Raw genomic sequence first — 60,948 nt, 5'->3', positions numbered from 1 at the left:
AGATATTAATAGAATTCTTTTTTTTTTTTTTTTTTCACTCAGATCAGTTGAATATAAGTTTTTTCATTTTTTTCCTTATATATTTCTGCATTAAAAAGATTGTACTGTATTTATTTTCTACTACTTATTAATGAACTGAGTAATAAACCATAAAAACTGAGGTTTATTGAGGTAGGGAGGAATTTAAGTGCGAAAAATAATAAAAATACAAAATGTTAAGGTTGAAATTCTAAAGGTACAGTAGGAAAATTTACTATTGCCCCAATGTGAAAATAACAGCCATTCCAACCTTTTCTATGATGGCTTGGTTATTGAAGATTAGGTGCAACCGAACTAAGATGAACTGAACTTACCAAAACTCAAGCTCATTTGTTAGAAAAATTTGGGTTAAATTCGAACCCGATTTGTTAATTATTAATTGAAATCAAGCTCATCCCTTGTGAAAAACTTGTTTTTTCATGATGACGAGCCTAATTTGAACTCGTTAATAGATTTTTGAATTTGAACTTGGCTTAATAATAATATGAGCTCATTTAAATGAGCTCGAACTCGGCTCAATAGTAATATGAGCTCATTTAAATGAGCTCCGTTGGAAGCTCAATAACAGAGCTCGAGATCAAGCTCAAAACTAAGCAAGGTCCAACCATTTGTCTAAATCTAGGTCCCAAGTGCAACCTATTGCAGACAATAGAGCAAAAGATAAGCAGCACCAGAAGTATGGATAGCCTTCAGCTAAAAATATCCTGAATTTTTCAGGAAAAAATAGAATATTTCAGCCCCCTGTTAGAGAATGCCTGCCAGATTCTGATATTACAAGACTTGAGAATCTTCACTTGCTTTATTTCCTAGCAATACACTTCACCAATTGAATGTCCCATATACCTGGTTATATACAGACCTGTATTAGGAAGCAAAACTTGAAATTCTTGGTATTCCTAGTAGTAATCCATTCTATATCAAGTTGAATGAATGGCAAATAATATTGAATTTAAATGCAGCAACTATGAGGCTTCTATTGCATTGAGACTAGTCATGCTCAGGATGGTTTTGCTGGCGGATGCAAGTCTGTAAAAATGTTCATCTTGTCTTTTTTGCAAGCTTTGGATTTTTGCACATTCGGATACTTGAGGGAGTGACCTCCACCATCTCGTCTTCTTGAATATACTCGATGCAGTCATCGAGACTGTAATCCAAGGGGGTGTCAAGAACCACTACATAGAGAAAAAAAAATGTGTATGTGGGCTGTTAGAAGCAAGGAAAAAAAAACCCCAACCTCAACAGAGGATTTGCAAAAAAGAGAAAAAAAGAAAGGCAAAGCCAGAAGCCCAGAACCCCCAATAGTTGGGTCAAACTTAGCAGCTTCTAGGAAAATATGCAGGAAATCAAATTCTCTTCCTTTTCTTTGGGTAGAAAAAGGAAGACAATGACAAGAGTAGCTTTTCACCTGTTTGTTCTTTATTTGAACGGACATTTGTTGCTGCTTTTTTCTTACATACATTAAGAGAAAGGTCCCCTGGTCGCTGATGGATGCCAACTATTTGACCTTTATAAACTTCCACTCCAGGACCAATGAACATCTGCCCTCTCTCCTGTGAACTAGAAAGGGCATAAGAGGTAGATGTTCCCTCCTCAAAGGCAACCTGAAAATCAATCTCTTTATCATTCAATTTTCTACTACTGGAAAAAGTAAGTAATTTTTCTCCAAGAATATGGGAACCTCATCAAGATGTAATTACTGTTCAATGACATTTATTACTTTGTTTTGCAGAATTTACAGCAATCTTTGCATAAGCCTTGGTTGAAATTCAGTTGGTCTCTTTCTAATTAAGTATTAAAGCAATAATATCTTACAAAACTAAAATTGGCCCCATTGCTCTCTAATCAAATCAAAATACATTTTCCATTATCAAATCCAAAGAAAATAACTCGTCATATATGTATTTACAGAATTGAAGACTAATCCTACTGTTAGGATACGTAGACCCAAACCAGCAAAAATTCTAAATCAGTACTAGAGAAAGCAAACAGTTCTCTAAATTAAGCAAGTTTCCAAACAGAGATAGCCCTATATTTCCTGGATGGCAAAATCCCAAATAGGAAATTACATAATATTCCTAAATAAAAATATTTTACAAAAAGAATATTTACGAATTAAACAAAACAATCTCGACATCTGTTTTGATTTGATTGTCATAAAATTCAGTGACATAAAAATTAATAATTATGGTCTTTTTTTATTTTTATTTTAGATTTAAGATTTAGAGTCTTTCCTTGTTATCTGACATGTTGAACTTAGTTGATTATGTGGTAAGCTCTTAAACCTACCTTCCCCTTCTCTATATCTTCCTACTCTTCATCTAGATTATTTTTATTTCTCAATGCTTTGTTTTGAAAACATATGGTAAATTAATTTCATCAAACATAATATAACTCATGTCTAAAGTCTAAACCCTATAACATTATAAAAAAAAAATACCACGTTGACACCTTCACGTATGGTAGTTTCAATCTAGAAAATGATCCAGAAGTCAGTGATTACCAAAGAACCCTGATCTCGTGTAGATATATCTCCAGCCCAAGGTCCATAGCCATCAAATATTGTGTTAAGAATTGCTGTACCACGAGAAGCTGTTAAAATTGCATTCCGCAATCCAAGAAGGCCACGTGTAGGAATCTTATATTTGAGTAGTGTTGTTCCCTCCGCCCTAGAGCACAAAGAATTCCACAACAGAACATCAACATCCACAAAAAACATGGTTGCCAATTAACATAAACTAAGGTTATTGAAATTGTGGTGAATAAATGAGCAAATGGCAACACAGTAATGGAACAATGAGGTACCGTCCTTTTGCAGGAGGAAAAACTTGAGAGTTACCAAAGTATACCAACATTACTGAATTCTGTTGCATAATGGTTACAGTGGTGTTATAAGTGACATACAAGAGAGTGCTTTGTTTTCCTTTTGGTGGCAGATTATTAGTGATATTATGCCACTGATGGCATCCAATAGATAAATCCTGGTGACTAGTAGAGTTTGGGGTTGGAAGAATCATAAACACATATCTAGAAAGAAAATAGGATGGTAGGTCCCCCCTTTGGGAAGTCCTTAGCATGTGCTGGTTTTCCTTCTAACGAATATGCATGAATGCATGAAACTGTGTTTTCTATATGTCCATGGCTTTTTCACCTCGAACTGTCCACTGTTGTGTCATGTTTCATGTTATATATATATACCATGCATTTATTCACTTCTTTGCTGTTGTACGACATTAAAAATTCCATGAATTTCAATATATTTCACTTAAAGTTGAATACTAAAGATGAAATTACACCAAAGAGAGAATTCTACATACCCAACACCTTGCATATCAAACATCTGCCCACGCCTTCTACCAAGGAGCTCAACCACAGACCCCATGTGTTCTTCTGGTACCTCCACGGTGGCAATCTGCAAGTGTGCCCAATATTAGGGATAATTGATCTCAAGCAGTTGAAAAATATGGCATTCTCGATTAGATATATTCTGCTTAGAATTGTAGGATATAATTACCAGCTACATGGCATCAAAATTTCTAACGGTTAACAAAACTCAATTAAGTGGTTGTTCTGCCAACATTTAGATCACCTTGCCAATTGTTGTTGCATGTAAATTTATTTATGCTATACATATATTTTATTTTTGCCCTTATACTTTACCAAAGAATCCTAATGGTACATTTACCCTTTTTTCATCCAATCAAACATTGAACTTTTATTTTGGACACTATTAAACAAACGTTTGAGAGAGTTGACATAATGTGATAGGGCTGAGTATAAAGGATAGGGCTGATGTGTAAAGAATATGTTGAGGTATAACAATTTAATTTAAAGGAAAAAAAAAATTCCCCCCAATACAACATTGTCTTCCATCCCTTTCTTTTGTCTTCCTCAACGATGCTAGGCAAGCAAGTTCATCGGCCTTCTTCTTCATCATCTCTCTCTTTGCCCAAATTCGACAATTTTTGTGATTTTAGAGTTTAAATTCAATTTTTTCTCTTTAGGATTTCTAAATTCTAAATCTACCTTTTTGGTACTATCCTATCTAGGGGCTTTTTTTTTTATCTCACTGCCGTCGTCGGCCAGCCGTCCAACTTCGATGCTAGAAATCTATGCGCATGAGGTTCTGTTCGACACTGCTTTCATGCCCAATCCACTCCAACGCCATTTTCGACCTCTTCCGGCCATCCCGTATCGCTACCTGGTTTCTTGGTGATTTGGCTGGAATCTCTATTGTGTACAACTTTGAGTACCTCCTATTCTTTCATGATTCATTTTTTTATTATGGCAGAAGGTAAAAACAAGTCTCAATTTCTAATTCTAATAACTCTTCCTTGCAAATTAGTCCCGTAAAACTTAATAGAATCAATTATCTTGCTTGGTCAAGGTCTTATTTGTTATTTATCAGGGTTAGAAGACTGCAGGACTATATCACTGATAATAAAAAGCAAGAGAGTGATCCATATTTTCCTCAATACGACTTGGATAATTATTTGTTATGACATGGTTACTTAATTCTATGCAACCTCATATCTCTAAGTCTTATTTGTTACTTGATACTGCTGCAAAAATATGCAAGGTTTTGTCTTATTCCAAGATTGGGACTTGTTGAATCCCACATCGGTTGTGGAAAGGGATAATGTGCTTCTTATATGGGCCATAGACACTCCTCCCCCTTGAGCTAGCTTTTGAGTGAGTTAGGCCTGACCCAAATTTAACATGGTATCAAAGCATCCCCATTCGATGTTGAGCCTCCTATAAATATGTCACGCACCAACAAAATTCTGGGTGTGAGGGGTGTGTTGAATCCCACATCAGTTGTGAAAAGAGGTAATGCGCCCCTTATATGGGCCATAGGTACTCCTCCCCCTTGAGCTAGCTTTTGGGTGAGTTGGGTCTGGCCCGAATTTAACAGGAATGATGTCCATATTTATAATATTCGAAATCCATGGTACTAAGCAAGAAGAAATGACTATCTCCCAATTTTATTTTGAGCTATATGGTTTATGGCAAGAGCTCAGCTTCCAGGCAGACTATACTGGAGATGCAGTCAAATTTCAGAAAATGATTGAAAATGAGCGGGTCTATGATTTTCTTGCCTGGTTGAATAATGAATATGATTCCAAGTGTTGGAAAAAAAATCCTTTTCCTTCACTAGAAGAGGCTCATGTCCATGTTCAATAAGAGGAAAGTCGCCGACATGCTATGCTCTATATTGCACCATTTGAAAAGGTTGGGTTGGCTACTAATTTGAGCATACCGCAGCCTCCTAATTTTGAGAAAGATCACCTCTATTATGACTATTGTAGGCAGACTTGCTAGAAGTTACATGGTCATCCTACTAGAGGTCGTGGGGACCTCTAAAGTTTAAGCTAATTTATCAGAAATTGTGGAGGAATCCATTAAGGAGACAACCGCTGCTGAGTTCCTTTTCCTCTAATTGAATTCAGAGTCTCAGGCGCCTTTTGTCTCATATTGACACCTCTTCCTCCTTTGGTGCCACATCTTACTTTGTGAAATCACGTAATGCTTCCTCTCTTGATACTGTCCCATGGATTATTGATTCTGGTACGAATAGACACATGACAGGCTCCTTTAAAGGCTCTCTCAATTATTTTTTTTCTCTAACCAAAGACTGTCAGAATTGCTAATGGCTCTTTTACTTCTATATCCGGAACAGATTTTGTTTTTTGTGCGCCCAATATTAAATTGTCATATGGCCTTCATGTTCCTTGTTTCCCGTCAACCTTTTATCTGTTAGTGTCATCACCAATACTCTTAATTGTAAAATTAAATTCTTTCTTGATCATTGTGTTATTCAGAATCTTCTCACAGGGAAGAGGATTAGCAATAGTAAACTGCAAGATGGCTTATACATATTGAAAGGTGATCCAGATTCTACAGTATCTCAAGCCTGTTTTGGAAAAAATAAGAACGTCAATCAGAAAATAATATAATGGCACAGACAGTTAAGGTATCCATCATTTTTTGTCTTAAAAAATTTTTATCTTAGTTTGTTTGTTAGAACTCAGTTTGACTCTTTATTTTGTGATGCTTGTGAGTATGCTAAGCACACTAGAACCTCCTATTCTTTGAGTCATAATTGTTGAATCTCACATCGATTGTGGAAAGGGGTAATATGCCCCTTATATGGGTCATAGGCAGTCCTCCTCGAGCTAGCTTTTGGGGTGAGTTAGGCTTGGCCCAAATTTAACATGGTATCAGAGCCTCCCCATCCGATGTTGGGCCTTCCATAAATGTATCACGCACCAGTAAAATTCTGGGCGTAAGGGGGTGTGTTGAATCCCACATCGGTTGTGTAAAGGGGTAATGTGCCCCTTATATGGGTCATAGGCCGTCCTCCTTCTCGAGCTAGCTTTTGGGGTGAGTTAGGCCTAGCCCAAATTTAATAATAATAAAAGTCAAATTCCTTTTGTGACTATTCATTCTGATGTCTGGGGGCCTACTTAAATTGTTTCCTTATTTGATAATCGATGATTTGTCACTTTTATTAATTGTTGCACTCGAATGATTGTATATTTAATTAAAGCTAAAAGTGATGTCTTTTTTTTGTTTTCAATCCTTTCACAAGATGATTTGTACTCAATTTAATACTAAAGTGAATTTTGAGAACTGACAATAGAAGTACATATATCGATATTAGGTTTTTTGCTTATTTGGAGTCCAATGGAATAGTATACCAGACAAGTTGTTCTTATACTAATGTACAAAATGGAATTGCTGAAAGGAAAAATAAGCATCTATTGGAGGTAGGTCGATCTCTTTTATTCACCGTGAACCTACCCAAAGCATATTGGGGAGATGCAGTCAGTCCTTGTATCTGCTTATGCACCTCAAGGCCCTCGAATTTATGAGTGTTCTAGAAAAAAGGAATTCATACATTGTTTCATCAAAATTTTTTGGGTATGTTTGCTTTGCCCATACTAGGACAGCAGGAAAGTTGAATCCCAAAACTCTTAAATGTGTGTTTGTTGGGTATTTTCCGACTCAGAAGGAATACAGATATTATCACCCTCCATCTAAGAAATACTTTATGAGTATGGATGTTCTACCACCCACTTACTTCTTCAGGGGGAGAATAATAAGCAAGAAGCGATAATCCGAATTCCATGATTTTGAATGATCAGGTTCAGAGGGAGAGTTCTAGTAGACAGGGGGAGAGAATTGTACGTTTGGATAATTCGTATTTGAGGAGATATTCGAGGGGAGACAATGTAGAAGAAGTAATTATGCAGACTACTTACAATCAAGAATCTTCCTCTTCTTCTAGTGAGTCACCCTTAACTCTTGAATGCTTCAATGATTTAGATAAATTTATTGCACAAAGAAAAGATGTCAGATCTTATACCAAATATTCTATTTCTAACTTTGTTTCTTATAAATCCTTGTCTCCCTCCTATAGAGCCTTTGCCTTTTCTATTTCCTATATGTCTATTATACGGGATTGGAAGTTCATGGAGATCCTAAATGGAAGGGAGCAATGATTGAAAAGTTAAAACCACTAGCAAAAAAAAAAGAGATATGAGAGCTTGTTTCTCTCTCACTTAGGAAGAAATTAGTTGACTGTAAGTGGGTATTCACAGTGAAATACAAAGCTGATGGCACAATTGAATGGTTTAAGGCTAGATTGGTTGAAGGCTAGATTGGTTGCTAAAGGTTTCATCCAAACCTATGAAGTGGATTATCAAGAGATATTTGCCCCTATTGCAAAAATAAACTCAATCAAAGTCTTGTTATCTTGTGCAGCCAACTTGAATTGAGACTTATTGTAGTTTGATGTGAAGAATGCATTCCTCTATGGAGATTTAGAAGAAGAAGTGTTTATGGAGATCCCTTCTAAGTTTGCTAATGAAAAGCCACAAGGAAAAGTGTACAAATTGAAAAAAGCTTTACATGGGCTAAAACAATCTCCCAAAGCTTGGTTTTTGATTTGACAGGTTTAGTAGAGCCATGATGTCCTTTGATTACCAACAGAGTAATGCTGATCACACTCTGTTTATTAAACATCACAAGGGTATGATCATCCTTCTTATTACGTATGTTAATGATATAGTGGTGACGGTGATAACAAAGAGGAGATAACTCAACTAAAAAGGTTGCTGGCTCAAGAATTTAAAATTAAAGATCTAAGAAAGTTTCAATATTTCCTGGGTATTGAGGTGGCCAGATCAGAAAAAGAATCTTTATCTCTTAAAGAAAGTACATTCTAGAACTTTTGGAAAAAAACTAGTATGTTAGGGTGTAAACCAACTGAATTTTCCATTAAAAGTAATCATAAGATGCAAGCAGGAACTAGCGAGTCTGTGGATATTGGAAGATACAAGAGATTGGTAAAGAAATTGATTTATCTCTCATACACTCGACCGGATATAGCTTATACTGTTAGCTAATTCATACATGACTCTCGCGAGACTTATATGCAGACCGTCTATCGCATCTCGAAATACCTAAAGTCTGCACCAGAAAAATGGTTTCTTTACTCTAAACATGATTACCTCTAAGTTAAAACTTTTATAGATGAGAATTGAGCAGGATCTCTCAATGACAAGAGATCCACCTCTGGTTACTGTACAGTTATGGGAGGAAATCTTGTCACTTGCATGAGCAAAAAACAAAGTGTTATTACTCGGTCAAGTGCTGAAGCAAAATACAGAGCAATGGCCCAAAGCTTGTGTGAACGTTTATAGTTGCAGAAGTTATTGGAGGAGCCGAAGTTATGCGAGAGAGACAAGATAACTTTGTATCGTGATAACAAAGCTGCCATCAGTATAGCATACAATCCAGTTTAACATAACCGAACGAAACACATTGAGATTGATCAGCACTTCATTAAAAAAAAATTAACAGACGGTGTCTTGAATTTAGTTCATGTGACTTCTACCGGGCAGCTTGCAGATGTGTTTACTAAAGGGCTCAATAATAGAACTTACTATAATCTGATTTGCAAATTGGACATGTGCGACATATATGCACCAATTTGAGAGAAAGTATTGACTTATTTATTGATTTCTAATGATATGATTTGATTTGATTACGGATTCTAAGCATAAATTAGAATCCTTAATTATCTCTGTAATTATTTAATTATTTATTTCATTTTTAGTCATAATTTTTTGTGTATAAATAGTCATGTAAATCACTTGCAAAAATTAAGAGTGAAATAAAAGAATACTCTAAAATTTTTCAATTTCAACTATCACAATAAATTGAAGGGGTTACAAGACATGGTCATAAATTGCAATTGTGGCTGCATTCACAGTCATAGCAGCAGATAACAGAAATATGTTTGACTGCTTGTAGCCGTCATAACATAATCGTAAGGGAAAGTTACTATATGGTCCCTGTGTTATGGGGAAACTAATTAGATTGGTCTCTTGATTTTAAAAAATATATTAAAACACCCCTTACATTTTCAAAAATTCTACTAATTAGTCCCTCTGTTAATTATAGTCTTTAAGTGTTCTACTATTTAGCTCCTGTGGTTTGAACAAACTTATTGGTTGATCACTCAATTTTCTAAAAAGTCCACTAATTAATTCCTCCTCCGTATCAAGGGCATTAGACTTTTTTACAATATTTATCGGCTGAAATTAACGAAGGGACTAATTAGTAAAATTTTTCAAACGTCAGGACGGTTTAATATATTTTTCAAAACCAAAGAACCAATTTATGAGTTTTCCTATAATGTATGGACTGAATAGTACATTTCCCTAATAGTAATTGCCTATCATTATGCAAAATTTTAGAAAAACTTGCAGACTTCATGAAATGAATAGATATTAAAAAATGTAATTAACACGAAGTTATACAACAAAAAGTAGATTTCAAATTGACTTACTATTTAATTCATGAAAATAAATTTCAATGGTTACTTTTATATTTTTTTTGCCTTAGATTTGATCTTGCAAAAGCCTACATTTGTACTTAGCAAATATTATAATAAGGTTAAGGCTTATAAATCCCTTGAATTTCCTCTTCCCCGCCGACGTGGGATTCCATATTCTCCTCCACTCAAATTTATTCAATTTTACGACGTCTCCATCATAACTGTGCTATGCTGAGTGCTATGCTAAATGATATACAATTGCTAAACTTGAATCGAACTTTTGGGTATTGTTTGTTCACTGGTGCCTTAGACGGCTCAAGTAACCTCCCTCATAAGCCTACCAGCTCCATACAACTTTTATGATCCAAGGTGATTTCGTACTAATTGTAGCAATCAAATTAAAACTAGTCTAAATAACTTTTGGACTCATTTTTCACTTGATTCAAAATGGTTAACTCAAAATTATTTAATAATTTTGGTCTAGTTATTATAAATCCCTTAAAATTTTTTTTATTAAATTTGAATCAAACCTAACTCACCTCAAAAGTTAGGTCAATAGGAGGTCAATAGAAGGAGTGTCCAAGAACTTTATAAGGATACCTTTCACCTATCCAAACTAAAGTGGGATTCAACATTTTATTATTATTTTTCTAATTATTTATGTATTTAGCTAAAAATTATTCAAAAAAAAATCTAAAAGCTAAAAGAATAAACAATAACTCAGCTCTTTGCTCTCCTTCGCTTCAAATTCAAAACCACTATGTCCATTTACTTATCTATGCTCTTAAGCTAATAAATTTGTAGCTAATAAATTTGTAGGAAATGAAAGATTTCACTCGATTTTGGAGAAAATTGAGAAAAGCTAAGAGAAAATGGTAAAATTCCTAGAGAGAAAATGAAGATAAGCTAAATGAATAAGCCAAGATACCCTTTTGCCCTAAAAAGTTCTTGCTACTGCACTTAGCTTCACGTGAATGCAGCAAAAAAAGCCAAAGATTCTTACAAAAAAAGCTAGTTACGACCTTTACCCGAGAATCAATAACGGTCATGAGTCGTGACCCTTAAGTAAAGGCCATAATAGTCTTTACAACTGCAATTTTAAAGATCTTTTAAATATTGGTAGTAGCGGTAACCAAGCTAAATTCCTTTAAATAATACATAATCAGCTACGGTTTAAAACCATTTTACATTGGAATAAGAAATGAAGGTGGTTATTAGAAATTGATGCTAACAAAAAAACTGACAATACAGAGTTTGTACAAGAAATTCACAAAATAATTTGAAAATTTTCACAATAAATCAAAAGCTAAAAGCTATCATTTCTATCCTATCACAAGCTATATTCAATTAAAATTGAAATTCCGTCAAAATCTGGTATTCTTTCAAAATTTGGAAGGTGATGTGGGCTCACAACACTACATCAACAACAAGAGGGGTGGAGGATTAATAGTAGAGTAGTGAAGGGTGCAAGGCCAATACAACAAGGCACCAACGAAGAGGGTGAGCCATGAAATCCTTTTCTCTAGGCTTTCTTCTTTTAACAAAATCTTGCAATTCAACACACTCGCAACTCGGTCTACACATGCCCATCTCCAGCTTGTCGAAGCCCAAAAGATCACACCCATCTACACCACCCAACTTGCACTGCTAATGATCACAATTATACCCATATACCTCTATCGAGTTGGACACGAGGAGGTAACAAAATGTAAAGAGCCTTGAGGTTGGTGTTAGGGAGATTTGAGAAGGAAGGATATGCAGTGGGGTGTAAAGGAAGAAAATATAAATGTGAAGAAGGTTGCCGATGGTTGGACATTGATGGGGAGCGTAAAGGACGTATTAGGTTTGCCTTGGAGTTCTTTTTATCTTGTTGAGCTTTTGTTCATGCTTGCTATCTATGGAGATCACTTGATTGTGGCCAAGAAGTGCTAGGTACTAGGATAATTGGAGAAGCAATAAAAAAATTTGGAAGAATAAATTTGATATATTATTGAATTATTTATAATGCCATGTCTATATCTCCTTTTCACTGCACTTGCTTGACCAAGTAAGGCGCTTTAGCATGTTGTTGAATAAGAAAAAATTGTATTTGTAGTATCAAAGCTAAAAGTTAAGGCATATGATGGGATGTAAAACAAAAAAGCAATGATACCACTAGACCTTTTTTGTTGAAGTTAAAGGGAAATTTTGCATGCTATGTATTTATCCATGTATACATGCACGAGTGAGAAATTTGTTTATAAATAAATTGTTCAAAGTCAAGTAAATAAAATAATAAGATGATATGTACAATATGATGTAAAAAACTTACACCATCATGCACATAACAAACATACACACATACATATAGTTAGATATTTACATGCATATTTTCTATATGTATATGCATATCTGTCCATGTGTATGAAGTATTAAATTAACAATGTCTTTGAGAATGATATTAACTCCTCAACAGATTATTTTCAGAAGTCTAAGTACCTTATGCTAGATTCAATACTATCAATTTAATAATTTTCCTAAATTTTGAAGTATGAAAATAGTGAATTTGCCGAGAGAGAGGGGTAAGAAACTAAGAATACGTAAGCATTTTAATAACAGGAAAATGAGAACACATCAACACCAATATCAGTCATGCATTTACATCTATTAACTCATGCTATCCTCTAAATAGGAAAAAAGTCTCAATTGGGGATTCACCTCATATGGTTCTAGTACTTTCTCATCCACTTTCTTGTTAATGACCTTAGGAGGTCCCACCATGAATTCATATCCTTCTCTTCGCCTGAAAAAACATGAGCATATAAAGCAAATATGCAAGACAAAGAGTGGTACTGCAAGAAGATAACTTAATTACTTACATGTTCTCTATCAATATGGTGATATGTAGAGTACCACGCCCACTAACAATAAATGTATCTGCAGTTTCACCATCTTCAACCTTCATAGCTAAATTTCGCTCAAGCTCACGGTAGAGTCGATCTCGTAAATTCCTGCTAGTAACGTATTTTCCCTAAAACAGACCAAAGGTACATCAAAGGTTGAATGGCAAGAAAATATCAAGAAATGCACACTAAGCAGGCTCATGACATGAATTAAAAGTTTCAAAAATAGATAGGCAGCCCCTTGGCTACATGCCAAAGTTTTCTAAAGGCAAGGACCAGAGAGAGAGAGAGCGAGAGAGAGATACCAAGTGATTTTTATAATTTTAGATAATTGTCTAATGGCTTTACCTCACGGCCAACAAATGGTGAAGTGTTTATGGCGAAAGCCATTTTCACTGTTGGTTCTTCCACTTTGATAGAGGGCAATGGTTTTCCAGATACTTTATCTGCAATTGTCTCCCCAATCTAATCAACCAAAAAAAAAAGCAAATTGTAAAAATTTCTGAAAGAAGAAGATAAGTTCATTAGGTATATCACATTTATATCATACGGTAAATAAGGTGGCCTCACAATAGAAATAACAATTCATTCATGCAAAAAAAGGATATCATGTGTTTTTGGCTGGTGAGTTATTCCTTCAATGAATTCTTTTTGTCCAACGTAAAATATTTCAAATCCAAAACTTGTGATTCCTGTTTTGTAAGAGAAAAATTAATCATTCCATTAACCATGAAATTCATAAGTACTTGTGCACTATCTTTGGATAAACCATAAGAGAGGAAGGAAAATAATTTTTAATTTTTCAACCTTCAATTTCCTTTTTTGTTTTTGGACAAGTGGAAAACTAAAAATAAAAAAAGGTGAAAGGAAAGTATATTTATTTTCCTCGTTTGGGAAGAGGAGAGGAAAGAATATAGAATTATGTTCTTTAAAATTATCATTTTAGCTTAACTTTATAAAGAGAGAAAATGAATATAAATGAACAATATAGGGGCACAAATGAAATTTTGCAATTTGTAGTACACATTTTTCCTTTTTTTCCATATTTTCTCCCCAAATTGGACAGAGAATAACAAAAGCATTATAACCCTTTTCCAAACAAGAAAAATGAGCATCTTAGTTACTTTTTCTAAGTTATTTTCTTAAATCTCCCTTTTCCACCTATCCAAATAGTGTTAAAGCACAATATATGCTGATCCTTAGTTCCCCACCATGAGGTGAATGGGATCCTATACATAAATCGGTTAATAAAAGAATGGAAATTTTTTTTATGTGATGCTTAAGATATATAGGAATTCTTGAATCCGAGAATCCCCTACTTAAATTAACTTAAATGACATCACAGAAGTAAGAGCATACTTGAATATCATCAATTCCACAGACAGCACAAATGTCACCAGCTTCCACAGTTTCTGCTGGAACCCTACTGAACTTCTCATAAACAAAAAGCTCACTAATTCTTGCATACCTACATGAATCTTCTGATGTGCATACCTGATAAATTGAAATCACAATTAGGAGAAAAAATTGCTTGCTTATTTTAGATGTCAATTTTTTAACTACAACATAAGCAACAGTATAGGGAAACAACTGAAGAAGTACGAAGCAAATACTTACTTTTGGAAACTACAACAAAGTACCACTACAAAGTCATAACTCAGATGGTTGTCATGGATTTTGTTTTAAATTAAGCCTTGTGGTCAACATGTCAATCAGTTTTTTTACAAGTTATATCAGTTGGAAAGGAGGATCCATTTTTACACACAAGCTCAGAATCAGAATACTCCCATGTATCGAATGAATATGTATTAGACATGTCATGATATCAAACCATTTCTTAGTATGGCATAGAGGCCCATAATGGATATTCATGCTAATAGATGCATATTGAGATTTAGCAACACTTAAAACTTTAGAAAGATATTTCCTTTGGAAAACAATACTGAAAGTGGATGTCTCAACTTGGGCTGTGCACAGTTATTAGGGGTTCCGAACTAAACCGAAGAACTGTACTGAAATCGAAAAAGAACCGATATTATAGGAACTGAACCGAACTTATTTAACTATTTGATTCTGGTTTTGGTTTTTTTTATTAAGAACCGTACTAGAACCAGACCAAACTGTACTCATATCAAACCAAAATCGTATGGAAGAATCGATTTTATATATATAATTTTTAATAATTTTAGAGATATTATGACCATTATATAGTTTCAATATTTATATCTTATATAGTTCCAATATAATCTTATAAATTATATTACTAAAAATATATGCTTCTATTTAAAGAATTCAAATATTAATTTTGTAAATTGTTAAATAACATATAGTAGAAAACTATAAATATGTCAGAAAATACATAAAATAGTTACTTTTTAGTTATCCGAGACTTAACTTAATAAAAGTTTAGCTTATTGTATGCGTGTATATACACTTCTCTTTGATTATTTTATATTTAATATTATCTAACTATTTTTATAAATTAAATTGTTCATATAATTTAAATATAATTCTCTCTCGTAACTATTAAATAGTTCTTAACAATATTATAAAATAACTATATATTCTAATAAGTTATCAAAGATTTCTAATAATATGATTTGAATAATTTAATATATTAATTATAGTTTATCTACCTCAATACATTATAAGTGTGTGTGTGTTTTTGTATTTACTTATTATTTCAACCATGAATGTATTAATAATTTTATAATTTCTAATTACATGAGTGAATCATATATTAATAATATAATATATCTTTATATATTAATTACACAAACACATTTTAATTACAATTATATAATTAATAACTAAATATAAAATACTATGATATTCTTATTGGGAATTGTATATAATATGTACTAATATTAATATTGTTTAAATGGCAGTATTATTATTTTTATTATTATCTCAATAAGAATTATTTACTATTTTAAGATAAATGTAAGAATATTATAATTTTATTTGCAAAAATCAAGATTTAGATTGAAATTGAAACTAAAGTAAAGTTAAAAAAAAGTCTAAAATTAGAATCAGAACGGTACCAAAATTGCTTAGAATCATACCGAAAATGTATCGAAATTTAGTTCTTAGTATGGTGCCTGAAAATTAAGTTCCGATTTTAGTCCTTAACAAGAACCGTACTAGAACTGAAACCGAACAGCTCTAGTCTCAACCACCTTTAGCTGTGAAAGCATCCAATAACAATGAATATACTCATAATATCCGACATTTTAGTAATTGTGAATAAATTTTCTTCAAATACTTGCTGCAAGTAATCATTTAAGCGTTATGTGGAGTTCCACAGTAAACCACCAACAATGTCTACCAGCTATATTTCACAGACGAAGGGAGATCTCATACATGGTTTAATATGCTCAACAATTAGACTTTTTTTGCCATATTATTCAAGCAACACCCAATCAAATGGGACTTGTATACAGATCATGCATTAAGATCGGCATATTAATTTCCCTAAACCAGCCAAGAAAATCAAGCAACAGAAACTGATTAGGCAAGGAATGCAAATATTAACAATTATGGCTCAAGAACTACCAAAGTCAAAATAATAAAAAATCAGAACAGGACACCAACATATATACTGCTAGTAAATAAAAAGAAGGTCTAAATCAGATTCCAGTATACAGGACAACTCACCCTCACATCCATTCCTTTCCGCAGAACGCCAGCATGCAAACGCCCAATAGCTATTCGTCCTTTGTGTTCATCATACTCAATATTTGTTGCCTAAAATATGTCATGGAAATTAAGACATGTTTCAATGTTATAGATGTTCAGAGAGGAAGTTAAGAGATTACACACAAAAGATCATATTGAAATAAAAAATATATGTGAACTATATATAAAAATCTAAACATGACCGATTGCTGTAGGCACATGAAACTAAAATCTTTCTTAAATTCTGACATGCTTCTAATTCATCTTCAGGCAATGAGTTTTCACAATAGGTCAAATGCAGGTAATGAGACAATCTTCCTATGCTTGTTGTCAATACTGCTAATAAAAGCTTTATACGAATGCAGCACCCATTCTTACTTGACATTTAATCCTTATGTCCAACCTAGAAAGAGTATGTTTAATTAAGAAGCAATACAGTTCAAGCCCCAAGAACTGAAGGAAAACTTCAACTTAGAAAGTAGAACAGATATCTATTTTTTAGATTGCTAAAGGATGCTGTTTATCACCCAAGGCTGTCTACTATCTCCCAATTATGGAAAGATTCCTGTCACTATCCCATTCTTAAGTTGATTTTTGCATCCCATGATTTTATTTGGAGATAATTCAACAAAAATTATTCATATGAAACAGCACATGAGCTAGTAATCACTGAGGTCATTCTCCAACTAACAGATCTCACTTGACCAATTTATGAGGACAATCCCAGTCCTAGAGCCTTTCTGTAATGGCTTAACATGTGAAATCTTATTGGTTAACCTCATTATAATGTAAAGCCCACACATAAAAAACTCAACAGCAACTTCATGTGCTAGTTTAAGCCATACTTGCATATTTGAATTGACGAAAGCCAAATGCAAAGGAATAATAAATAAATAAATGAATAGATAAATACATAAATAATAAAAGCATATAGATCATAGAATGCACAGAACTGAACTAGAAATACAAGGAACAACCACTAACAAGCATTTGCAGTGCACCATCTTTGTCAATGCGTGGTCCAGGTATGCATCTGATTATAGATTCAAAAAGTGGCCCGAGATCTTCAGCCAAATCATCAGGAGATAACCCTGCCTTTCCTTTTATACCACTTGCATATATTGCTTGGAAATCACACTATATGAAAAATGTAACATGCTATCAGATCAGAATTTAGAAACTATCCTTCGATTCCAATGAAACATCTATAAAGCTTTCAAGCGTCAACCTTCAAAGACATGAACAGAAAATATAAAGGTGTAAGTGGGGAGTTTATTAATTGTTCCACAAATTTGTCATTAGGTTCTTGTACATTTTTTCTGTCATTCTTAGTAAATTGTAAGAACTACCTAATAATTTGCAAAATTATCTCAGCATCTAGATGACCGAGAAAATAGTCACCACGAAATTTATCAATAATATTGGTCCAATTAGATTAGCTTTGAGAAATTCAATTCAATACCTAATATGAATTACATGATTGCATATTCTTGCAATACGCCATTGAAGTACCTGTTCATCTGTAGCATTTAATTCAATAAATAGTTCGAAGGTGGAATTGATGACAAAATCAGGACGAGCAGAAGGTCTATCAATTTTATTGACAACGACAACAACAGCATGGCCAAACTCCAAGGCCTTCTTCAAAACAAACCTTGTCTGAGGCATTGGTCCCTCGACAGAATCTACCTACAAACAAAAGAACTTCATTAATTTTCTGGTAAGATAATCCGATAAAAGAAGAGGATAAATTACCTATATGATCTAAGATGAGTACTGAAAGAAACCTAGTGAAGAAAACAATAAACAGGGAGGGAAAACCAAACACCCAAGAAACACTAATAGGGCGTTATGATCAAAGCACCAGTGATGTTGAAGAATGTAGTCCTTCGGTTTTACTAGTGATGAATAAAACTAATTTATATGAAGTATGGGGTGAATCAAATAAGGACAAGTCTCATGCAATCACTTACCAACAAAAAATTCATTCAAACCCTTTCTTAATGGATTCATTAACTTATATAGTCAACAAAAGATATAAAAAGAGGCAGGAAGAAAATAGCATCAAGCACGGAAGAGCCCAAGATCCCAAAGTACAAATAATGAGCTCAAGTAAATTTTTATGGATTATACTGTACATGTATGAGCTTTTATTTTGTGATCATGTGACATACTTAATCGCTCAAGGCTAGAGAAGCAATTAGTATAATAAAACAACAGATGCTATGAATGATAAGCCAATATCAAACAGGAAATAATTGGTCTTGCCATGTTGACCAGAACTCAGCACACTGGTATTTCTTCCTCGCTCCACTCTTTCAATGATTTTACTCATTAAAATATTAATGATGTAAGGCCTAGGTTATCTTGTAGATGCATGCAAAGAAAAATAGACAAAGAGTTAAACAAGATTAGCACAATAAGTTCCAAGAAAACATAATGTTTCAGCTTGACAAAATGATTCTACATGTTTGGAAAGGCCTTACAACAACAAAAACAACTATTACTGAGTCTTAATCTCAAACTAGTTAGGTTCAACTATATGGATCTTTTGTTGCCATTCAGCTCTAGTAGACGCTAAGTCCACATTGATATTCAAGACTTGTAAATCTCTACTTTCCACCACATCATCTTATGTCTCCTCTCTTACCCTTCTCACTCATTTCCTCACTAACTTATCACAATCTTTATTATTGCATTTGATATCCACCTATATGGGAGCTATAGGGCAGCATGAGCTTAGACCTTGGAACCCAACCTTTTTCTTCTCCAAAATGAAATGGAGAATCATCCAGGTATCCATATATATTATAAATTATATATCTTCAGGAAGCTAACTTCACATTAATCTTCAATTCTGAGAATGAATGGCAATAAAGTTTCACTAGAGGGCTTATTTTGGCAGATGACATGCAAAAATCACCAAAAGAATTACAAAGCATCAATACTAATATAAGAATGATTGAATAAAATTACAATATTAAAATGCATGATGCTCCCTACAAGAGAATATTAAGAAGAAAAAGTACCACTAGAAGAACCCCTTCCACCATATTGAGGATGCGTTCCACTTCACCTCCAAAGTCAGAGTGTCCTGGAGTATCTATTATATTAATTTTTGTATCCTTATAAGTGATTGATGTATTTTTGCTGAGTATTGTAATCCCTCTTTCACGCTCAAGATCATTTGAGTCCATTATTCTTTCCTGTACAAATTGGTTATCACGAAATACCTGCACAAACATGTTGGACATAAATATAATTTCTTTCACCACTTTCTCACAATAAGAAATTCCCAGTCAACAAAGTTAAAAACTAATCAGAATGGTTTGCCATGATATGGTCCTAGTTAGCCTTTCCAATTGAATTTTATTTATTTAGGATACTCTAAATCAATAAAGGAGCACTCTAGTAATGGTTCTAGAGTTATTTGTATGTTAATATAGATCTTTCTTATTAATCATTGTAATTATTTTTAATAGCAATATCTTAGTTGAGACAACATGGCCTCGTATAACTCCACAGTGTACTAGGTGGTGATATTTCAATCTGACTAAATATCTACATTTAAACATAAAGTTCAACTACTATCAAGGGGCTACCAACGCGTATTAACAGGTAGGAACAATGCAGTTTGTGGGGGAATTATGTCCGATTAATCAAAATCAGTTAAATATTACCAACTGAACCAAAGAGTATGCATAAATGTCCTCATTAGCCCTTGTCAAAGGATAAAACACATGTTGTTGCAAAGTGCGTTAGAAGATAAAATAGCAACATTATACACACACAAACACAACGCTCACATTTTTGTTATGACTTTGTGTCGTTTCAGGTTAAATTGATATTCAGAAATGTCAAACAACGCTGAACTAAATTTTCTAATCAAATCAGCAAGGCTTGTTTGGTTTGGTTTGTTGGCTTGGCACTATTAGACGAAAACCTCTTGAGCAAGTAGCATGATTCAATTACAGTGTATAACTATTTACCCATGCATTTCTGAAGTGTTTACCTTGGATTGCTTCAACATGGCATCAACCAAAGTTGTCTTTCCATGATCAACATGAGCAACTATTGCTATATTCCTTATATCTCCTCTCCTCATCAATTGGGTTTTCTTCTCAGTGGCTGTATAACAAGATTAAGCTATCAGAAATTTCCAAGAGCACCAGGATGGATTAACATAGCAACACAAAGACATGTTTGACATGCATAAGGAAACAATAGCAAGGATAATCCTTTTTTTTTTCTCTTTTTCAACAAAAAAACCAAATTTTAAGTACCCAACAATAAAATTTTTCGATAACCAATTGATTCAATACAATTGCAAAATGTGAAAAATCATATTTCAACAACATGAATTGCTAAATATCTTCTTTTTATGAGGCTAATTAGGAAATTGAAATATTACCAGTGGCTGTTTCTGTAGCTTGAGAAACAGAGCATTTGATCGGACGGTGAAAAGGACTCCGCGAACAACACCTGAGTGATGTTCTAGCGTTTGGGTAAGAAGATAAGCTGAGACCGAACAGTTGCTTAGTAAGGAGAGAAGAAGCAGTCCTTTTAGGAACATGGTTAGGGTTTATCAAAGATAAAGAAGAGCTGTTGAAGCTAATTGCCATCTCCATTGCGCGCTCACTTCCAAAACTCACAGCAAGCGAGCAAGAGACGCAGAGAAGGGGAGAATGGATTAAGCAAATGAGGCTGTTATAGGTTTATAGCGTTATTGAAACTAACGATAAAATTGAGAGGCTGGGCACTTTTCTCTTTTCATTTCTCTGATAGGCCCAACTTCTGCGCCACGACGTAGCAGATGGGTCCAGACAGTTGGGGACCATATGAGGCCAAGTTTGGAACTTTAAACCACAGCCAGCGAATCTTAACCAGGGATTTGGACCATTTGGCTTAGCTAGTTACAGTAGCTTTTTCAGCGTAGGTTCCATCTGAACCTGATTTTAAACTGAGAACAGTGTACGGCTAAACTTGTGGGTTTTATAAGACGATACTAACTAATTACAAGATTGGATTTTTGTTTATGTTGGATTAGTTCTGTGGATGAGATGCTAAATCATGTGTTTCTTGAATGCCTGGTTTGCAATTTTGCATCCTTTTTTTCCCCTCGTCTTTCAAAACCCCTCCATTTTTGTCCTTCCATTGAAAAGAGAATCATCAATATTTCAAAACCCCACCATATGCGCCAAAGGCTACCAATCTCAGAAGTTTGTGTTGGTACTTCTTTGATTGCTATGTACACAAGAAGTGGATTCTTTGGTGATGCAAATAATGTTTGCTGCAATGAAACAAGGAGTGGCAGTGGAAGACAGTGGAGATGATGAAGAAGACCCCATGATTTTGTTTAAGCAACTTAGATTAGCTGGTATTACACTTTCAAGGCTCCTTAATTTTCATTACTAATCAAGCTTCATTACAAAGATGGAGAACTCTTCATGCTTATGCTATTAAGGCTGGGCATAAAGCTGATCTTTATGTAGCTAATGTTGTGATTATAATGTATGCCAAATGTGGAAGGATTGAAGATACTCATGACCAAGATTTTGTATCTTAGAATGCCATGATTTCTGCTTATGTTCTCCATTTCCAAGGCCAGAAGTCTCCTTTACCATTTGAATAAATGAAGAGAAGAGAAATTGCTGCTCTTGATGATATCACAATGTTGGCCATTCTTCAAGCATGCACTTACTATTACTAAGGTCTATGGCAATATGGAATGTGCTTATTCAATATAATAGATCCAAAACATGGAATTCAACCTTTGCTTGAGCACTATTCTTCCATGGCTGACCTTTCCGGTCGGGCTGGCCACTTGTCAGAGTCAATGATGTTGAAACCAACACATAATCTTAGGTACACATGCACTCTTGTAATCACAATATAAGACATGGAGAAAAAACATAAAATTTTAATATGATTTAACCGCAAGGTCTATATAGAGATAAAGTTAATCACAATCTCTCAAAATTATCAATTCTATTTGCTCCGCGCGGAATTGGCCTACAGGCTTGAAAAGTTAAATGGTGATCTGAATTATGGCAATTTGTCTGCGAACCTGTGGAGGCTGGATCTTGCATTCTAGTTTCAAATATGTTTCAGGTAAAAAGAATGTTAGATGAGCATCAAAGCTTAGAATTTTTATGAATGACTCAAACTAAAGAAGTAGGTACAAGCTGGATTGAGATAGAAAATAAGGTTAAATGGCAAAGATCATCCAAAGAAGTAGAGAAATTTACATGAGATTGTAGGGATGAGATGAAATGGAAAATACAACAGAAGAGCACCTATCTTGTAGAGTGATAGAAGGGCTTAATTGACTACTTGGGAAAAGTTAAAAGACTTATTTAAACTTTTGGCACTGTTTATAATTACAGGCCACCAATATAGTCTATATTAATTAATATAATGATCTTATTGTAAAAAATACTTTATAAGTGCTTTTCATAACTTGCCCAGTATAAAAATAATACGGTCAAGCAGCTAAGAAAAACAGGTTAATTCTGGACAATTCTCGTCTAAACTCGATCTACTATGAATACGAGATATAAATAAATAGGTCTCATTTAATTTTCACATAGAAAAATCCATACACAGTAAACCGATTATAGACAAATTATATATAAAAGGGTTGGATTGCCCAATCCATGCTACTTGCATTATTGATCATTTGGGAGATAGTGAGCAGGTACCAAGATTTCAAATTGATACGTGTGAATTTAAAAAACAAAAAGTGAAACTGACCTTTTTCTTCCAAATTGGGAGACAATGACTCGCAAATCACGGTCTATAAATACTCATAACATGCCTTTTACTGTAGTTTGGTGAATTTTTTTAGTGATGAAGATGACATTTTATGTGGAAGTTCTTCAAAATGACTTCATAGATTGAAAATAATAGATAAATTTGGCGCATTAATCATGACGGTATCTATGCGATATCTCAACATAATCAATCAATAGTTATAATAAAATTATTACGCATAAAATAATTACATTTTAAAATTTCTCGATCAATTTCTACGATTACCTCATTTCTATATAATATATATTGTATCTCCACATTCTCAATCACACTCATAAGAATATAAACAAAAATTTATCTCTAAAGTGGTAGAAGCACCAAAACATCATAATTAATTATCTTTAAACAAATATTAATTAGCATTTAATCACTAAATTTTCTATCAATAAGAAACATTATATATGTACAACACAAAATAATTCTTCCACCATTTTCAACTAACAAAGCACTCACCAAAAGCACACTTGAAATTTCAAACTCTTCATTGCCCCATTTCATGTGGGGTACCCTAAAGTTCAAAAGATGAAGGATGCTCTAATACTTTGGGACAATTTTTTTTTTTTTAATTTGTTAAAAATATGTTTTTATGAAGAGTACAACAATAAGTCTCATCAAAAGAAGGAGCGTTTGGCAGGAGCTCTACCAACAAGTCTCATCAAATTGGCTATTTCAAGAACTCTAGCCACTTTTGTTCCTCTTTTAGCTTCAGCTGATGCCCTTCTATCCTCTGCTTTTTTGTGTGCTTTTGCTACCTCATTCTGCATTTTCTCAAGAGCTCTTGCTCTTTTCTCTTCCAGCTTCCTCTGCACAAAAACAATCAGAATCAGAATCCATAAGCAGTGTCTAAACAAAGACATAGCCACTAATTCTTGGGAACCCAAGAGTTGACTGGCTAAAAATACTCGATCTGGCGTTTTAGGACTACGACTTTGTTCGACAATATTGGCTGTTTTAATAGTTGTCGGCTGTTTTAGTGGTCTCTAGTTAGTTTAAAGTTTAAAAAGTAATGTTCTTGACCTCTAAATACTATTGTTTCAGCCCAATCAAAAGGCTTAACACTATTTTAAATGTTATTGCCGAACATGGTCTGCGGTTTTTCCACAAACAAGTAATAGGAGGAAAGAACTCGCTTCAGAAACAAGCCAGTATGAAAACTCCTTATCATTTGAACATAACATCTGAAAGGCAATCACATATGTGCTCATCTCTCCTCAGTGCTTCAAGCTTCAAAATCACTGTTCTTATGGAGAAGTGATCATGACCTTACTGAAGTAACAGAGCAACTTCTTTCTAGTCGTATTCTAAATTCAACAAAGAAATTATGATGGGTACTTATCTCTTTAATAAATCATTAAGTCCTTTTTATCATCATGAAACTAAAATCTTTCCTGCATGAGAAGAAAAATCATAAGAAAAATTATCACTTTTTATACGTACCTCAACTTTCTTCATCCAAGAGCTAGCTTTCTGAACTTGCTCGCTCTCCCACCCATTAATTATAGCATCTTCTCTCTTGAACCTGTTATTGATTTTAGCAATCTTGGCGTTTTGCCATGCAGAAATCTTTGTCTCGACCTCTTCTTTCTTCACTCTCTGCACTGACACCTCCGCCCCACCACCCACCAGCCGGTGGTTCTCAGCCCTTGAGCCGGGGTCTGGGTCCATGGGGTTGTTATCAGGCACGATAGCCAATGGGTTAGTCTCATTCGGTTCATCATCCTCGCCAATCCTCTCCAACCAGTTGTTTCCATTAATTATATCCTCACGATCGTTGTTGTTATCAGAGCTACCATTATTGTTGTTCATGCTACTTCCTATAGTAGAGCCAGCAACCACCAGAGCATTGAACTCTCTGCTCATGGTGGTTAAGTTCTCACTTGTAGCTCCTTCACCGCTCACGGACATGGAGTTTGACTGCTGACTGCCTGTTTCCCGACGGCTTCGGGGGACGGACGGCGGTTGCGGTGGTGTTAGGGCGTGGATATCACGGATATGTTCATTTTGATCACGATCTTGGTCGTGATGATGATGGGTTTCTCCGCTAGTAGTGGCGGTGCTGGTGGTGGGTCTTTGAGAACTTAGCATAGACGGGTTTTTAGTTTATAGAAACAGAGCGGAGAAGATGGTGATGAAAGAATCTGGGATGACTAGAGAGATAAGGGTTAAGATTTCCACATTTTTAGTGCCATTAATTTAGCATTTAATAGACTAATAGGGTTAGTTCATGCAATAAAAATGGAAATTTAAATTTTTTATTAAATTTTATTGGAGAACTCTTAAATATCTCACATTGAAAATTTTTCTTTTACCAATCCATTAGCGCTGTCGGAGCCGTATTTGGTTGAAATTAAAAAATTAATTGAATTAAATTAATTTAAATTTTTTATTTAATTTTTTATTTATTTTAATTCAATTTAATTTTTAATTTAAAAAATTTCAATTATTTTAGATTGATTTAATTTTAATAAAAAAATTAAAAATATTAAATCGAACTTATTAGTGATAATAATATATTATTTTTAATAGTAAATCATATTAAATTTAAAATATTTTATTTAAATTTTAAAATATTAAAAATAAAATATAAAAATAAAAAATTTATTAAAAATTTAAACTGATCAAATTAAATTAAATCAGATCGATTTGGTTTAATTTAATTTTTAATTAAAATCATTTCGATTTGATTTTTATAAATATCAAAATTTTTATTTTTAATTTATTTAATTTAATTTAATTTTAAACTAAACTGACTGAATACTTACTTTTAATTAAATAATATTTGAGTAATTATTATTTAAATAAATATTTAAAAATTGAATTCCTCTTAATTAGGAAGCCTAAGGGTCCATAGGTGAGGAAATGGGATGAGAGTTTTTTGTTTTTTTTTTTAATTTAATAAAATAATATTTATTTTGATCCCCTAATTATTTGTCATATTATGTGAGTGTCCCCACTTATTGTACATTAATTATATGTTTCTTTGTGGCTTTTTATAGGTATAAAGTGAAAGAAAATAGCAATAGCTATGTATGCATGGAAATTGATGATTGCATAATTTTTTTTCTTTTTTTGAGAGAATGATTGCATAAAGTTAAATTATTTATTATGTTTAGCCATCAAGAACTAATTGATAGATAGAATCTTATACAAATATCTACAATTATTATTAGATGCTTCAGTTTTTTAAAAAATTATTAATTTATTTATTTTGAGAATAGTTGGATTAAAATAATTTTAAATTATGTAAAATTAAACTGTTTAATTTTTGTATTAAAGAAATTTTAAAAATTTATTATTTAATTTTAAATATTATTATTATTAACTTAAAAATTTATTAAAATATTATTTTTTTCTTTCTGTCAATAAAATAATTTTTTTTATTTTTTTCTATTAAAAATACATAAAAATAAAAAAATTAAAAATATAATTTTACTCTTAATAACCCCTTCTTCTTCCTCAATCACTCGATTTTTAAAATCTAATTTTTTTTATTTGTTATTCTTTCTCTATAATTCAATTTTTTTACTTTTTTTTCTTCAATAATTTAATTTTTAAAATTCAATTTTTTTACCTTCTCCTTTTTCCTCCTAAATAACTCCATTTTTCTTTTAATTTATTCTTTTTTTTATTTTTTTATATGAGTAGTAATTTAAAAAATAGTAGAAATAAATAAAATTAAATAGAAAAATTATTTTGTTAAGTGAAAAAAAAATTAATAAATTTTTTAAAAATACAAAGACTAATTAATAATGACAATACTTAAAAATTAAATAATAAATCTTAAAAAATTATTAGTTAATTTGTTTTAGTCTATGTGAAAAAGTCTAAATAATATAAATATTTAAAATTATAAAAATTAAATCGTATAAATATTTAAAGTAGTTAATAATTTTTTTAATAAAAAAATAAAACTTTACAAAATATAAAAATGTTTTCATTGATAATTTTTTAAATAGGTACGAACAACTAAATTTCCTGAAAATTTCCTACATATAAACTAATAATTTGTAGTCTTTATTTTAAATTTATTATGTAGTAATATTTATTGAAATATGATTTTTCTAATAATTATATATTTTTTTAAGGAAATTAAAAAAAATCTCTCCCAATCTCATAAAAATGAATATATAACTATTTTCACATAAATTAAGAAAATTTAATTATATATTTTAAATAATATTTTTTTTAATTTAATCCTTTTAAATATATTTGTACTTATGCATTATTAATTTTTTTTAAATTAAAAATTAGAGATTGAATGATTAAAATTTCAGATTTATTCAAATTACTTGTTGCTAAATTAAGCATGCGAGTATATTAAATTATTAAAATTAATAATTTTATCTTTTCACTATATAATAAATAGTATAATATGAATCAATAAAATACTATTTTAAAAAAGGAAATATATAAATTTAAATTTAAAATTAATGAAGAAAAAAAGCATAATTTTATAGACTATATATTTTCTTTTTCCCTAAGTACCTATGGATATTAGACATGACAGTGATAGCCTTATTATAGATGTAGACGTCTCTAGGACATTAGCCATTCAAGTCTTCATCAAATTTAATTATTGTTGATCCGCGGATGATTCGGATTTGATTTAAAATTAAATTAAATTAAAAATTAAAATTTAATATTTATAAAAATTAAATTAATGTTAAATATAAATCAATTTGAATTAGATTAATTTGATTCGGTTTAATTTTTAATAATTTTTTTATTTTTTAAACTTTAAATTTAATATTTTAAAATTTAATTAAAATATTTTAATTTTAATTATGATTTAATTTTAATATATTATAAAAAATAATATATTGTTATTATTAATTAGTGTGATTTTATTTTTTAATTTTTTTAATTAAAATTAAATTAAATTAATTAAAATTTTTAAAATTACACATTAAATTAAATTAAAATTTTAAATTAATTTAATTAATTTTTTTAATTTAATCCGAATAATCTGATTTGCTTAAAATGTCCAGACCTTCTAATTCCTTAAAAGCATGAAGAGGAAAGTGATTCCTTGAAATCCACACAATTATTTGATAGCTAACCTCTGGGTAAAAAAGGTTAAACTTAAATTCTTTTAGGTTAAATGTTTAAATGGGTAAGACTACGAGGACTTTTCTGCAAAAAAGGCTTAACAAATACACTTTTTGCCATTTTGGTTAGAAGTGTCGGCCAAAAAGATAATTGCATGCGACCCCACCAGCATCATTTTGGTAGTGGTGGTAAACCAGTCACACCGTACACACGTGTCGCATCCTGACTATCAAATCCTGTAATGATGACACGTGGCAGAAAGGCACTTCAGAGATAAAATGAATTTACATTTTACATTTTATAATACTCCTCCGTTTAAAAATAATAGACTTATTGATTTTTTTATGTTATTAAAAAATATAAATAGTAGAGTTAAAATAAATAAATTATATATTCATTCATTTGTATTATTTCATTATTAATTTATTCTCAAAATTATTAAATTTTAATTTTTTCAATACATATTAAATAAAGGTATCTTTAAAAAATTCTTTAACTCTAACCTTATTAACTAATATATATATATATATATATATATATATATATATATATATATATATATTATTTATATTCATTAATAAACTTAAAAGACTGGTAAAGTCTATTGTCTCCTTAAAATTTTTAATTTTTAAATATAAACAGATTGAAGTATGAATTTATTTTTAATAAATTATCACACTTAATTTTTTTTAAATTTTTATTTTAATGATTAAATATATATTTTAGCGCCTCTATATCTTATATCACTAATTATATTATTTAATAAAATTAAATAATTTATTTTATTAAATTATAATTAAAATTAATGAAATTGAAAATTTGTATTTTAAGTAATTTTTTTTTATAAAAACCTAATAATTGAAAATAAATAAAAAGTAAATTTATTAAGTAACACAAGTATGTTGCTTCCATGCAGACGCTGACCTTAATAAAAATCAGCCAAGATTATGTCGTGGGTCTTGGCATCTTTTTCCTTGTCCTTTATTTACCTTTTTTTCGGTTTTCAAGATGCCCACGTCTCCTGTCTCGTGGAATATTTTATCACGTCAATCATTAATTTCAGATTTAAACTTTTGTGTATGTATAAAAAATCAGATTGAAATTAATTTTCTTTAATTTCTATCCTTTAATAGTTTTATCTTTAATTACATTTTATTTCGTACTTAAATTTTATAAAAAATATAACTAATTACTCCCTTCCTTTCATTATAATTGATGATTTAGGAATATTTTATTTTATTTTTTTCAATTTTATCACTTATCTATATTAGTCCAATACAGTTATCTATTATTTATATCAGATTTCCTAATAATAGAATAAGTATACTACTAAAGTATTTTAATAATTATTATTATTATTTTTTAAACAATAATAATATTATTCAATTTTTTCTTTAAACAAAAAATTCAATTTTTTTTTACAGTAGTGCCTTCGTTATTGTGACTAGTATTTACTACTATAGAATAAATCAATTTAACAACGGAATAACATGCTCGATAAGATATGAGTTGGAGTATCATATGTGTTTCTTCGTAAAAACATAAATTCTCTTTTATATGTCTGATTTAATGGATTTCGTTGAATTTTGAATACTCGTAATACTTTATTTATTCATATACGTAATAAAATAGATTTTTTTTGATATTTCATATATTTTAAAAACAAATCAAAATAAAAGCAAACTAAACTAAAATAAGACAAATCTAATTAAAATAATAACTTCAACCAAATCCGCTGTAGCCAAACAAGTAGAACACCACAATCAAATAACTAAAACCAAATAGAATCACGCTGCCACACTCCAACACTGCCACTCATCACAGTCACTAACGAAATAAGTAGGACACAAATCTGAGATCGGAGATGGATAGCAAAGATAACCAAATACACCTCAATTTTATACAAAAAAATAGAAATGCAAAGAGAAACGTGGTCAAAGGTAAAAAAACTACAATCGACAATTTTCTATTTTCATTTTAAATTTAAATTTAACTCTTATTAAATTTATTAGTGGATTCATTCACACAATATTTCAAAAAAGTATCACATTAACATATCACTCAAAAAATTAATAAGTGAATCTACACAATATCTCAAAAAAAAAGTATCGCATGATCAGATCATTCGAAAAATTAATAAGCGGAGGAAAGAGATGTCGCACAGTCTAAATAAAGAAGGTTGACAGGAACGATAACCACCAAACTTAATAGTGTGGTCTCAAGTTTTTGATATCATACAAGAATAAATTCACCCATCAGAAACGAAAGTCGAAACTTTTCAATCACAGAGCTAATATAGATACATAAAACTAGATATAGGGATCTTTTATTAAATTGTACAGTTCAAACTTTAACCTATTTTAGTAATATATAATCATAGATACAGATGCCATCTACTTGATTTATATTTCTGGAAAGTTATAATCAATGCAAATTAACCATAATTTTCAATTAAAAGTCTCAATTAATTCAATAAAAAAGAAAAATTTATATGAAACTTAAAAATTTTTAAAAATTAGAAAATAAGAATATTAAACAAAGAGATGATTTCTTTCTATTGCTTTAACTTAAATACAAATGTATATAGGAAATTAAGGGTAAACATTCGATCGGTTTGATTTTAAATTAAATCGAATAAATCAAAAATTAAAATTTTAATATTTATAAAAATTGAATTGAATTAATTTTAAATAAAAATTAATTTAAAACGAATTGATCTGATTCATTTTAGTTTGCTCATATGAATTTTTTATTTTTTAATTTTATTTTTAATATTTTAAAATTTAATTAAAATATTTTTGATAATTATCTAATATATATATATATATATATATATATATATATATATATATATAGCTTCCGTCAGTTAAAAATCATTGAGTTAAGGGTAAGTTAAGAACGTAAAACAGCCAACCCAAAGATAAGCTCACTGTGTAACCCTAGCAGAAGAATTGTAGTTTATATCCTTTGATTCAAACAAACCCAAAACTTGAACAATGGCGCTACAACACTCAGGGAAGGAAGGTGGCCTGAGAAGAGTCGAGGAAAGAGCAACAAACTTAAAGCCATTGATGGACAACCTAAAACCAGACATTTTCCATCAACCAAATCCAGGAAACGGATTGCAAAAAGAAACTAACAACAGAACAGAAGTGGGCTTGCAAAGAAACACAGTGGTGTAGAATAGAGGCTTGAACTACAGTTCTCATAAAGCATATCTCTCGAAAATGTTGTACCACTAGATAGGCATGCAGTGTGTCGCACCTTATAAGATAAATAAAAATATCTATAGAAAATTTTAATTTATGTTTTACTTAATTTAAATATAATTTAATACTTTCAACATTAATGATTTATAGTATATTTTATATAATAATAATAATAATAATAATAATAATAATAATAATAATAATAAATTTTTAATGAAAATAAAATGATCATGAATTAATAATAGCAGATAAAACTTCAAAAAAAAAAAAAAATCTGAAACTGGGACTGAATGCTAAAATTAATTGAGGCTTAAGCCCAGCTAATTCGTATTACCCAATTATAAGTTAAGAACCCTCCAAATACGTCGTCGTTTTTTACTCCCTTAGATTCGAAATAACCTAGGATTTGCTGTCTTTTTGGTTCGACTGAGAATCTAGGGCTTTTCTCTCTACGGAAAACTGCGGGCAAAGCGAATTAAAGGTCCATATCGGCGAGGTGAAGCTCCGTCAGAAAATTGTGGGAAGGCAGAGAGAATATAGAACTGAAGCTACCATTTGAACGTCCCTCAGTTTCTTACTTTGTTGAATCCTGACGATTTTCCTTTACGTCGCCCGACATCCAAAACGTCTTGCCGGTGCTTCAGACTTATCTTGTATGTTCTTCTATATTTGGTATTTACAGTCTATATTGACTAGATAAATTCTGAAATGATCTGATTTTCATGTCATTGCTACTTGATCATGTGAATCAATAAAACGGGAAAAAAAACAACTTTTCTGCTATTCTTGGTAATTGTTAGGTGTTTGAACCACAGTTCTGATTTCATATTTGGGTTAATAGTACCAATGAATATAATTGGGTGATAATCTATCATTTTCCTTTTGGAGCTGTTGTTCGTCTATCATTTCATTGTATTTTTTTGAATTTTTAGTATCAAGCCTTATTGCATTTTCTTGAGAACAATGGGCTTTCATGCGCTATTATAAAACTTTCTATTTATTTAAAGATAGAGATAGAGACCTGGCGGGTAGATTGTAAGGGAGGGTTTATATGCTGTTAGCAGCACTCAGTAACTATAACATATAGTTTTTTGGCTGTGGCAGCTTTTATTTGGGTTATATTCTATGTGATCATGCACTGTGAGCATCTGAATAAGCCAAGAAGATATTTTTTAATGTAATGTTGCAGTTTTTCAGTAGTTTGTTTTAGATATAGAGTGATGTTAATTGGTTTAGGCTGATGTATTTCATTTTTGTCTTGATTAATCTCATTTTATTGATTTTTAATAAATTGAGGCATTGAAAGGTTATGTTTCAGAGTAATTATTGTTTTGATTCTAATTATCTTCTATTATTCTCCTCTTTGTCCTCCTTATTCACATTATTCCTCCATCTTTCAATGTTAACTGTGGCTGTTTCTGATTCTTGTGTGTTGTTTCTTGTAGCTTATCGAGAACATGTTGGAAAACGAGTCAAACCCAACAATCAGCAAGTCAACTGGCCTGCCTAGGAAACGCTTCTACAGAGCACGAGCACATAGCAACCCACTAAGTGACTCACACTTCCCTGTTCCAATCTCCCCTGGTCATGTTGACTATTCCTTTCATTACCCTCAATTAGTCTCATCTGATCAAGCAGATAGTAACAAGAAGATCGAATTTGCAGATGTTGGTTGTGGTTTTGGGGGGTTACTTATTAGTCTTTCAACCCTTTTTCCTGAAACCCTAATGATTGGTATGGAGCTTAGGGACAAGGTGACAGAGTATGTTAAGGAACGGATTTCTGCACTAAGGGCAACCAATCCAGGTCAATACCAAAATATCTCAGTGGTTCGGACCAATTCCATGAAATACATACCGAATTACTTTGGGAAAGGACAACTTTCAAAGATGTTTTTCCTATTCCCAGATCCCCACTTCAAGGAGAAGAATCATCGCCGGCGGGTTATTAGTCCACATTTGCTAGATGAGTATGCCTATGTTCTTGAGATTGGTGGTATTATCTACACAATTACAGATGTGGAAGAACTAGGTGAATGGATGAAAGCCTGCTTGGCTAGTCACCCCATGTTTGAAGCCCTTACAGAGGAGGAGCTTGGAGCAGATCCTGTCATAAAGCTTTTAAGTACAGCAACTGAAGAAGGACAAAAGGTTGCAAGGAATGGGGGACAAACATTTCAAGCAGTATACAGGCGTATTGCACCATCTCAATAGCATGTTGCAAAAACTTGGGCCTAGTTCAACAAATAGTTAACTCATTTGGTTAGTCAGTTTTCCAGTGTTAATTATTGCCCTTCTTATTATTTTAGTAAATTCTTGTCATTATTATGTTGGAGGTGTATTTTATTTATTTCAGCTTACATCTTTACAATTATGCCTTGCACGTTTTTGTTTGTGATACATATGTCCACTGTTTCTAACTGACATTGAGATACATGATGTCAACCTTCACATCTGTAATTTTCACTTAATTTCAAATAATTTAGTACTATTTTCTTATTGATGAAACCCTACGACCATGGAATTGATTTTGGTGTTGAAGTTTGTGTCATCACTATTGAAAAATGCATGTAGTCATTTTTCATCAAGTGTCTTGCTCCTGCAATTCATTTATAGTCAGCCACAAGACATTCAATTCAATTGAAGGAAAGGTGAAAGCAACTCTTATTCCTGTTACCACCGAACCTGTGACCTACTCCAGATCTGGTTTCCTATTAAATTTGCTGTGCCATGGCCAACTTAGAGAAGAGCCCTCGAAAATTTCAGGTGAAGGTGACGCCTAAGCCATCTTTTAAACTTGGTCGACTAATTTCAACTCCACCCATTTCACTTGGCATTGGCAAGAGACAGGAGCAAGGACTTTAACAGTTTCGGAAGATTCTATCTTGGCTTTCGGTCTTATGCTTTTCTCCATCGTAGGCTGAATTCAATTTCTACAATGGGTAAAAACTAAATAACTTCTTCAAAATACACCTACCTATAATGTAAAACTCTTAATTCCTTATATAATTAAGAATTCCATTGGATTGAGAAATAATAAAATAGAAAATTTACTCTATCTAGACTTGCTAGTATTTTAACTTATAAGCCACAAATTTAACAGAAAGTAATGATTTTGCTTATGCTGTTAGATGAATCCTTCGAGGAATGATCTTGAGTTGTTTGGCTTAAGCATATCTACCGTCTCTCTGAATACTCTTTGATAACAAAAATTTCAGTTTCACATCGAGTTCTTGAATATCAATCAATTTCAGAACTTAGGGTGATCAAGTGTCAAACCTTCCCTAGGGGCTAGGGCTTTTGGCCCATGGAAGATATATATATAAAATTCTCACCTGGGTTTGGGAAAAAATTTTTTCCAAACCAAGGTGATTTGAGTAATACCACATCTATAAGATGGGGTGGTCTTATTTAAAAATTAAATAATAATAATAAACAAATAATACCCTTAATGCTGGTTAAACCTATGGTAAATTATATATATATACACCGCAGACTAAACTTGCGGTATAGTATTTAATTTTAAAAAATATTTTTTATACATATCAAAAACTATAATTTAGTCTGTGTAATAAAAATAATTATATGTAGAGGTTATTTTATTTTATGTTTTTAATTTTTTTTTTAAAAAATATGATTTTCTATTAAAATATTCTGAGTTGGGAAAAATTTTTTTCTTAGATTTTTTTTAAAGAAAAAGAACTTATATATAGTACAATGCTTTAGTTATCAATTATGATCGCAAACAACTAATTAATCTTTGTAAAATGATTATGGCATATCAAATATGGAAAGTATTAGCTTCAATTTCTTACAAGCAACCTCAACCTCGTGGAAAAAGAGTTTATGTTGGTCATAACAAGTTGGCATATATGACAACTTTTTTTTTTCTTGTTTAATATTCAGGAGTGGGGTTTTAGAGGCGAAAATGACATTGTGGAAGGATAAGATTCCATTAAGCTTGACATGAATTTGTAGACATGACAAAATAGCATTTTAGGAGGAAACTTCCTTCACTTTCTCATCCAATAAAATCCAATTGCCGATTGGTTTACAACAAATATAAACAAACCTTCATATGAAATCTCACCCTCTCCCTTTTGACTACCATTTTGTTCTTTTCTTAACAGTTAAAAACAGAAAAGCTTTGTTAGGGTTAGAGTTATTAGAAAGAGAATAGAACAGATCGCCCATTTAGAGTTTGGTGAGTGATAATATATACAATTATGTAGTTTAATATTTTAAAATACTTAGATATTGAGTTTGATTTCGTTTAAAACAAGTTGATTCATTTAAATTTTATTATCTTGATAGGATTGGAGAATAATAAGAGAAAAATCTAATTTGAACTCTATATTCTAATATCAAACGTGGTCACAACCAAATTTGTAGAAGGATAAGGAACTCTAATTTTTATGTTATGGGCATAACATACTTCACGAATAGAGTTTAGTTTCAAATTTGAGAAATAAACAATAACTCTCATTTGTTAAGATGTACTCAACTTTGATTTTAGCTACTTGTATTTAAGTTAAATTAAGACTTTTAGCACTATAAAAAGAGGACATTCTGATATATCTAACATCTCATCTCATCTTTCATCTCCCATTCTTAACCATAAATATGTGTGACTAAATTTCTTCTTTTAAGTTAAAGGACAATTAAAGTTTCAGTTCAATTGGTTGTGAGATTTATGTGATTCTATTGTTTTCTCAATTATTCTTGATATTTATATTATTTATGTGTGTTTATTGCTTACTATTATTCTATTGGTTGTTACATTAAGACACCATTGCTTAATTAATAGAATGATATATTGCTATTCAGGTTAATTAAATTCGTAATTATTTAGTTAAACTGAAATAAGTAGTGAATTAGGTTGCGTAAGTTCTTCCTAAAATATAGTATAATCCAACTTAAATGAACCGAGCGTCTCGCGTTTGTTAGTTATGATCAATTCCTTTTAATTCTTAATACAATAATTAGATTAAATCCTAGGAGCGTCTCCTACGGTTATCCAAGAATTAGACCTAGTTAATGAGCGTTTCTTAATTGGTTTAAAATCTAAGAAAGGATTGGATATCTGAAGTGTTTTCGATATCAATAACTGATTTATCAATAATTGAATTGAGATTATTTTATATCTTTGATCAACTAACAAAAACAAAAACAAAAATTATTCATTTAACTGAATGTTTCTCATCTTAATTCTCTCTTCAATTTAATTGTTTCTTTTTTTGAATTGATTTTATTTATTTCTCTACATTCAAAACCTTCCCCATTTTATTTTATTTTATTTATTTCTTATTCATTCAATAGAATTAATTTACTTACCAGTTTTTGTGGAATCGATCCTACTTACCATTGTCACAAGTTTTGTTTTAAAGCAGGAATTTATGTTTTGTGGTTTCGACGCCCATCAATGAGATGTAATTGCAGGTTTTCAACCGGTCTTTCTCCTATTTATGCCGTTTCTTCTTCCGCTGGTGCTTTCTTTGCTTTCTCTTCCTGTTCATGGGTTCTCCAGATCACTCTCTTTGCGGCTCTCATCCATATGACTGAGTCTCTTATTTGTGAAGACCCCGTTTTAGAGCTTGATATCTCTGGGATGCTGGGCATCAAGTTACTGATAAGAAGTTGCTGTTGAAGATTTTGGGCATCCGTAAGTATAATCCATGGGTGAAAAAGAATAAGATGGCTCCGGTTTGGTGTTTTGCATAAGATTTCAAGGTTCGTCGGAGCCCTCTTGATTTATTTATTTTACTCTTTTCTTTTGAAGACCAGCTAAATTTCATCCTTGATGAAGGCCCTTGAGCTATCAACAATAATCTCATGCTTTTTCGCCGCTGGTCAGTCGAGTGCGTGATTTAGGAGGTTGTTTTTTACTCTACAAATTTCTGGGTTGAATTGTATGGTTTACCACCGCGAGCTTGGACATATCCTAATGCTAAACGTATTTCACAGTTGTTTGACGGGTTGGTTGCTGTGGCTCCGGCTAATGCTCTTGATGAAGGACGCTTATATTTTCGCATCCATTTAAGGCTTAAGATTTCCCAATATTTATTAACTAGTTTTTATTTTAAGAGTTGTACACATCAAACATGGGTTTCTATCAAATATGAGAGGCTTTTATTCTTTTGTTTTATATGTGGTGTGCTTGGTCATGTGTTTCGTGTTTGCCCGGATTATAATGATGAGGCTTTTTAGGCTAGCCAGCTTCCCCTTAAGTATGGGATATGGCTTCTGGCTCGTACAGTTCCTCCTCACACAGAGTCCTCTTCTCAGTCGGTGGCTGGTCCTGTGGTGTCTACCTCTGGTTCTGTTCTTCTAGTCTCATCTTGCTCGCCTTTGCCAGTAGGCGATGGTCGGCCTTTGGCACCTGTAGATCATGAGCGCATGGTTATTAGCTTCCCTTTACATGTTGTTGTTCCTCTATTTGGTCCCTTACCTTCTTTGGACATGTTCTCATTCTTGGTGTCGGCCAAACAGTAATTGTTGGCCTCCTCACCTGGCGATGATATTAGTCTCAGTATTTTGGGCCATTTGCCGTCTCATGATCATGACGAGTGGGACTCGACCTTGGTGTCTTCTTCTAATCCTCTCTAGCCTATGCAGCTTCCAGTTGGTGAGCCAAGTGATAGTGGTTTATTCACCCCTTTCCCTTCTACATTGTGGGCTTTAGCTCCTGCACCGCTTCATGCTGGCTCTAGCCACAAAAGACACTTTGATGTAATTGGGTCTTCGTGTTCACTCTGGCAACCTTATTCAGCATCTATAGCGCAAACTCAAAGGCTATGCTTTTCTACTAGCTTACATCCACTTGTCTCGGAGCAGTCTGCTATTGACTTATCATCTTTGGACGTTCGTCCTTTTGACTGTTTAGTCCACTTAGCTGGCAGTCTGTTACATCCTGAAGATATTCTAGCTGGGCCTATTCTTGAAGATATTCTACATCTTTCCGTTACTTCTCCGTTATATGCTCAACTTCATTCGACGGTGCCTTCTTCTGCCATGGTCTCTATGGATGCCTTATCCCAGCCTGTGTGCACAGCTTTTTATGCTGGACCATCCAATAGTAAGCAACATGTTTGGCAACGCCATCCCCATAGCTCTGTCGAGATATGTTCTGCTGAGACAAGTGCCATTTTTTCTAATGCAAACTCAACTACTACTCCTGCAGTGCCCTTTTCTTCTTTTGAGGCTGAGGTGGCTGGCCAAGGGCCACCGGTTCACCCATGGCGATCCTGGTTTGGAACTGACAAGGAATTGGTCAACCCTAGGCAGTTAAGGCTCTAAAGGAGCTGTTATGTAAATATTGACCGTCTTTAATTTTTCTCAATGAAACAAAGAATCAATGTACATATATGTCTAGGTTGCAACGCCAGTGTGGATTTCCTTTTTCTCATTATCTAAATCCTATAGGGCGGTCTGGTGATTTATCTTTGTGGTGGGATGATTATGTTCATGTCACCTTACAATCTTTGGCACCACATTTTATAAACTGTATTGTACAAAAAGTTGATCAGGCAATAACATGGCATGTGACTTTTGTGTACGATTTTTCTATGCGAGGAAGTCATGATTTACTTTAGCATGATTTATCTAATCTCTACTCTCCTACGGATGGTCATGGTGTTGTGTGGATGATTTTAAAGCTATTCGATATGTAGCTGATAAGATAGGTTGTTGCACGGTGCGTTCTTCTTAGACAACAGATGTAACAGCCCGGAAACCGATACCCCTCTGTAACGGCCCGAACCGCCACCGGCGCTAGGATCCAGATCGGCTTAAGGCCGCCGGGACCCGTAGCAAGCCAAACATACATACTATTACCTGGTCAAATCCCATACATGATTAAAAACTTTAACATGAAACCTGAAATCTGAACATACACCAAGCTTGATTCGTAAGTTGCAACATAACTGTGAACATAAACTTTCCCATGCTAGAGTCATCATCAAATGCTCTAGCTGGGTCATCATTACATACATCAAGCCTGGTTCTCAACTCAACATAAAAACATTTCATAATCATGCGTCAACAGGGATTAACCAGTCTATAGGGCCAAGCACACTCTAATCCATAAACATTAACTCTACTATCAGCTACATACATTATCTCAAATTACATTACATCATCTTATATTACATGTCCACTTCTAAAACTACTAAACTGCTACAAAACATAAACTATTACATACATAACTTAACTTAGCCTTGACTTTACCCTGCTGCCTCTGAACTCTGACTCAACCTGCAACACTGGGGTTAGGGGAAAGGGATGAGCTAAAAAGCCCAGTGAGTAGAAACAGAGAAAACAGTTCATTAATTACATGCTTTCATGAAATGCGTCATAACACAAGTAAATCACATAACTTGTCCGTCTCGGGGCTCATGCAATATTTATTCCCCACGGACCCTGGTTTCTGAGAGTCTGTCTTTTTGCATGCATCTTTCCTCTCAGAGGATGGACATGACATCAAAAATCCCTCTGTCGGTGCCCGGCTCCCCCATAGGAGCTCACAAAGGCCTGTAACATACATGACATGGTGTCTGATCCACAGAGAGCTCACATGGACTTTCCTACATGTACTTGTCCGGCTCTCAAAGGACTAAGACAAGACTCGTGACAGATATGGGCTATTGAAGTCGCCTCGGTCCACCCTTCCTCTATCAACATCAAATAATGCAATGCGTCATATTCGTGAAACTAGTGCAATCAACCTACTACATATAATCATGATGCATGAACATGCTTTAGGCATTAGATTTTGTGCATAAAAGATTAAGTTTAGTTCTACTCACATCCTGGCAGACGCTGACTGACTCTGCAACTGCTAGCATTACTGGCCTCCTCGGTCCCTCGGGTCCGATCCTACACAGGTGGACTCGAATGAGGTGCCAAACACATTCTAACAACTCATAAACAACTCCCCAAAAACCCCTCTAAACATCACTTAATCATGCATGGAAAACACCCAAGAAACGGCTGGACAGGGCACTTTCGGCGGCACCTTCGGCGGCCGAAAGTCCCTTCCAGAGACGAAACTCGGGTAGGTTCGGCGGCAGGTTCGGCGGCCGAAACCCTAGGACAGAAACGAAAGTCCCTCCTTCGGGGGCACATTCGGCAGCCTAAAGACTGCCTCCCATGCAGGTTCGGCGGCCGAAACTCCTTTCGGCGGCCGAACCTGGTCCCCTCTGGACGACAGGTCCGATTCTGCCAAGCCAAAAAACCAAACTCAACATACCCAAATCCTTACATACTCTCTCCCAACATGCATACTCACTCCCACAAGCATAAAGGAGCATAAACTAACATAAACTCCTCAACACAAACATCACATAACATACACTGGGTATAAAACCCACATAAACCTAAACATGCCATTCTACCCATTCAAAACTCCAATAAACTTACTTAAAACTCATTAAAACATAAAAGGAAGCATAGATCTACACTTACCTCTTGAAGATCGAGGGTTGCGTGATCTCTAACTCGGAGGTATGGAGAATCCAAGCTCCAAAAGCTCCAAGCTCCCAAAACTCCTTTTAAGCTTTAAATCTTCAAACACAAAGGTAGAAATCATGAAAAACTTGAGAGATGGGTAGAGAAAACACGAAAACGACCAAAGGAAGGCATAAACTCACCTGAGCTCGAGAATGGGGAGAAAACTCACCCATTTCCGATCTGAGGGCCTTTTATAGGTGGCCTGGTCGAAGACCTTCGGCAGCCTAACGTGCCCCCTAAACTCATGCATGTTCGGCGGCCGAACTTGACTTTCGGCGGCCGAACCTTGGCTCGTTTAAACAAGACTTTCGGAGGCCAAAGGCGCTCCCGAAGCCTTCCCATGTTCGGCGGCCGAACTCCACTTTCGGCGGCCGAACCTGGCAATTGCCTCCTTGGTCTTTTCCCTTCAAAACTCAATTCTCTTTCCTTTTAAAACCATGAAATCATGTGAAAACATTTTAGAAAACACATTTTACCCCTTCTAGAGAGATCCAACACCTTAGATTCCGCCGGAAGGCAGGAATCCCGATGCCGGATTCTAGCCGGGTATTACATTCTACCCCCCTTACAAAAACATTCGTCCCCGAATGTTAAAACAACAAACACAAGCATGCAAGCAAGCAAGCGAATCCTAAAGCTTCTCTCCAAAGAGAGACACCAAACGCTGGAGTAAGAACTCCCAGGTTCCTAAACTCCACGAGCTTCTGCTGCGCTACTCTGATCCTTCTCTATCTTCCTCCTTCTCTACTCTTACTCGTCTCTTCTCATCTTTACTAACTGGCTTCTTCTCACTACTAACCCAAAACTAACTCTAACTCTCACAGGTAGTACCCGAATTTCAAATCTATCTGGGAAAACAAACAGCTCCTACTAGCTGTCCCAATAGATCATCCATCCTACATGGGAATACCTGCCCTTGGTAGTGACCTTGTTTAACCGCTTACAGTCGTTACAAAGTCTCAAGGATTCATCCTTCATTTCCCACAACCATACTGGAGCAATCCAGAGTGAGGTACTAGGTCGGACAAAACCCCTTGTCTACCAAGTCTCGCCTCTACTCTACTGCTACCTCTCTCTATGCAGGCGCCATCCTATAGGGAAGGGTAGAAATGGTTCTGCGTCCAGACACCACTCCTATACCAAACTCTAACTCCCTGACAGATGGTAAACCTGACAACTCGCCTGGGAAGACATCTAAGAATTCTCTCGAACAACTGGCACTGAGGCTGGTTCCCCGACCTGACTGCTGAACTCTCAAACAAGAGCTAGGACCCTCTGACAACCCCTCCTACGCACCCTACGAACCTTACAGGCTGACATCAAACCTCTAGGCACCCCTACTGTGTCCCCTCAGAAGAAAATCTTTGACCCATCCTGTCCTCTAAATCTGACTACCTTGTTTCTGCAGACCAAGATAGCACCACGAGTAGAAAAACCAAATCCATCCCTCGATTGACGTCCAGACAATCAAGTCTAGGACCTCAAAGTCGAGTGGAAGGCATCTACTCCCAACTGACACAGAACTGGACCGGCAGACTGACTCTGCCACAGATGGATCACAATTGAGTCTACTGACCCAAAAAGAACACTTTAGCCCAGAAGTTATCAACTCAACCTCTCGACGGCTCCTAGAGCAACTAAAGAAAGAGAAAAACACTAGGGTTCACAAAAACTTACACATCAGAACATTCAAAAGTGAGCATACCTGGCACCACCATGTTCGATGTGTCTGCCTCTTGCTGAGCTTGGGTGAAGATCCGAGCTGGAGCTGACGGACCTTCTCCACGGGAACCTGAAGAATGAGGGACTGACCCTCTTCCTCTGCCTCGATCACTAACCTGAACTATGGCTGGAGCTACTGGCTGAGCTAATCTACCTGAAACTGCTTGCTGGGACAGAGCCAACCTGGGCGCAGTGGGACACTCACGTGCTATGTGTCCTTCCTGTCCACACCTAAAACAAGCTGTCGTTCCAACCCGACAGGCTCCTTTGTGCGGCCTTCCGCACCTCAAGCACCTTGAACTGCCCGAGCCAGAGCTTGAACCACCAAAACCCAAACTAGCCTTCAGATTCTGCCAAAACTTCTTCTGCGACTTCCTGAGACCTCTCTTCCATTTCTTACCTCTCGTGGCAGCTGTACTCAGAGTGGAGGGATCAATCCCTCCTGAACCTGAAATCCTAGAATCCTGAGTCTGAGCATCCTCCTGAGAATCTCCCATACCTTCTTCAGGTACTCTGACTCCCATACTGACATCCCTCCTCTGAACATCTGACTCTACTTCCCTCATACTAGCTGACATCCTTCTTGGAGCCATCGCTTCTCTGCTTGCATCAAAAGACCTTCCAGGGTCCCTTGATGTTTCCCATCTGCTAACTCCCCAAGACTGCGCTCTTGGCAGAGCAGGGGGAAAGGTGTCCATACCTTCCCTCTCAGATGGAACTCCAGTCGATTCCACAGATCGACGAGCACCTCGCATTCTGGCTCCTCTGAAGAACAACACACAAGCATACAATCCATCATTAGCATCATACGGTCCATGTGGAAACACATGAACCTACATCATACATACATAGCATTTATGCACATGCATGAAATCATGGCATATCACATCATCATAGCAAGACAGGACTCAACATCCTATCCTAGTGGACATGATTGTACTCTTGATCTTTCTTATTGTGCTTGCCCTTCTATGACCTCTAAGCCAACCTCTTTCCGATGTGCAAGACACCGTACTCTCGAGGCCCAAAGCTCTGATACCATTCTGTAACAGCCCGGAAACCGATACCCCTCTGTAACGGCCCGAACCGCCACCGGCGCTAGGATCCAGATCGGCTTAAGGCCGCCGGGACCCGTAGCAAGCCAAACATACATACTATTACCTGGTCAAATCCCATACATGATTAAAAACTTTAACATGAAACCTGAAATCTGAACATACACCAAGCTTGATTCGTAAGTTGCAACATAACTGTGAACATAAACTTTCCCATGCTAGAGTCATCATCAAATGCTCTAGCTGGGTCATCATTACATACATCAAGCCTGGTTCTCAACTCAACATAAAAACATTTCATAATCATGCGTCAACAGGGATTAACCAGTCTATAGGGCCAAGCACACTCTAATCCATAAACATTAACTCTACTATCAGCTACATACATTATCTCAAATTACATTACATCATCTTATATTACATGTCCACTTCTAAAACTACTAAACTGCTACAAAACATAAACTATTACATACATAACTTAACTTAGCCTTGACTTTACCCTGCTGCCTCTGAACTCTGACTCAACCTGCAACACTGGGGTTAGGGGAAAGGGATGAGCTAAAAAGCCCAGTGAGTAGAAACAGAGAAAACAGTTCATTAATTACATGCTTTCATGAAATGCGTCATAACACAAGTAAATCACATAACTTGTCCGTCTCGGGGCTCATGCAATATTTATTCCCCACGGACCCTGGTTTCTGAGAGTCTGTCTTTTTGCATGCATCTTTCCTCTCAGAGGATGGACATGACATCAAAAATCCCTCTGTCGGTGCCCGGCTCCCCCATAGGAGCTCACAAAGGCCTGTAACATACATGACATGGTGTCTGATCCACAGAGAGCTCACATGGACTTTCCTACATGTACTTGTCCGGCTCTCAAAGGACTAAGACAAGACTCGTGACAGATATGGGCTATTGAAGTCGCCTCGGTCCACCCTTCCTCTATCAACATCAAATAATGCAATGCGTCATATTCGTGAAACTAGTGCAATCAACCTACTACATATAATCATGATGCATGAACATGCTTTAGGCATTAGATTTTGTGCATAAAAGATTAAGTTTAGTTCTACTCACATCCTGGCAGACGCTGACTGACTCTGCAACTGCTAGCATTACTGGCCTCCTCGGTCCCTCGGGTCCGATCCTACACAGGTGGACTCGAATGAGGTGCTAAACACATTCTAACAACTCATAAACAACTCCCCAAAAACCCCTCTAAACATCACTTAATCATGCATGGAAAACACCCAAGAAACGGCTGGACAGGGCACTTTCGGCGGCACCTTCGGCGGCCGAAAGTCCCTTCCAGAGACGAAACTCGGGTAGGTTCGGCGGCAGGTTCGGCGGCCGAAACCCTAGGACAGAAACGAAAGTCCCTCCTTCGGGGGCACATTCGGCAGCCTAAAGACTGCCTCCCATGCAGGTTCGGCGGCCGAAACTCCTTTCGGCGGCCGAACCTGGTCCCCTCTGGACGACAGGTCCGATTCTGCCAAGCCAAAAAACCAAACTCAACATACCCAAATCCTTACATACTCTCTCCCAACATGCATACTCACTCCCACAAGCATAAAGGAGCATAAACTAACATAAACTCCTCAACACAAACATCACATAACATACACTGGGTATAAAACCCACATAAACCTAAACATGCCATTCTACCCATTCAAAACTCCAATAAACTTACTTAAAACTCATTAAAACATAAAAGGAAGCATAGATCTACACTTACCTCTTGAAGATCGAGGGTTGCGTGATCTCTAACTCGGAGGTATGGAGAATCCAAGCTCCAAAAGCTCCAAGCTCCCAAAACTCCTTTTAAGCTTTAAATCTTCAAACACAAAGGTAGAAATCATGAAAAACTTGAGAGATGGGTAGAGAAAACACGAAAACGACCAAAGGAAGGCATAAACTCACCTGAGCTCGAGAATGGGGAGAAAACTCACCCATTTCCGATCTGAGGGCCTTTTATAGGTGGCCTGGTCGAAGACCTTCGGCAGCCTAACGTGCCCCCTAAACTCATGCATGTTCGGCGGCCGAACTTGACTTTCGGCGGCCGAACCTTGGCTCGTTTAAACAAGACTTTCGGAGGCCAAAGGCGCTCCCGAAGCCTTCCCATGTTCGGCGGCCGAACTCCACTTTCGGCGGCCGAACCTGGCAATTGCCTCCTTGGTCTTTTCCCTTCAAAACTCAATTCTCTTTCCTTTTAAAACCATGAAATCATGTGAAAACATTTTAGAAAACACATTTTACCCCTTCTAGAGAGATCCAACACCTTAGATTCCGCCGGAAGGCAGGAATCCCGATGCCGGATTCTAGCCGGGTATTACAACAGAGTTTAATGATTTTATATAGGATGGTGCTCTTTTGGAATTGGAATGGAAAGGTCCCACTTTTAATTGGTTTAATAAATGATTTAGGTCTCAAGCCATCCAACAACACCTTGATCGTGCATTGGTTATGACTGATTAGTTGGAATAATTTCCCACGAGTCAGCTTATCCATAAGGCCATGTTGGAGTCTGACCATCGCCCTCTTCCATTATTACTTGACTCTCGATTGGCTATCAAATGGAAATTCTTATTTCATTTTGAATCTAAATGGATTGAGCATCTTCAGTGTTTCGACATTATTCAACAAGCCTAGTACTCTAGAACCTAAGGTTCTGCTATGTACTCACTGTTACAAATTACAGAAGTGTTGTTCCTCTCTTTGTTTGTGGCATCAAACCCGTTTTCGTTCGGATTTCTCCACTTCTCTGTTAATCAAACGTCACTTGGAGGAATTTATTCACAACCTTTCGACCTAGCTAATGCTCTTCTTAAGTCTCAATTGACTGCTCAACTTCATGATCTATGGCAGCGTGAGGAATTACATTGGCAGCAATGCTCTCGACTTCATTAGCTTCAGAAAGGTGATCGAAATACTCATTTTTTTCATTTATCTATAATTCAGCGCAGGAATTTCAATAGAATAACTTGGCTTTAGTCTTTTACGGGTGTATGGATCGAACAAGAGGCTGGGCTTTAGGGTTTTATCCGTAATTTTTATTGCTGCTTATTTTTTGCTACCCGTCTTCAGAATTTTGATCAAGTTTTATCGCTTATTCCTCCTTTGGTCACTCCGGAGATTAATGACTCTCTTTTGGCTCTTATTTCTAATGATGATGTTCGTCATGCTGTTTTTGAATTAAGCGGTTCTAAAGCTCTTAGTCCGGATAGTTTCTCGGGCCTCTTCTACCAACGTAATTGGCAGGTGGTGGGTCCATCTCTTTGTGCCGCTATTCGTCGATTCTATGACACGGGCTTTCTTTTGAAAGAGTTTAATAGGACTAACATTGTTCTCATTTCCAAGTGTTGAAATCCTATTGGAATTCAACAGTTTCAGCCTATTAGTCAGTGTAATTTTGTCTATAAGGTGATTTCTAAGACTATTACTATTCAGTTGAAGCCGTGGATGCACTCTCTTATTCCTACTGATCAAAATGCTTCCGTTCTTGGTTGCTTTATTTAAGATAATTGTAATATCCAGCTAGATCTCGGCATCGGAATTCCTACCTTCAGGCGGAATCTCCGTTGAGATCCGAAATTTTCGGATGTCGGAGCCTTCTAGAAGGTTAAAATAAAGGTTTTCTAAAATATTTTTATATGTTTATATGGTTTTAATGAAGAAAGAAATTGAGTTTTGAAAGAAAAGACCAAGGAGGGAAAAGCCAGGTTTGGCCGTCGAACCTCATGTTCGGCCGCCGAACATTGGGCTCTTGCTGAAGCACCTTTGGCCCCCGAAGGTGGTCTGGCCAGCCACCTATAAAAGGCCCCTTGTCAAAAAATGGGCGAGTTTTCTCTCTCTATTTTCGGGCATAGGTGCGATTTCGCCCTCCTTTGGTTGATTTTGTGTTTTTTTTCATTTCCTTCAAGTTTTGATGAGTTTTTACCTTTGTTTTGAAGATTTTAAGTTAATATCAAATTTTTGAAGCTTGGAGACCCCCGGAGCTCGATTGCTCTCAATCTCCAAGTTTGGATCACCTCTCCTCTCGATCTTGTGTAGATCCATACCTTTTTATATGTTTTAAGTAAGTTTTGAGGGGTTTTAAGGGTATTTAATGCATGTTTAGAGTAAATGTAAAATGTTAGGGTTATGTTAGTTTAATGATAAATGTGATGTTTGTTGGGGTATAGGCTAGTTTTATGCCCCTATATGCTTGATGATGTGTTTATGCATGCTTTTGAGTGTTGGGTATGAGTTTGGAGGATTTTGGGAGGCTAGATGAGAGAGGCGAATCAGGTTCTGCTATTCTGGAGAACCCAGGTTCGGCTGCCGAAGCCAGGTTCGGTTGCTGAAGCTATGTTCGGCCGCCGAACCTGCCTGTGGAGGCAGCTTTAGGCCGCCTAAACTCGCCCCGAAAGTTGGACTTTCGGCTCTGGAGGAGAGTTTCGGCCGCCGAACCTGCCCCCGAAGGTTGGTGACTTTCGGATCTGAGAAGGCTTTCGGCCGCCGAACCTGCCGCCGAAAGTCCCTTGCCCAGCCTTCCTTTGCCTGTTTTCTATGCATGTTTTGTGATATTTTAGGGGGTATTTGGGGAAATGTTTAGTGTCATGTTAGTATTTGTTTAGTTCCTCATTTGAGTCCACCTGTGTAGGATCGGACCAGAGGAACCGAGGTGATCAGCAGTGAGATAGCTGCTTCAGAGTTAGTTCAGAGTCAGCCAGAGGTGAGTAGAACAAAACTTCTTTATTTTCAAAGCAATCAAACTTTTAAGCATGTTCATGCATCATGATATGTAATAGGTTGTTTGCATTAGAATTCACGAATATGGCGCATTGCATTATTTATTGTTGTTGTGGATGGATATTGGATGACCCACTAGCCCTCGATATGATATTATATGGAAGTCCAGGTGTGGCCTGCACTACGCCCCTGGCACAGAGTACAGGAAAGACTAAGTGTGGCCTGCACTATGCCCCTGGCACAGAGTAAGGGAAAGACCAGGTGTGGCCTGCACTACGCCCCTGGCACAGTTGGACATGTTATGTTATGTTTAAGAGAAAGTCCTGAGGAGCTCCATCGAGGGCCGGGCACTTGGATACGTAGAGGGTTACTGGTGACAAGTCCATCCGTGATGTGGATTGTTTGTGTTGTGACGCATTTCATAAAAGTATATGTTTATTAAATTGTTTTAATTGTTCTGCTCACTGGGCTTTAGTAGCTCACCCCTTTCCCCTAACCCCCAGGTTTGCAGGGTCAAAGATAGCAGGAAGTCAGCAAGGGTAATGGCTATGTCATGTAATAGAGTTGTAGTAGACATGTAATGTAATGTAAAGTAATGTAATGAGGATTAGTATTGTGCTTGGCCCTAATGTTTATTGTAAATCCCTGTTGTACATGATCTTTATGTAAATGTTTTAATGATGAGATATGTTGAACCTGGCTTGACATATGAGATGTTGACCCAACTGGAGCATTTGATGAGGGCTCCAGTAAGGGTTTTATGTATACAATTATGATACATGCACAGGTCAAGCTTGGTATATGAAAAGTTTAAAGTTTTTACGAAAATGTATGATCATGTATGGGATTTCATCAGGTATAACAGGATGTATGTTAGGCTTGCTACGGGTTTCGGCGACCTTAAGTCGATCTGAATCCTAGCGCCGGTAACGATCCGGTTTCCGGGTCGTCACAATAATCTTGTTATTGCGCATGAAGTTTTTCACTATTTATGTACGACTCCTAGTCGTCTGCATTCTATGGCTGTGAAGCTTGATATATATAAAGGTTATGACCATGTAGACTGAAACTTTTTATGCAAGGTCCTCGAGCACATGGGATTTGCCTCGAGTTGGATTCAGTTAATTATGCAACGTATTTCTACTGTTAGTTTTTCTGTTTTGATTAATGGTCAACCTACAACTTCATTTCTCTCTTCTTGTGGGCTTTGGCAAGAGGATCCTTTATCCCCTTAATTTATTTGCTCGAGCATCCAGGGAGGAAGCTACCAACTTGCTTCATGTTCTTCAAACATATATTTTGACTTCTGGTCAATCTATCAAATTCTCCAAGTCTTGTATCCTTTTCAGCAAGAACTCTCCTTTCAATCTTAAGTAAGACATTTTGAGTTTGTTTCATATGGAAGAAATACATGCATCTGATAAGTATTTAGGCCTGCGTATGATACTTAGTTGATCTTGTCAACAAGCTTTATCAGGGATTAAGGATAAAATTTATGCGAAGACACAATCATGGAAACATCAGCTATTGTCTCATGCTGGTTGGGCTATCATGGTTCAATCAATGTTATCTGCTATTCCTACATATTCCATGTCTGTTTTTCTATATCCCAAACAATTCACTACCAAGCTTAACAGTTTGCTATCTCACTTTTGGTGGGGTGGCTCCGAGGATCATCGTAAGATTGGTTGGGTTAGCTGGCAGAAGGCATATCTCTCTAAAGCTTGTAGTGGGTTAGGTTTTAGGGATTTTGCAACTTTTAATCTAGCCTGTTTGGCTAAGCAGTGTTGGCGACTTCTCCATTCTCCCTCTAATTTATGGGCTAAGGTCCTCAAGGCTAAGCACTTTCCAACCTCCTCGTTCTGGGATGCTCGCACTAAATGGCAGTAGTCTTGGATTTGGGCGAGTCTTCTTGCTGGACGGGAGGTGTTGCGAAGGGAAGTCGATATGAATATTGATGATGGTAATTCTATTCATATTTGGTCTTATCCATAGATTCCCTATTTACCACATTTTTTGGTACCTCGCCTAACTTTGTAGATGCGTCATATTGACATGGTGGCTGATTTGATCAATCATTCAGCCTTTGATTGGGATTATCATCTTCTCTATCATGTCTTTCCTCGCTCTTTGGTTACAGCAATCTCTACAATTCCCGTTGGCCCCTTTGGGACTACAGACACATTGCTATGGCACTATGCGAAGGATGGGCAGTACAGTATTCGATTCAGCTATAGATTTCTTTGGATAACGCTTCATCAGGCTACAATAGTTCATCTACTGCTGCTCCTATACCTCAATGGCATAGTGTTTGGTCTTTGCAGATTCTGCCTAAGCTCAAATTCTTTATCTGGAGATGTTTACATGATGCTTTACCAGTTCTGTCTAATTTGGTTCGTTGTAGTTGTGGCCGTACTTCTACTTGTCCTATTTGTCATTCAGCCTTTGAGACACTGTAGCATATGTTCTTTTTCTGTCAATTTGCCTATCTTATTTAGTTTGTTAGTCCTCGTGAATATAAGCTTTCTTTCCATGATTTTCCTACTTTTCTTGTTTGGTGGAATTCTTTGCTTTCTAGTACGACATTTGGCCATGATGGGCCCTTACTTCTTGTCTTGGCAGTCCTTACTTTATTGCACATTTGGAAGGTATAGAACAAGTGTATCTTTGATCAGGTTCTCACTGATATTATCACTATTGCTCGTCTCATTTTGCTTGATTACTCATACATGTGTCAAAGTGGTGTTTTTGCTGATCCTACCTTATTTGGACCTTCTTTCCCTTTTGGTAGCGAATGTTTAAGATTCATTGTGATATTGCTTGGAAGGATCGGTTTTTCCCTATGGCAATTGTTGCGCCTCTTATCATCTTGTGCATGGTCTGACCAAACAGGTATAGTGCTTATCAGCTCTTACAGGTGAGGCTCGAGCTCTATTGGAAGAATTAAAACAAGCAGTTAGTGCAGGCCTTTTATCACTTTTTGTAAGGCAGATTCCGCTCTTTTAATTAATGCTATTCGTCACCTGTCACTACCCCAACCATAGGAAATTTGGGCAACATTAATTTATATTTTAGCACTTTCTTTCATGTTTTCAATCTATTTCTTTTATATCTCTCAGTAGACAAATTTATGGACAAATACAGTAGCTAAGCTCTGTCCGGTTGGATGCTTTAGTCTCTCTCTTTTCTGAAAATGTTATTATAAATAATTGCTACCATTTGATAGCCTTGCAATGCAATTTATTACCGTTAAAAAAAAAGGATAAGTTAGATTTCATCCTTTTTATTTTAATGCTTATAGAATACTTTAAAATAATATTTTTATTTTATTGAATTCATTTAATTTTCAAATTTTATTATAATTCAATTTTTTAATACATTAATAATAAATGCATTAGTATTTTAACTAAACAAATACTTGTTGTGTAACGACTCGGAAACCGGACCGCTACCGGCGCTAGGATCCAGATCGACTTAAGGTCGCCGGGACCCGTAACAAGCCTAACGTACCACCTGTTACACCTGATAAATCCCATACATGATCATACATTTACATACCAAACTCAACCTGTACATGCACTATACATTAAACATACAAACCCCAGACTAGAGCCCTCATCAAATGCTCTAGTTAGGTCATCATTACTATAATCAAGCTTGGTTGACATAAAACATCATTAAATCATTTCATTAAAAAGACCATGTACCAAAAGAGATTTACGTACACTAGCGCCAAGCACAATTCTATCCTCAATACAATTCTTTACATTACATCACATTATAACATTTTACATTACATATCCACAACTAACTATTACATAGACACAACTTCAACCTGGAAGACTCCCCGGTCTAACCTGTACCTGCAAACCTGGGGGTTAAGGGAAAGGGGTGAGCTACTAGAGCCCAGTGAGCAGAATAGAATAATATTAAATTTAAAACATATGCTTTCATGGAATGCATCACATCACAAACAAATCACATTAAGGATGGACTTGTCACCAATAGCCCTCTACATAATCCAATCATGCCAGGGGCGTAGTGCAGACCACACTTGGTCTTTCTCTTACACATAACATATCATACATATCCAATCGTGCCGGGGGCGTAGTGCAGGCCACACCCGGACTTTCTCTTACATTGTGCCAGGGGCGTAGTGCAGGCCACGCCTGGACTTCCATATCATATCATATCATATCTCATCATATTGAGGACTAATGAGTCATCCAACATCCATCCACATCAACATCATAATATGCAATGCAACATATTCGTGTATTCTAATGCAAACAACCTAGTAAATAACATAGTAGTCATAATGCATGAACATGCTCGAAACTGGTTTAATTTGATTCATAAAGATTCATTCTACTCACCTCAGGCTGACTCTGAAGCAGCTAGCTCACTGTTGGGGTCCTCGGTTCCTCGGGTCCGAACCTACACAGGTGGACTCAAAAATGAGGGACCAAACATACATGAACATGACTCTAAATTACTCCCCAAAAACCCCCTAAAACACCTTGAAACAATCATAGAAAACATGCAAAGGAAGGCTGAACAGGGCACTTTCGGCGGCAGGTTCGGCGGCCGAAAGTCCCTCAAGAATCGAAACTCAGCCACTTTCGGCGGCACCTTCGGCGGCTGAAAGTCCCTTCCAGAGACGAAACTCATGCATGTTCGACGGCCGAAACTCCCCTCTAGAGCCGAAAGTCCAACTTTCGGGGGCAGGGTTCGGCAGCCAAAAGCTTGCCTCCACAGGCAGGTTCGGCGGCCGAAAGTGCCTTCGGCTGCCGAACCTGAGTTCTTCCAAAGTGGCAGAACTCAGCCTCCTCATGCACATTTTGCCTCCCAAACCTTTCAAACATGCATTTAGCTATTCTACAACATGCATACACAAGCAAATAAGCATATAGGGGTCTCAAACTATCCTAAACCCCAACAACAACACAAAACATATACACATACAACATACATTATCCACAAACTCAACATTAACCCTAACAACAATCAACTAACCTAAACATGCATTTCTACCCCATAAGCCTCATAAAACTTGTTTAAAACATGGGATAAGCTAAAGATCTACCTTACCTCTTGAAGATCGAGAGGGGAGGCGACCTGAACTCGGAGAAATGGAGGAAGAGAGCTCCGGGGTCTCCAAGCTTTAAATCTTGATCTTAGCTCCAAAAATCTTCAAAACCAAGTTAAATAACTCATAAAAACATGAGAGACTTGAAGGAAGAACACAAGATCGACAAGGGAGGTCGGAGACTCACCTTGGCCGAAAATGGGGAGAGAAAACTCGCCCATTTCGGACAGGGGACCCTTTTATAGGTGGCTGACCAGACCACTTTCGGGGGCCTAACGTGCCTCCGCATGCATCCCATGTTCGGCGGCCGAACATGAGGTTCGGCGACCGAACTTGGGCTCTTCCTTCATTCTCTTTCTTTTCCTTTCTTTAAAACTTTAACTCAAAATTAACCATCAAAAACATGAAAAACATTTTGTAAAACATATTTTACCCTTCTAGAGGTTTCCGACATCCGAGATTCCACCGGACGGTAGGAATTTCGATACTGGAGTCTAGCCGGGTATTACATGTTTAAATTTTAGGTTGCGTAAGTTTAAAATAAGTTCAATAAAGCTTTATATTTTTGTTTAATGTCACATAAATTAAATTTAATTTTTTTCTAATTAAATTCATATATTTTTATTAATCATCAAACAAGTCCCGACATAATATAATATTATTTTTTAAATAATAAAATATTGTTTTTTATAATTTAAAATATAAAAAATTAATATTTTAATTAATATAAAATTTAAAAAATGCATAGATGATAATAAATCATTTTTTAAATTATAAAATAAAATTTATTCTATAAAAAATATTTTATTTTTAAAAAATAATATTATATTATATCAGAACTTATTTAATCTTTAAGTGAAAATACATAATTTAATTGACAAAAAAATTAAATTAAGGCTATTCAGTCTTCGAGTACATGTAGTTAATTAAATTTATATTTATTTATAAATATTAAAAAAATTACCATTTAATTTATATAATATAAATGAATTTATTCGTATGATTACTTAATTTTAAAAAATATATTAAAATATTTTTAAAATTTATATATATATAAACTAATTAATAAATAATATTATTGACGTAAATTAATTCCCATATTAATATCTATAATTATTAATTTTGACCATAGATTATAATTAAAATAAAAATTTTAAATTAGGCTATAATTAATAAAAAGAAAAGAATTAGCTGTAATTAAAAAAAACGTTGAAGAATTTTGTTTTTAATTATTAGCCTTTTCCAAAACTAAATAATAATTTTTTTTCTAAATATTACATGTTGATAAGATGTTTTTTCCAAATATCACTTAAGAGTGGGACCCTTGTAAGAAATGAGCTTGCAATGCTTCCAAAATTGTATATAATCGTGTGAAATCCAGGCTTGATTGAGCTTAAAGTCCTTCCAGACATTGACTACTTTGCCGACATGGACTTGGTCGTCTCATGTGTCATTGTACCTGAACATGAAAAAAATGTAATACACTACATTCCCACTCTCCATTGCTTTTCCTTTTCTTCCCTAATAGAATTGGTCAAATCGAAAAATGAATTTACGCGGAATGTTCTATTTCTATTTTCAATTTCATCTTTTATATATTTATTTATTGAAATATTCCTTTCTATTTGATAAGACTCATACCTAGTCTATTTTATAAAATATCAATCTTTTAATAAAATCTTAAATTTGTTAGATTCAATCAAATTTTTTTTATTTAAACTCAATTGTCCATGCCCCTGGTAATATGGCGGCGCCACCCTCCATTTTCTTTTTCAATTTCATAGGCTAAACCAAGTTGATAATAATAATAATAATAAATGTTAGGAAAGCAGAGAGGTTTGAGCATGATGAGATTTTTTTAATGGTAATGGAAGCCACCATGAATTCATTTTCATCATCAATGATATCATCTCAACCCTTAATTAATTACACATTTAATTAAGTTTACTTTATCATTTTCACGTTAAGTAATTTGAAATTAGATTTCTTTTGAGTAGAGTGTTCTTATGTCATTAATTAAAAAAGGTTATTTGAATTTATATTATTTTTTAAATAAATTAAATTTATTAGTTAAAATTTAAGTTTGTTGATATTTAATTCATTAAAATTTATGAGTTTAATTATTTAATAGTTTGTGAATTTATTTATTTAATTAAAATTTTTAAATTTAAATTTATTACATGTAATTTAATGAATTTTAAATTATAAATTATTTGAAATTTAATTCGATACAACGGGCACTTGTTTTTATTAATTCTTTATAAAAAATATAATGAAAATAAGTTTATATAAACCTACCAACTTTGCATTAAAGACTAATTAAATATATTTGAATTCCTCTTGTAAGACTTTAAAGCTGGCAACGGTTGCGAATCCGCGTCAAATGTTTTTTTCCCCTTTAAAATTCAACCTTCAAAATAAGAGAAGGAGAAAAAATTTTTTCGCTTTTTTTATATGCTCTCAATTTATCAATTAATTATTTTTTAATAATTTTCTTATTTAGAATAAAAGAATTTAATTCTTTTTAATTTAAAAAATTCTCTATTTACAAAATATTAAACTCTTACGTGATTTTATAAAAATTGATTTGAATGATTTTTTTATAAAATAAATCATATTAATTAAAAGAAAAATAATTTACCATTTAATATAAGTGGGGTAGATAAATATACTCGTTGAGATATCTTGAGCATTTCATATGGCAATTAGAGAATTATTATTATTATGTTTCCGAATTTTTTATTAATTTATTTATATTTTAAAATCACTCAATTAATATATTTATATATTTTATAGATTTTAATTTTTAATAAAGAAATTATTAATCAATTTATTTTAATTTTAATTAAAAAGACTAAATAATATAAATATATATTTAAAATTATAAAAATTAAATAATATGTATAATTAAAATTATAGAAAATTAAACAGTATAAATAATTCAAAACAACTCTTTTTTTTTAATAGAAGACTAAAAAATTAAATTTTATAAAGTATATATATATACAATAATTTTAAAATAAGAATGAATTAATTAATTTTACGAAATTAGAAATTTAATTGTAATTTATTTATAGGACTTTCGGAGATGCACACAGAAGAAATGCATCTTTTATTTTTTGTAATAATATTTTAAAAAAAGAAAGAAAATAAAGACATCTATTATGCATAGGATTATATTAGTCATTTATTGGTATTGCAATTCTTTTTCTATTTTATCACTAAGATTTTTGTATAAATATACTTTTATTATTAATGAAATATATGGTTAATAAAAAATCTTTCATGATATTAGGGTCTTACTCGCCTAAAACTATTTTCTTCTTCTTCTCTTCGTTTCACTGTGAGTGGGAATGAATCTTCCCCTGTTTCTTTATTTTCTTCTGCTCCTATAGCGATTGCTTCAGCGCCACCAATAAATTTCTCTCTTATACCTAATCTTACCCATCAAATTCCTTTGAGATTAACTTCTATCAACTTTCTCTTGTGGAAATTACAGTTCTTACCTATGCTATGTGGATGTGCGTTTGAGCATCATATTGATGGCTCGCAACCCGCTCCCGTAAAGTTATTGTTCGATAATCAATCTAATCCTGCCTATTCTCTATGGATTCGTTAAGGTTAGATGGTTCTTAGTTGGATTGTTACCTTTGTTTCAAAGTCCATTTGGGTATCGAAACAGCTAAGGAGACCCAAAATTTGAAAACTCAAGATGCAACTTTATATCTTGAAGCGTGGAGCTGATTCTATTGAAACTTATGTGCAAAAAGTAAAAGGGATTGCAAATAAACTTTTTGTGTTATAATATTTTGTTTCAGTCGAATTCATTAAAACCGGTCTTGGACCTACAAATTGACCCTTTGTATGAACTCTTGAAGCTCGACAAGAGAATATTTCTTATGACACTGTATGGTATGCTTCTTAATGAGAAATGCCAATTACAATTAGATGAGCCTACTGTTATCACTTCTACAGCTCATTACAGTCAACCTTTAACCTTTATCCGTGGCTTGGCAGAGGTCGCAGACAGAATCGTAGGCATGGCAGAGGTCCAATCTCTTTTTCCACTTTTAGTCCTCATTTTTCCTTCTCTGCTCCACCACTTTTACCTACTCCACCATCATATACCACTGTAACCCAACCAAGTTCAGTGGATGCCTCATGTATAATATGTTATAATTGTGAAGATTTGGGTCATGTGTCGCGCGTGTGTCCTTCTCCAAAGGTAGGTAATAATAACAGTGTTACTCATCATGTTTCCAATTTAACCTGCACCACCCCTTAATAAAATCAGTCATGAATTATGGATAATGGAACCTCGCACCACCTTACTGCCAATCTTGATAACCTTGCTATTCATTATGAATATTAAGGACCTGAAGAAGTGACACTTGGTAATGAATCTCGTTTACCTATCTCTCATATTAAAAAGTCTAATTTGTCAATTTCTAATCATTGTTTTCTTTTGGATAATATCTTACATGTGCCCACTGCTACATAAAATTTATTATCAGTTGGTTCTTTTGTGAAATCTAACAATGTTTCTGTGGAATTCTTTCCTAATTTATTTCTTATGAAGCGACGAAGGCCATACTCTATCAAGGCTGGAATGAAGTTGGTCTCTATGTACTCCTTGTTGTTGAGGAGTCGTCTCTTACTCGGATGCAACCTTCTCTTCAGTCGTCTTCTAGTATTTTATCGAAATCTTCTTTCTATTCTAAAATTGCTTCATTAGAAACATGGCATGCACGTTTGAGACATACTTCTTTTACTACTATTAGGAAAATAGTGTCTTCTAGTATTGTTTCTAAGTCTAATAAAAGTCTATGTCATGCTTTTGATATCAGCAAAATTTATAAGTTACTTTTTCTATTTCAAGTTTTCATGCTACTTGTCTTTTGGACTTAATTTGTTCAGATATTTGGGGCCTTGCTCCTATTATATCTACTGATAGCTTTCGTTATTATGTGGTGTTTTTTGATCATTTTAGCAAGTATACTTGGATTTATTTTTTCAAATAAAAATATGATGTGTTGGAGATCTTTCATCAATTTCATACTCTAATTGAAATATATTTTGGTCAGTCAATTAAACATTTCAGACTAATTGGGGTGGGGAATTTCAAGCCTTAACTTTTTATTTGTGCACATGACATTACTCAATGCATTTTCTGCCCTCACACATCGAAACAAAATAGTTATGCTGAATGAAAATATCATCATATTTCTGAGACTAGTTGAGCATTATTACATCATTCTTCAATTCCTACCCCCTTTTGGACCAATGCCTTTGAAACTGTGTCTATCTCATTAACCATTTGCCCACTCTGCGGCTAAATCATCACACTCCCTATAAGGTTTTATTTACCACTATGCCTGATTATAGTATTTTTTGTGTCTTTGATTGTTTATGTTATCCTTGGTTGCATCCATATTCAAAGGGTGAGTTGGAACCTCTGTCAAAATATGTATTTTTTTGGGTTATAAGCGTACTCATACGGGTTATAAGTGCTTTTATCCTTCCTTGAATAAGTTTTTTTTTTTTTTTTTTTTTATCTCCCATCATGTTCTTTTTTATTAAATTGTTTTCCCTTTTCAGATACAAGATAATGCCACTTCCACTTTCAAATCTATGGTTGACTCCTCATTGACAATCAGTTTGCCCTTACCCGTGCCTATGCCTGACTTACCTATGCCCATGCCTACCTTACTTGTGCCCACGACTAACATTTCAGAATTTGAATCATATCCTCCCATTTGAATACTACTCCATCCTCTCCATCTTCTCTCAACACATCCATGCCATCATCCTCTTTACCTTCTAGGTCAGCTACACCTTCTTCTCATGGAAAACGCCTTGGTTTACTTGTTGATCCACTTCTCTTGACTATGGCTCTATTCCTGCTAAGAGCCAACCTTCTTTCCTACCTAGTCGTACTCATCCCATGGTGACAAGAGCACAAACTAGTAATCTCAAGCTGAAGCATATCCAGTCCTTCAATGCTTATGTGTCTTTTACTTTGGAGCCTACTACTTATGCTCAAGTTGTCAAGCATGCTCATTGGCATGAGGTCATGTCCAAGGAGTATAATGCTCTTATGTCTAATGACACTTGGAAACTTGTACCTCATTCTCTCTCTCAGAATGTTTTTTATTATCATTGGGTGTTTAAGACAGAGCGACATGCGGATGGCAATATTGAATGGTATAATGTTGCTTGGTAGCGAAGGGCTTTCATCAAAAACTTGAAATTAATTTTGAAGATAAATTCAACCGGTTGTTAAGCCCACTACAAACTGTTTACTCCTTTTCATTGTTGTGGCTAATAGCTGGTCTGTCACTCAAGCGAATATTTCTAATGCTTTCCTCAATAGGAAGATTGTTGAAGTTATTTTCATGACTCAACCACTAGGCTATGTTGATCCTACTCATCCTGATTTTGTGTCAATTGGAGAAGTCCATTTATGGTCTTAAGAAAGTGCCAAGAGTATAGAATCAATGCCTTACGAATGCCTTGCAAGAGCTTGGATTCATTGGTTCCAAATCTGATAATTCTCTGTTTTCCCTTAACCATACCCACGGAGGTATTTTGCCTCATATATGTGGATGATATTATTGTCATTGGCTCTAATTAGAAACTTTTTGATTCACTCCTTATCAAGCTGCAAACTTGCTTTGCAATGCAAAATTTGGGCAAGTTGCACTTCTTTCCCAGCACAGAGGTTGCTTGGTGCTCTAGTGGACCTTTACTTCATCAATAAATATATTAAAGACTTATTGGAATGAATAGATATGTCTCAATGCAGTTCTACTTCCACTCCATCCACACCTAGTGAGAAGTTGGCACTAGTAGATAGTGAACATTTCTATGATGATACTCTTTTATGAAGTATTGTTGGTGGCTTGTAGTATCCTATGTTCACATGGCTAGACATTTTCAATGCAGTCAATAAGGTTAGTTAGTTTATGTACTATCCCACCATGTTAAGCGCATCTTGCAGTACTTAAAGACTATTACCACTCATGGTCTATTCTTTTCTTCTCACACTGCTCATACTCCACATGGCTATTGTGATGCTGATTGGACAAGTGATGCTGATTGGACAAGTGATATGGATGATCGCAAGTTCACCACATGTTATGCTATCTTTTATGGCTCTGCGTTGATTTCTTGGTCTTCAAAGAAGTAACGTTCAGTTTCTCGATCATTCATTGAGACTGAATATAGAGCCTTGGCAGCAGCAACATCCGAGTTACTTTGGGTTCAGAATCTTCTCAAAGAACTTCACTTACATATTTCCTCTACTCCAATCCTTTGGTGTGATAATATTA

The 60,948-nt window shown here is 34.7% G+C and overlaps 3 protein-coding genes across 3 annotated transcripts; 1 reads left to right on the top strand and 2 right to left on the bottom strand.

Moving 5' to 3' along the window:
- Nucleotides 1–733: 733 nt before the first annotated feature.
- Nucleotides 734–21,174, bottom strand: LOC110621060 (putative elongation factor TypA-like SVR3, chloroplastic). Its single transcript, XM_021765098.2, has 14 exons — nucleotides 20,855–21,174; nucleotides 20,456–20,571; nucleotides 19,473–19,676; nucleotides 17,956–18,132; nucleotides 17,428–17,580; nucleotides 16,423–16,512; nucleotides 14,125–14,259; nucleotides 13,114–13,230; nucleotides 12,742–12,893; nucleotides 12,581–12,665; nucleotides 3,354–3,448; nucleotides 2,540–2,705; nucleotides 1,445–1,640; nucleotides 734–1,211 (listed from the first exon to the last, which is right to left on the bottom strand). The coding sequence occupies exons 1-14, from the start codon at nucleotides 21,069–21,071 to the stop codon at nucleotides 1,078–1,080; spliced, it is 2,037 nt and encodes a 678-aa protein (XP_021620790.1). The 5' UTR covers nucleotides 21,072–21,174; the 3' UTR covers nucleotides 734–1,077.
- Nucleotides 21,175–23,715: 2,541 nt separating this feature from the next.
- LOC110620244 (remorin 4.1) lies at nucleotides 23,716–25,452 on the bottom strand. Its single transcript, XM_021763893.2, has 2 exons — nucleotides 24,694–25,452; nucleotides 23,716–24,059 (listed from the first exon to the last, which is right to left on the bottom strand). Exons 1-2 carry the CDS (start codon nucleotides 25,339–25,341, stop codon nucleotides 23,868–23,870), a joined length of 840 nt encoding a protein of 279 aa, XP_021619585.1. The 5' UTR covers nucleotides 25,342–25,452; the 3' UTR covers nucleotides 23,716–23,867.
- Nucleotides 25,453–31,920: 6,468 nt separating this feature from the next.
- LOC110620136 (tRNA (guanine-N(7)-)-methyltransferase) lies at nucleotides 31,921–33,887 on the top strand. The gene is made up of 2 exons (XM_021763736.2): nucleotides 31,921–32,167; nucleotides 32,960–33,887. Exon 2 carries the CDS (start codon nucleotides 32,972–32,974, stop codon nucleotides 33,725–33,727), a length of 756 nt encoding a protein of 251 aa, XP_021619428.1. The 5' UTR covers nucleotides 31,921–32,167; nucleotides 32,960–32,971; the 3' UTR covers nucleotides 33,728–33,887.
- The last annotated feature ends 27,061 nt before the right edge of the window (nucleotides 33,888–60,948 follow it).

The sequence above is a fragment of the Manihot esculenta genome, chromosome 8 (genome assembly GCF_001659605.2).
Source record: "Manihot esculenta cultivar AM560-2 chromosome 8, M.esculenta_v8, whole genome shotgun sequence".
Lineage (NCBI taxonomy): Eukaryota > Viridiplantae > Streptophyta > Magnoliopsida > Malpighiales > Euphorbiaceae > Manihot > Manihot esculenta.
This window is presented reverse-complemented; position numbering and strand designations above follow the sequence as displayed.

Excerpts from the sequence above, each read along its gene's own strand:
- LOC110621060 (XM_021765098.2), bottom strand. The coding sequence starts at position 21,071 with ATGGAGATGGCAATTAGCTTCAACAGCTCTTCTTTATCTTTGATAAAC. Across the intron at positions 14,260-16,422 it reads GGAAAGGAATGGATGTGAGG|GTATGCACATCAGAAGATTC; the intron begins GTGAGTTGTCCT and ends TCAATTTATCAG. Across the intron at positions 12,666-12,741 it reads ACCATATTGATAGAGAACAT|GCGAAGAGAAGGATATGAAT; the intron begins GTAAGTAATTAA and ends ATGTTTTTTCAG.
- LOC110620244 (XM_021763893.2), bottom strand. The coding sequence starts at position 25,341 with ATGCTAAGTTCTCAAAGACCCACCACCAGCACCGCCACTACTAGCGGA. Across the intron at positions 24,060-24,693 it reads CTTGGATGAAGAAAGTTGAG|AGGAAGCTGGAAGAGAAAAG; the intron begins GTACGTATAAAA and ends GTTTTTGTGCAG.
- LOC110620136 (XM_021763736.2), top strand. The coding sequence starts at position 32,972 with ATGTTGGAAAACGAGTCAAACCCAACAATCAGCAAGTCAACTGGCCTG.